Genomic DNA, 69,579 nt, shown 5'->3' with positions numbered 1-69,579 from the left:
TCTTTGCCTTTGCAATACCACAGAAGCAATGCATGGTCAATGTACAGCAATGACACACCTGTGTGAACAGCCAGGAGACCCCCCCCCCCCCCCCCCCCATGTTATGTTACATAGTTACATAGTTAGTACGGTCGAAAAAAGACATATGTCCATCACGTTCAACCAGGGAATTAAGGGGTAGGGGTGTGGCGCGATATTGGGGAAGGGATGAGATTTTATATTTCTTCATAAGCATTAATCTTATTTTGTCAATTAGGAACATTCAGCACCCACCCGCTATCAAGGCAGCTGCCTATCATGTCATGCCCTACCTGCACAGGTGTGCTGGCTACTCAAATGATCCAATTAAGGAGGCCATTTAGTCAGCAGCAGCAGAAGTCCTGTGCCTGGACGCTCCAACAGGGGCCAGACACAAGCAGAAGCAGAAGCAGCAGAAGCAGCAGCAGCACCACCTTTTGTTTTTTGGCTGCAGCAGCAGCAGCAAGGCCCACAGGGCTGGCTAGCTGGCTAGCTAGCCAGCAAGCAGGTAGCAATGAAAGTAGGAATCTTTCTTTTTAACCCTGTAAGGGGGTGGTGCACTGTACCCGAAGATACTGCCATATCGGGTCAATGCATAGGGCGACGGAAGCAAGCTTCGAAATCGGCCCCCGTTCTCAAAAATCCATTTAATATATGGTCCCCAGATAGGGGACGTATCAGATATTAAACTGATAAGAACAGATTTTTTTTTTTTTTTTTATCTAAAGCCGAGGAACGTGCTTCGATTCACCCAAAGTGCAAGAAAAAGTGCAAACGTGTTACACTAAAAAAACGTGCACAAAGGATGCGGTCTATCGCAAGCCCTTCTCCGATAGGAGAGAGGCCCCCCAACAAACCTTACCCTTCGCCTCCGGACCAAAAGGTACCTGCGAGGTTCCAGGTTCGATGTCCCTTTTCGCCGAAGCTACTAGGGGACCACAAATGCTCCCGGCATCCCCCTTGGCGTTAGCCAAGGTATCTGCCCGCAGAGCCGATTACGGTAGGTACCCTGCCAAAGCAGGAGTACCCGGGGTGTTTGCAGGGAGGTGCGGAACCTAATGGCCACACACACCTCCCCTAGACCGCCAGGAGGGACACCCAGAAGGGCTACCGCATCCTGACAAATCCTGTGAACACACAACACGCAAAAAGTGACACAGTGAGACAAAAAATAAATAAATAAGTGAATGTGTGCAGATATACTGCCCGGACATCCGGCCGGATCTATAAAAATTTCTCTGATCCTAGCCAGAAGGCCGGGAATCAAGAGGTGAGTGCCACAAGGTGAAGAGATTATGGTGCCTGTGCTTCAACTCAGTGAGTCTATTCTCCCAGTGAGTTTCGGCACCTCGGGGTCACCACTCCCCGAGGCACAAAAGTACCTCGGCTCTAGACCCTCTCAGCCTCATGGCGAGACCCAGAGGGAACAGGTCACATCGGGGCAGCCGTCGAGCTGATTCCTCAGAACCAGCCCCGGAAAGCCCTGGTACACCTGCATCCTCCATGCAGCACCCATCCCCACCAGCATGAAAACTGATAAGAACAGATACTACACTTGATCTTAGCCAAAAGGCCGAGAAGCGATAACCGTGAAAGGGGCGGGCCCAACAAGGTCCCCTTCATGGGCACTATCACTGCTTGCTGTCAGGGAGGCTGCCAGACAATTTTCCATGCACACTCTGGGCTGGGGGGCAGTCAACCACCAGTACACACAGCAGAACCTAAACCCATACCATTATTGCTAAGCAGCAAGACAGGGGCCCATTGCACTCCCACGGGGCCTTTTTAAATGCAATCCATAACCCGGATTTGCCAGGAACCCTTCTTACTCCTCCTACTTGCATGTGACACTGGGCTTAGGATCTGCATAGGAAACACACACACAAGCACACACCTACCTTTGTTGCCTGCAGATGCCTCCTTGGCTGTCCCCAAACGGTATCAAACCAACACCCACGGGAAGCTGTAAGCATAGAGGACATGCCTGCACCCCATTGGACTTACCTGTGTGGGTTAAATCCGGGTTATTTGACAACCTATGGCGGTGATGGTTCTGCTCAGGCAGAGCAGTGCTGATGCTCCTCATAAAGCTGTCGCTGCTGTGAAGGTTCTAGGGGCAACCACAAATCCCTATGGTTACATACACAACAAAGCTGGGTTGTTGTTGTTTACACTCTGCAAGGCCTGTGGAAGTGAGTGACATCATAGCACTGTAGTTCTGAGGGTTCAAGATGGATGCAACAATCTCCTGTTGCTTCTATGAAGGCCGTAATAGACGACATCACCAAACAGCTCCATAGTCACATACACAGCAAAGGAGAGATGTTGTTTACACCTAGTGATGTCAGTGGTATTGAGTGACATCACAGCACAGTGCTAAGGCTCCTGGGCCTGGACACAGCAGCGGCTGCAATATCTCAACGGAGAATACGTTTATATCTATGTGTGTGTGTGCGCATATATATATATATATATATATATATATATATATATATATATATATATATTTCTCCGCCGAAATCACTTTTAAACCCATTTCCACCTTTTTTTCCCTTCTCTTCCTCTTACTTTTTTTTCACGTTTTTTTACGTTTTTCTCCTTTTCGCCTCTTTTCTGGGCGTTTTATTCTTCTTTTTCTTCTTTTTTTTCGTCTAATGCATACCCCATCAGTGCAGCAATGCTTATTCAATACCGCCAGCAGATGGAGACACTGGGGGATAATTTTCTAAGGATTTATACTGATTTTTCCTGTCTGAATTTGTCGCACAGAAAGTTGCAGGCCAAATATGTGTGACATTTCTGCGACTTTAGCTTCTAGAGCATTTTTACAACATTATACATAGGTGCTGAATACATAAAAAGCGACTGTTCAGCGACAGACAAGTCGCATCGGCTGAAAGTAGGCCAGAATGTCAGTCCATGTTGGAGCAGGTTTAGATACAGTCTAAAGCATAGATCTCAAAGTCTGTGCACAGAATTTAGCAAGGGCCTCGCACCTTCTGATGCATCAGGTAGGTGCACAATAGCATAGCCTAACCCTCTGTACTTTGGTCTATATTGATGCGGGACATAGACAGCCAGCTGATGACCAATCCATTAGTGCAATGGATGGCTGGAAGCATTTGTCTTTGCCTTTGCAATACCACAGAAGCAATGCATGGTCAATGTACAGCAATGACACACCTGTGTGAACAGCCAGGAGACCCCCCCCCCCCCCCATGTTATGTTACATAGTTACATAGTTAGTACGGTCGAAAAAAGACATATGTCCATCACGTTCAACCAGGGAATTAAGGGGTAGGGGTGTGGCGCGATATTGGGGAAGGGATGAGATTTTATATTTCTTCATAAGCATTAATCTTATTTTGTCAATTAGGAACATTCAGCACCCACCCGCTATCAAGGCAGCTGCCTATCATGTCATGCCCTACCTGCACAGGTGTGCTGGCTACTCAAATGATCCAATTAAGGAGGCCATTTAGTCAGCAGCAGCAGAAGTCCTGTGCCTGGACGCTCCAACAGGGGCCAGACACAAGCAGAAGCAGAAGCAGCAGAAGCAGCAGCAGCACCACCTTTTGTTTTTTGGCTGCAGCAGCAGCAAGGCCCACAGGGCTGGCTAGCTGGCTAGCCAGCAAGCAGGTAGCAATGAAAGTAGGAATCTTTCTTTTTAACCCTGTAAGGGGGTGGTGCACTGTACCCGAAGATACTGCCATATCGGGTCAATGCATAGGGCGACGGAAGCAAGCTTCGAAATCGGCCCCCGTTCTCAAAAATCCATTTAATATATGGTCCCCAGATAGGGGACGTATCAGATATTAAACTGATAAGAACAGATACTACACTTGATCTTAGCCAAAAGGCCGAGAAGCGATAACCGTGAAAGGGGCGGGCCCAACAAGGTCCCCTTCATGGGCACTATCACTGCTTGCTGTCAGGGAGGCTGCCAGACAATTTTCCATGCACACTCTGGGCTGGGGGGCAGTCAACCACCAGTACACACAGCAGAACCTAAACCCATACCATTATTGCTAAGCAGCAAGACAGGGGCCCATTGCACTCCCACGGGGCCTTTTTAAATGCAATCCATAACCCGGATTTGCCAGGAACCCTTCTTACTCCTCCTACTTGCATGTGACACTGGGCTTAGGATCTGCATAGGAAACACACACACAAGCACACACCTACCTTTGTTGCCTGCAGATGCCTCCTTGGCTGTCCCCAAACGGTATCAAACCAACACCCACGGGAAGCTGTAAGCATAGAGGACATGCCTGCACCCCATTGGACTTACCTGTGTGGGTTAAATCCGGGTTATTTGACAACCTATGGCGGTGATGGTTCTGCTCAGGCAGAGCAGTGCTGATGCTCCTCATAAAGCTGTCGCTGCTGTGAAGGTTCTAGGTGACATCACAAATCCCTATGGTTACATACACAACAAAGCTGGGTTGTTGTTGTTTACACTCTGCAAGGCCTGTGGAAGTGAGTGACATCATAGCACTGTAGTTCTGAGGGTTCAAGATGGATGCAACAATCTCCTGTTGCTTCTATGAAGGCCGTAATAGACGACATCACCAAACAGCTCCATAGTCACATACACAGCAAAGGAGAGATGTTGTTTACACCTAGTGATGTCAGTGGTATTGAGTGACATCACAGCACAGTGCTAAGGCTCCTGGGCCTGGACACAGCAGCGGCTGCAATATCTCAACGGAGAATACGTTTATATCTATGTGTGTGTGTGCGCATATATATATATATATATATATATATATATATATATATATATATATATATTCTCCGCCGAAATCACTTTTAAACCCATTTCCACCTTTTTTTCCCTTCTCTTCCTCTTACTTTTTTTTCACGTTTTTTTACGTTTTTCTCCTTTTCGCCTCTTTTCTGGGCGTATTATTCTTCTTTTTCTTCTTTTTTTTCGTCTAATGCATACCCCATCAGTGCAGCAATGCTTATTCAATACCGCCAGCAGATGGAGACACTGGGGGATAATTTTCTAAGGATTTATACTGATTTTTCCTGTCTGAATTTGTCGCACAGAAAGTTGCAGGCCAAATATGTGTGACATTTCTGCGACTTTAGCTTCTAGAGCATTTTTACAACATTATACATAGGTGCTGAATACATAAAAAGCGACTGTTCAGCGACAGACAAGTCGCATCGGCTGAAAGTAGGCCAGAATGTCAGTCCATGTTGGAGCAGGTTTAGATACAGTCTAAAGCATAGATCTCAAAGTCTGTGCACAGAATTTAGCAAGGGCCTCGCACCTTCTGATGCATCAGGTAGGTGCACAATAGCATAGCCTAACCCTCTGTACTTTGGTCTATATTGATGCGGGACATAGACAGCCAGCTGATGACCAATCCATTAGTGCAATGGATGGCTGGAAGCATTTGTCTTTGCCTTTGCAATACCACAGAAGCAATGCATGGTCAATGTACAGCAATGACACACCTGTGTGAACAGCCAGGAGACCCCCCCCCCCCCCCCCCATGTTATGTTACATAGTTACATAGTTAGTACGGTCGAAAAAAGACATATGTCCATCACGTTCAACCAGGGAATTAAGGGGTAGGGGTGTGGCGCGATATTGGGGAAGGGATGAGATTTTATATTTCTTCATAAGCATTAATCTTATTTTGTCAATTAGGAACATTCAGCACCCACCCGCTATCAAGGCAGCTGCCTATCATGTCATGCCCTACCTGCACAGGTGTGCTGGCTACTCAAATGATCCAATTAAGGAGGCCATTTAGTCAGCAGCAGCAGAAGTCCTGTGCCTGGACGCTCCAACAGGGGCCAGACACAAGCAGAAGCAGAAGCAGCAGAAGCAGCAGCAGCACCACCTTTTGTTTTTTGGCTGCAGCAGCAGCAAGGCCCACAGGGCTGGCTAGCTGGCTAGCCAGCAAGCAGGTAGCAATGAAAGTAGGAATCTTTCTTTTTAACCCTGTAAGGGGGTGGTGCACTGTACCCGAAGATACTGCCATATCGGGTCAATGCATAGGGCGACGGAAGCAAGCTTCGAAATCGGCCCCCGTTCTCAAAAATCCATTTAATATATGGTCCCCAGATAGGGGACGTATCAGATATTAAACTGATAAGAACAGATACTACACTTGATCTTAGCCAAAAGGCCGAGAAGCGATAACCGTGAAAGGGGCGGGCCCAACAAGGTCCCCTTCATGGGCACTATCACTGCTTGCTGTCAGGGAGGCTGCCAGACAATTTTCCATGCACACTCTGGGCTGGGGGGCAGTCAACCACCAGTACACACAGCAGAACCTAAACCCATACCATTATTGCTAAGCAGCAAGACAGGGGCCCATTGCACTCCCACGGGGCCTTTTTAAATGCAATCCATAACCCGGATTTGCCAGGAACCCTTCTTACTCCTCCTACTTGCATGTGACACTGGGCTTAGGATCTGCATAGGAAACACACACACAAGCACACACCTACCTTTGTTGCCTGCAGATGCCTCCTTGGCTGTCCCCAAACGGTATCAAACCAACACCCACGGGAAGCTGTAAGCATAGAGGACATGCCTGCACCCCATTGGACTTACCTGTGTGGGTTAAATCCGGGTTATTTGACAACCTATGGCGGTGATGGTTCTGCTCAGGCAGAGCAGTGCTGATGCTCCTCATAAAGCTGTCGCTGCTGTGAAGGTTCTAGGTGACATCACAAATCCCTATGGTTACATACACAACAAAGCTGGGTTGTTGTTGTTTACACTCTGCAAGGCCTGTGGAAGTGAGTGACATCATAGCACTGTAGTTCTGAGGGTTCAAGATGGATGCAACAATCTCCTGTTGCTTCTATGAAGGCCGTAATAGACGACATCACCAAACAGCTCCATAGTCACATACACAGCAAAGGAGAGATGTTGTTTACACCTAGTGATGTCAGTGGTATTGAGTGACATCACAGCACAGTGCTAAGGCTCCTGGGCCTGGACACAGCAGCGGCTGCAATATCTCAACGGAGAATACGTTTATATCTATGTGTGTGTGTGCGCATATATATATATATATATATATATATATATATATATATATATATATATTTCTCCGCCGAAATCACTTTTAAACCCATTTCCACCTTTTTTTCCCTTCTCTTCCTCTTACTTTTTTTTCACGTTTTTTTACGTTTTTTCTCCTTTTCGCCTCTTTTCTGGGCGTATTATTCTTCTTTTTCTTCTTTTTTTTCGTCTAATGCATACCCCATCAGTGCAGCAATGCTTATTCAATACCGCCAGCAGATGGAGACACTGGGGGATAATTTTCTAAGGATTTATACTGATTTTTCCTGTCTGAATTTGTCGCACAGAAAGTTGCAGGCCAAATATGTGTGACATTTCTGCGACTTTAGCTTCTAGAGCATTTTTACAACATTATACATAGGTGCTGAATACATAAAAAGCGACTGTTCAGCGACAGACAAGTCGCATCGGCTGAAAGTAGGCCAGAATGTCAGTCCATGTTGGAGCAGGTTTAGATACAGTCTAAAGCATAGATCTCAAAGTCTGTGCACAGAATTTAGCAAGGGCCTCGCACCTTCTGATGCATCAGGTAGGTGCACAATAGCATAGCCTAACCCTCTGTACTTTGGTCTATATTGATGCGGGACATAGACAGCCAGCTGATGACCAATCCATTAGTGCAATGGATGGCTGGAAGCATTTGTCTTTGCCTTTGCAATACCACAGAAGCAATGCATGGTCAATGTACAGCAATGACACACCTGTGTGAACAGCCAGGAGACCCCCCCCCCCCCCCCCCCATGTTATGTTACATAGTTACATAGTTAGTACGGTCGAAAAAAGACATATGTCCATCACGTTCAACCAGGGAATTAAGGGGTAGGGGTGTGGCGCGATATTGGGGAAGGGATGAGATTTTATATTTCTTCATAAGCATTAATCTTATTTTGTCAATTAGGAACATTCAGCACCCACCCGCTATCAAGGCAGCTGCCTATCATGTCATGCCCTACCTGCACAGGTGTGCTGGCTACTCAAATGATCCAATTAAGGAGGCCATTTAGTCAGCAGCAGCAGAAGTCCTGTGCCTGGACGCTCCAACAGGGGCCAGACACAAGCAGAAGCAGAAGCAGCAGAAGCAGCAGCAGCACCACCTTTTGTTTTTTGGCTGCAGCAGCAGCAAGGCCCACAGGGCTGGCTAGCTGGCTAGCCAGCAAGCAGGTAGCAATGAAAGTAGGAATCTTTCTTTTTAACCCTGTAAGGGGGTGGTGCACTGTACCCGAAGATACTGCCATATCGGGTCAATGCATAGGGCGACGGAAGCAAGCTTCGAAATCGGCCCCCGTTCTCAAAAATCCATTTAATATATGGTCCCCAGATAGGGGACGTATCAGATATTAAACTGATAAGAACAGATTTTTTTACTTTTAGATATAATATTCTTAGACTAAAAGACCTTACGCAGTCCAGATTACACTTAGTCTGCTAAAAGCATATTCCACAGATGTAGATTCCAAAGACTTTTAGCCACTTTGTGACCTAATCTTTTTTTATCCAATAAATAGAAAACATACATCTCACTAAGAGCTAGGCGAACACAATCTTTAGAGGTAATAGTGTCTCTTTTAAAAAGAAGAATATTCCTCGTCTTCCATAGTGCAATTTTAATACAATTTATACTAATCCACAAAACCCGAGACTTCTCCACAGATAAAACATTATAAAATCCATATAAAATAACTTCATGATTTAAAAAATTAAGATCAGAAATGAATTTTAGTAAGGGTCCTATCAAATGCCATATCTCTTGGGCGTAAAAACAGTTCCAAAAAAGGTGTAAAACTGTTTCCTCACTAGGACACCCCATTCTCGGGCACTTTGCACTACGACACAATCCTCTTCTGTGTTGGAATTCTCTGGTAGGCAAACATTGATGTGCTATCTGCCAGGCCAGATCTTTTAAGTCATTAGATAAGAATCCCATATTCACCATCCTCCAAACTCTTAGAGATTTCTCAGTGGAATAATTAGATATTAAGCAAATCTGTTCTATCTTCCTGATTTCAGGAACTAATTTTCGTGCATTACTACAAATTTCTTGACTAAAATTAGCAATGCCATAAATACGAATAATCTTTTCTAAAACCACATAGTGCGCTGGGGGAATAAATAAGATTGGGGACGTTAAAGGTAAGGTTATCCACTTTCTTTTTCTAAAAATGTGACCTGCAGCATATTTTAAAAAATAAGACCAATAACAGTTTCTTTGCAAGCCATTAAAACACATAGAAAAAAAGTGAATATATAAAAACCTTTTTAAATCAGGCACATCCTTACCCCCCAATTTCTTTGTCTTCATCATTACATCTCTCCTGAGTTTATCCATTTTAGACCCCCATAAAAAATGAAAGCAAATCTTGTTTAAAAACTTTAAGGTGCGTTCACTCGGTGGGAAAACCAAGCTTAAATATAGCATGATAGGTAGCAACAAAGCTTTCATTATCAGTACTTTTCCTTCTATTGTTAATTTCCTCATTTTCCAAAAACTTATTTTCTTTTGCACTTTCTCTTTGACGATGGACCAGCTTTCCTCTCCATTATTTTCATTGTCAAAGATGACACCCAAGATTTTGATTTTATCATATTGCACATTCACCTCCGTATTGCCCCAATTCCCTATTGCAAAGCAATCACATTTATTTTTATTTAATTTGAAGCCAGAGCCCTCACAAAAAAATTCTGTCTGTCTGATAGCACGTTTCAGGGATGGTTCATCTGAACATAGAATATTAACATCATCCATGTATGCTATCGTCTTTACGCTCTGTCCTCCACTTCCAGGGATTGGCACTCCTCTAATGAGCTTATCTTTTCTCAAAACATTCAACAGAGGTTCTATTGCACATATGAAAAGAATGGGTGATAGGGGGCACCCCTGTTTCACCCCAGACTGTAAACATACTTCTTGGGATAAAAAACCGTTAATTAAAATACGACTAAAACAGTTTTTATATAAAAGTGCAATTTTTCCAACAATAAAATCAGGAAAATTCATTTTCTTTAAAACCAACCATAAAAAATCATGAGAAACACGGTCATAAGCCTTTTGAAAATCCAAGGATAAAATTGCCAATTTCTGATCACATTGTTTCTGATACCATAAAACATCTTTTACAAGGTTTAGATGATCACTTATTTTCCTTCCAGGTACTCCGCATACTTGGTCACTGTGTATAACCTTAGCAATTACCTGCTTGAGCCTATTTGCTAAAATTTTTGCTAAAACCTTATAGTCTGTATTTAGCAGGGTAATAGGCCTCCAATTTTCTAATTTAGAGATGTCTCCTTTTTTAAAAATCAGAGTAACAACACCATCTCTCCAGGACGCAGGTAAAATCTCAGATTTAAAAGCACAGTTAAAAATACCTAAAAGATCATCTTTTAAAATGGACCAAAAACACAGATAAAATTCAACTGGCAACCCATCCGAACCAGGTGTTTTACCATTTAAAAAACTCTTAAAAGTGCTTAAAAGTTCAGGTAAAAAGATTTCATCACAAAGGCTCTCTTGGTCAGTTTTGTCAAGTTTTGAATCTAAGGTATCTAAAACATCATTAGTAAAGGAAATATCAATATCTTTTTTATTAAAAAGCTCCTGATAAAATACTTGTGCTTCTCGCAACATCTCTTCATTAGTTATCTTCCCTTCAATTACAGATATCATTTCTTTCTTTCCCACCACCTTCTTAAAAAAGAATCTCGAACACTTTTCATCATTCTCCAGACATTGCACCTTGCTGTTAAAAATCATTTCTTTTCCTTTTTGACTAATGGCATTTTTTATTTCATTCTTTGTCTGAGCAATAACATCATCCATCTCAAGCCCGGCTTGCTTTAGTTTATAATATGTTTGGATTTTAGTGTTTAACATTTTAAACCATAACTTTTTCTCCTTAGCCTTTTGGATGCCCACACGGATAAAAAACTGTTTAGTCCACTTTTTAACATCCTCCCACCAATCCAAAATATTTTTATATTGGGATTGACGCAATCTCCATTTGTTATAAGCAGCAATAAAATCATTTTTTGTTTTCATGTCCTCTAATAAAGTAGTGTTGAGCTTCCAAACGCCTCTGCCTTTCTCTAGGCCAGGTAAAGTGACATGTGCATATAATAACTTATGATCAGAGAAAATATTCGATAAAAGAGAAACATCAACTAGATTAAAACTTTCCGATAAAAAAATAAAATCAATCCTGGATTTGCAGACATTATTTTCCCATGTGTAACCAGGGTCGTCTGGGTATTTTCTCCTCCAGACATCGGTAAAGTTAAAATCCTCAGTCATACTCTTAATCTGTTTCTCTGTTTTATCCACTCTGACATGCACACTTCCACTCTCACGATGATCACCACTCATACAACAATTAAAATCTCCAGCCATTAAAATAGGTGTTGAACCTGGGATAAAAGCCTGAATATCATTAATCAAGTCGGCTCTCACATTTTTTTCAGGAGAAGCATAGATGTTAAAAAGCTTAATCTCCGAGCCATTGTACTTAATATTAACTAATAGCGCTCTACCAGGTATAATTTCTAAGAAGGACAAAACTTGTACATCTGAACCTCTAAACAAGATCCCAACACCTGAAGATCTGTTCAGATTGTCACCCGACCAGACCGATGGTCCCAAAGTCCAGCCACGACAAAGGTCCTCATAATTTGGACTATGTTCAATTCCACATTCTTGTAAAAAGAACAGAGAACAGTCCAAGGTCTCTAAAAAACTAAACAAAGCAGCCCTTCTCGTAGGGCTCTTTAGACCTCTCACATTAAGAGAGGAGCACTTTAAGGAAGCTATTCGCTACTGGAGTTTGAGTCCGATATGAAACCCACAGGTGACTCCGGGCTTTCGAACTCTTTGATATTTTTTGGATCGGACGCTGATCTTATAGAAGGCCTCCATGCATGTTGACTGTCCTCACATTCTTCTGAGCTTTTTTTGACAGGCCGTTTAATGCCAAGTTGTGGCTCATCTCCGAGTTCCTTCTTCCGCTTGATCTCCTTCACGCCAACCTCCATGGCTTCACTGCTCACTAGTGACCCTCCACCGCCAGAACCCTCCACAGAAGGTCTCCCCTCTGTCTCAGGCACAGCAGAAAGGTCCATAAGCTCCGCCACGACATCAGAAGTTACAGCCGGCTTTTCTGAAGGCGCCTCAGACCGCTGGGGTGCTTTCGCAGGTGGTACTTCAGCTTGCACTACACCCACTCTCCCCGCTACACGGTCAGCCCACGATCTAGCTACACTGGAACGGAGACTGCAATCTTTAAAGGCATGGCCTTCTTCACCACAAATGTTGCAGACAATTTTAGCACAGTCCTTAGAAACATGGCCTTCTTGATTGCACCGACCACAGCGAACTGTAGTGTCCGTGCAAACTTCCATAGTATGTCCGAATTTCTTACATTTCCTACAAAAAGTAGGCATCTCGGGATAAAACAAATAGCCCTTATCCCGACCGATAGAAAAGTTGGAGGGTGGATGACACAACCCTCCAATGCCAGTAGCATCCTCCTTCATTTTCACAAAAAACTTATGTTTCCCCGTCCATAGGTCTTCTGAATTCATCACCTTATGGGAATACTTAACAGAACTGCAGTATTTCCCCAAAAAGAGCTCAATATGGGACACAGTCACAAAGGGATTGTGCATACACACAACTAGAGGAATATCGCCACCAGTATACAACACTGTGACCGTGATCCCATCAAGCTCAGCAAGGTCTTGATTGCTTTTCAGCTTCTCAAAAAGATTCTGGCATGCATAAGCAGAGTCCAGAGTTAGGATGAAGCTGCCCTTCCGAGGATCTCTGAGACAGACGATGTTCTCTTTCTTCACCCCAAGAAGCTTGTAGAGAGTTTCTTTCACAAAATAAGAAAGTTGGACGAGTTCTTGTTTGTCTTCATCAACATCAAAGCGAAAGGAAAAACGAATCCGCGTTTCACCGGATGTAAGGTAACGGATGCGAACACCCATCTTGTCGATCGCCTTTTCGGTTCCTCGTAGCAGCCCCCCTTGGAAAAGGTAGGACAAACTCCCAGGATCCTCCTGACCAGACACTTGATCTAGCCAAAAGGCCGAGAAGCGATAACCGTGAAAGGGGCGGGCCCAACAAGGTCCCCTTCATGGGCACTATCACTGCTTGCTGTCAGGGAGGCTGCCAGACAATTTTCCATGCACACTCTGGGCTGGGGGGCAGTCAACCACCAGTACACACAGCAGAACCTAAACCCATACCATTATTGCTAAGCAGCAAGACAGGGGCCCATTGCACTCCCACGGGGCCTTTTTAAATGCAATCCATAACCCGGATTTGCCAGGAACCCTTCTTACTCCTCCTACTTGCATGTGACACTGGGCTTAGGATCTGCATAGGAAACACACACACAAGCACACACCTACCTTTGTTGCCTGCAGATGCCTCCTTGGCTGTCCCCAAACGGTATCAAACCAACACCCACGGGAAGCTGTAAGCATAGAGGACATGCCTGCACCCCATTGGACTTACCTGTGTGGGTTAAATCCGGGTTATTTGACAACCTATGGCGGTGATGGTTCTGCTCAGGCAGAGCAGTGCTGATGCTCCTCATAAAGCTGTCGCTGCTGTGAAGGTTCTAGGTGACATCACAAATCCCTATGGTTACATACACAACAAAGCTGGGTTGTTGTTGTTTACACTCTGCAAGGCCTGTGGAAGTGAGTGACATCATAGCACTGTAGTTCTGAGGGTTCAAGATGGATGCAACAATCTCCTGTTGCTTCTATGAAGGCCGTAATAGACGACATCACCAAACAGCTCCATAGTCACATACACAGCAAAGGAGAGATGTTGTTTACACCTAGTGATGTCAGTGGTATTGAGTGACATCACAGCACAGTGCTAAGGCTCCTGGGCCTGGACACAGCAGCGGCTGCAATATCTCAACGGAGAATACGTTTATATCTATGTGTGTGTGTGCGCATATATATATATATATATATATATATATATATATATATATATATATATTTCTCCGCCGAAATCACTTTTAAACCCATTTCCACCTTTTTTTCCCTTCTCTTCCTCTTACTTTTTTTTCACGTTTTTTTACGTTTTTCTCCTTTTCGCCTCTTTTCTGGGCGTATTATTCTTCTTTTTCTTCTTTTTTTTCGTCTAATGCATACCCCATCAGTGCAGCAATGCTTATTCAATACCGCCAGCAGATGGAGACACTGGGGGATAATTTTCTAAGGATTTATACTGATTTTTCCTGTCTGAATTTGTCGCACAGAAAGTTGCAGGCCAAATATGTGTGACATTTCTGCGACTTTAGCTTCTAGAGCATTTTTACAACATTATACATAGGTGCTGAATACATAAAAAGCGACTGTTCAGCGACAGACAAGTCGCATCGGCTGAAAGTAGGCCAGAATGTCAGTCCATGTTGGAGCAGGTTTAGATACAGTCTAAAGCATAGATCTCAAAGTCTGTGCACAGAATTTAGCAAGGGCCTCGCACCTTCTGATGCATCAGGTAGGTGCACAATAGCATAGCCTAACCCTCTGTACTTTGGTCTATATTGATGCGGGACATAGACAGCCAGCTGATGACCAATTCATTAGTGCAATGGATGGCTGGAAGCATTTGTCTTTGCCTTTGCAATACCACAGAAGCAATGCATGGTCAATGTACAGCAATGACACACCTGTGTGAACAGCCAGGAGACCCCCCCCCCCCCCCCCCCATGTTATGTTACATAGTTACATAGTTAGTACGGTCGAAAAAAGACATATGTCCATCACGTTCAACCAGGGAATTAAGGGGTAGGGGTGTGGCGCGATATTGGGGAAGGGATGAGATTTTATATTTCTTCATAAGCATTAATCTTATTTTGTCAATTAGGAACATTCAGCACCCACCCGCTATCAAGGCAGCTGCCTATCATGTCATGCCCTACCTGCACAGGTGTGCTGGCTACTCAAATGATCCAATTAAGGAGGCCATTTAGTCAGCAGCAGCAGAAGTCCTGTGCCTGGACGCTCCAACAGGGGCCAGACACAAGCAGAAGCAGAAGCAGCAGAAGCAGCAGCAGCACCACCTTTTGTTTTTTGGCTGCAGCAGCAGCAAGGCCCACAGGGCTGGCTAGCTGGCTAGCCAGCAAGCAGGTAGCAATGAAAGTAGGAATCTTTCTTTTTAACCCTGTAAGGGGGTGGTGCACTGTACCCGAAGATACTGCCATATCGGGTCAATGCATAGGGCGACGGAAGCAAGCTTCGAAATCGGCCCCCGTTCTCAAAAATCCATTTAATATATGGTCCCCAGATAGGGGACGTATCAGATATTAAACTGATAAGAACAGATTTTTTTTTTTTTTATCTAAAGCCGAGGAACGTGCTTTCGATTCACCCAAAGTGCAAGAAAAAGTGCAAACGTGTTACACTAAAAAAACGTGCACAAAGGATGCGGTCTATCGCAAGCCCTTCTCCGATAGGAGAGAGGCCCCCCAACAAACCTTACCCTTCACCTCCGGACCAAAAGGTACCTGCGAGGTTCCAGGTTCGATGTCCCTTTTCGCCGAAGCTACTAGGGGACCACAAATGCTCCCGGCATCCCCCTTGGCGTTGGCCAAGGTATCTGCCCGCAGAGCCGATTACGGTAGGTACCCTGCCAAAGCAGGAGTACCCGGGGTGTTTGCAGGGAGGTGCGGAACCTAATGGCCACACACACCTCCCCTAGACCGCCAGGAGGGACACCCAGAAGGGCTACCGCATCCTGACAAATCCTGTGAACACACAACACGCAAAAAGTGACACAGTGAGACAAAGAAGAAATAAATAAGTGAATGTGTGCAGATATACTGCCCGGACATCCGGCCGGATCTATAAAAATTTCTCTGATCCTAGCCAGAAGGCCGGGAATCAAGAGGTGAGTGCCACAAGGTGAAGAGATTATGGTGCCCGTGCTTCAACTCAGTGAGTCTATTCTCCCAGTGAGTTTCGGCACCTCGGGGTCACCACTCCCCGAGGCACAAAAGTACCTCGGCTCTAGACCCTCTCAGCCTCATGGCGAGACCCGGAGGGAACAGGTCACATCGGGGCAGCCGTCGAGCTGATTCCTCAGAACCAGCCCCGGAAAGCCCTGGTACACCTGCATCCTCCATGCAGCACCCATCCCAACCAGCATGAAAACTGATAAGAACAGATACTACACTTGATCTTAGCCAAAAGGCCGAGAAGCGATAACCGTGAAAGGGGCGGGCCCAACAAGGTCCCCTTCATGGGCACTATCACTGCTTGCTGTCAGGGAGGCTGCCAGACAATTTTCCATGCACACTCTGGGCTGGGGGGCAGTCAACCACCAGTACACACAGCAGAACCTAAACCCATACCATTATTGCTAAGCAGCAAGACAGGGGCCCATTGCACTCCCACGGGGCCTTTTTAAATGCAATCCATAACCCGGATTTGCCAGGAACCCTTCTTACTCCTCCTACTTGCATGTGACACTGGGCTTAGGATCTGCATAGGAAACACACACACAAGCACACACCTACCTTTGTTGCCTGCAGATGCCTCCTTGGCTGTCCCCAAACGGTATCAAACCAACACCCACGGGAAGCTGTAAGCATAGAGGACATGCCTGCACCCCATTGGACTTACCTGTGTGGGTTAAATCCGGGTTATTTGACAACCTATGGCGGTGATGGTTCTGCTCAGGCAGAGCAGTGCTGATGCTCCTCATAAAGCTGCCGCTGCTGTGAAGGTTCTAGGTGACATCACAAATCCCTATGGTTACATACACAACAAAGCTGGGTTGTTGTTGTTTACACTCTGCAAGGCCTGTGGAAGTGAGTGACATCATAGCACTGTAGTTCTGAGGGTTCAAGATGGATGCAACAATCTCCTGTTGCTTCTATGAAGGCCGTAAGAGACGACATCACCAAACAGCTCCATAGTCACATACACAGCAAAGGAGAGATGTTGTTTACACCTAGTGATGTCAGTGGTATTGAGTGACATCACAGCACAGTGCTAAGGCTCCTGGGCCTGGACACAGCAGCGGCTGCAATATCTCAACGGAGAATACGTTTATATCTATGTGTGTGTGTGCGCATATATATATATATATATATATATATATATATATATATATATATATATATTCTCCGCCGAAATCACTTTTAAACCCATTTCCACCTTTTTTTCCCTTCTCTTCCTCTTACTTTTTTTTCACGTTTTTTTACGTTTTTCTCCTTTTCGCCTCTTTTCTGGGCGTATTATTATTCTTTTTCTTCTTTTTTTTCGTCTAATGCATACCCCATCAGTGCAGCAATGCTTATTCAATACCGCCAGCAGATGGAGACACTGGGGGATAATTTTCTAAGGATTTATACTGATTTTTCCTGTCTGAATTTGTCGCACAGAAAGTTGCAGGCCAAATATGTGTGACATTTCTGCGACTTTAGCTTCTAGAGCATTTTTACAACATTATACATAGGTGCTGAATACATAAAAAGCGACTGTTCAGCGACAGACAAGTCGCATCGGCTGAAAGTAGGCCAGAATGTCAGTCCATGTTGGAGCAGGTTTAGATACAGTCTAAAGCATAGATCTCAAAGTCTGTGCACAGAATTTAGCAAGGGCCTCGCACCTTCTGATGCATCAGGTAGGTGCACAATAGCATAGCCTAACCCTCTGTACTTTGGTCTATATTGATGCGGGACATAGACAGCCAGCTGATGACCAATCCATTAGTGCAATGGATGGCTGGAAGCATTTGTCTTTGCCTTTGCAATACCACAGAAGCAATGCATGGTCAATGTACAGCAATGACACACCTGTGTGAACAGCCAGGAGACCCCCCCCCCCCCCCCCCATGTTATGTTACATAGTTACATAGTTAGTACGGTCGAAAAAAGACATATGTCCATCACGTTCAACCAGGGAATTAAGGGGTAGGGGTGTGGCGCGATATTGGGGAAGGGATGAGATTTTATATTTCTTCATAAGCATTAATCTTATTTTGTCAATTAGGAACATTCAGCACCCACCCGCTATCAAGGCAGCTGCCTATCATGTCATGCCCTACCTGCACAGGTGTGCTGGCTACTCAAATGATCCAATTAAGGAGGCCATTTAGTCAGCAGCAGCAGAAGTCCTGTGCCTGGACGCTCCAACAGGGGCCAGACACAAGCAGAAGCAGAAGCAGCAGAAGCAGCAGCAGCACTAGACTTGTGCACTAGAAAAATTTTCGTTTAATTTCGTTTCGTTTTTTCGTTTTGGAAAAATTTTTCGGTTCGGCAATATTTTCGGTTTAGATTTTTCGGATACATTCGGTATTCGGGTATTCGTGTGTTGTTTTTTCGGATACATTCGGTATTCGGGTACATTCGGTAAATCTTTTTAGTCTTTTTTTGGACTTTAGCGATCCTAATAAATAATGGAGATACCTTTTTTATTAAAATTTCGCATGGTATCATAAAAAAATCATAATAAAAAAGATACAGTGGTGATGAAAAAAATTGTATCTAACGAAATGTATCTTTTTTATTATGAAATGTTTATTCATTTTTAAACAGGGATCAATTTATGTGAGCGGGTAAAGCACTAAAAATGTAGCCGACAATAATGAAAATGTAGTGTGTGCGTGTTTTTCACTTTTTTTTAAAACATTTTTTAGGTAGTACTACTACTCCCAGCATGGAACACACTCTTCCATGATGGGAGTAGTAGTTACCTGTACTAATTGACAGATTGCAGGGGTCCCTTGCGATCCTCTTGTATAATGTACAGATGCGGCAGGAGCTCTTCTATGGTCCCCTGCACTCACGTATATGTACACATATTCATATTTCCCGCAGAGCTGTGATTGGCCAGATGGTTCCAGCCAATCACAGCTCTCTGTGAGAAATAGGAATATGTGTATATATACGGCCGTGCAGGGGACCATAGGAGAGCGGCCGCCGCATTCATACATTATACTGGAGGATCGCAGCGGCTGTCAGGAGTGATACCTGCAGTGATCTTTCCTTTACTACAAGTACTAATACTCCCAAAATGGAGTACACTCTGCTCCATGCTGGGAGCTGTAGTACCTGCATTAATAGACAGATCGCAGCGGGTGTCAGAAGTTACACTCGCTGCCATATGTCTATTAATGCAGGTACTACAGCTCCCAGCATGGAGCAGAGTGTGCTCCATGTTGGGAGTATTAGTACCTGCAGTAAGGGACAGATCCCAGGGATGTCACTCCTCCTGACACCCGCTGCGATCCTCCTTATGTGAATGTCGGGATCAGCTGTTCTCAGGGCTACAGAGCCGGGAGAACAGCTGACGCTGAGCCGTAGGTATATATCGTATATCTACTGCCCAGCAAGAACTTACAGTGAGCCTGCAATGTGTATACAGTATACACATTGCTGGCTCACTTAACCCCTTGCTGAGCTGTGCGCTATGCGCAAGCCCAGCAAAGGAAGAGTTAACTTACACTGCTGGACAGTGTAGGTTAACCCTTTGGGCGGTATACACTATATACAGCTATCTATAGATAGCTGTATACAGTGTATACAGAAGACGAAGTCCAGCTTACTTCCCTCGAGTCCCGGGCCGGGTTCGTGTAGCTCCGCCCCCTAGTGATGACGTCATTAGGGGGCGGAGCTACAGAAGGGAACAAGGCTAGTTTATCTGAAGCTCTGTTCACATTGTACGTTTTGTATAATGTGAATAGACCCTTCTGGCAGTGTCTACCCAGACAGGGAGACTCCAGCTGTTGCTAAACTACAACTCCCAGAATGCCCAGACAGCCAAAGGCTGTCTGGGCATGCTGGGAGTTGTAGTTTTGCACCAATTGGTGGCTCCCTGTTTGGGTAGACATTGCATCATGGGTGCTCTCCCCAGCGGACAGCGCCAAAAATGTCATAACCAATTTTTTCTGTTTTTTTTTCTTCTCGTTTCAGATCCGTGTATGCAGAGGATTACTGCGGATTCGATGGATTACGGCGGATTATTATTTTTCCCTTTAATAAAATGGTTAACGAGGGCTGTGGGGGAGTGTTTTTTTAAATAAAATAATTTTTCCAATGTGTTGTGTTTTTTTTTTATTTTTATAAAATTTTCAGGGTTAGTAGCGGAAGCTGTCTTATTGACGGAATCCATTACTAGGCCAGGGCTTAGTGCTAGCCCCAAAAACAGCTAGCGCTAACCCCCAATTATTACCCCGGTACCCACCGCCACAGGGGTGCCGGGAAGAGCCGGTACCAACAGGCCCGGAGCGTCAAAAATGGCGCTCCTGGACCTAGGCGGTAACAGGCTGGCGTTATTTAGGCTGGGGAGGGCCAGTAACAATGGTCCTCACCCACCCTGGTAACGTCAGGCTGTTGCTGTTTGGTTGGTATAGTGCTGAGAATGAAAATACGGGGAACCCTATGCGTTTTTTTTTTAAATTTAAATAAAAAAATTAAAAAAAAAAAACGCATAGGGTTCCCCGTATTTTCATTCTCAGCCAGATACCAACCAAACAGCAACAGCCTGACGTTACCAGGGTGGGCGAGGACCATTGTTTTTGGCCCTCCCCAGCCTAAATAACGCCAGCCTGTTACCGCCTAGGCCCAGGAGCGCCATTTTGACGCTCCGGGCCTGTTGGTACCGGCTCTTCCCGGCACCCCTGTGGCGGTGGGTACCGGGGTAATAATTGGGGGTTAGCGCTAGCTGTTTTTGGGGCTAGCACTAAGCCCTGGCCTAGTAATGGATTCCGTCAATAAGACAGCGTCCACTACCAACCTTGAAAATTCAATAAAAAAAAAAAAAAAAAACACAACACATTGGAAAAATTATTTTATTTAAAAAAACACTCCCCCACAGCCCTCGTTAACCATTTTATTAAAGGAAAAAATAAATAATCCGCCGTAATCCATCGAATCCGCAGTAATCCTCTGCATACACGGATCTGAAACGAGAAGAAAAAAACACAAAAAATTGGTTATGACATTTTTGGCGCTGTCCGCTGGGGAGAGCACCCATGATGCAATGTCTACCCAAACAGGGAGCCACCAATTGGTGCAAAACTATAACTCCCAGCATGCCCAGACAGCCTTTGGCTGTCTGGGCATGCTGGGAGTTGTAGTTTAGCAACAGCTGGAGTCTCCCTGTCTGGGTAGACACTGCCAGAAGGGTCTGTTCACATTATACAAAACGTACAATGTGAACAGAGCTTCAGATTAATTAGCCTTGTTCCCTTCTGTAGCCCCGCCCCTAATTACGTCATCACTAGGGGGCGGAGCTACACGAACCCCGTCCGGGACTCGAGGGAAGTAAGCTGGACTTCGTCTTCTGTATACACTGTATACAGCTATCTATAGATAGCTGTATATAGTGTATACCGCCCAAAGGGTTAACCTACACTGTCCAGCAGTGTAAGTTAACTCTTCCCTTGCTGGGCTTGCGCATAGCGCACAGCTCAGCAAGGGGTTAAGTGAGCCAGCAATGTGTATACTGTCTACACATTGCAGGCTCACTGTAAGTTCTTGCTGGGCAGTAGATATACGATATATACCTACGGCTCAGCATCAGCTGTTCTCCCGGCTCTGTAGCCCTGAGAACAGCTGATCCCGACATTCACATAAGGACGATCGCAGCAGGTGTCAGGAGGAGTGACATCCCTGGGATCTGTCCCTTACTGCAGGTACTAATACTCCCAACATGGAGCACACTCTGCTCCATGCTGGGAGCTGTAGTACCTGCATTAATAGACATATGGCAGCGAGTGTAACTTCTGACACCCGCTGCGATCTGTCTATTAATACAGGTACTACAGTTCCCAGCATGGAGCAGAGTGTACTCCATGTTGGGAGTATTAGTACTTGTAGTAAAGGAAAGATCACTGCGGGTATCACTCCTGACACCCGCTGCGATCCTCCAGTATAATGTATGAATGCAGCGGCCGCTCTCCTATGGTCCCCTGCACGGCCGTATATATACACATATTCCTATTTCTCACAGAGAGCTGTGATTGTCTGGAACCATCTGGCCAATCACAGCTCTGCGGGAAATATGAATATGTGTACATATACGTGAGTGCAGGGGACCATAGAAGAGCGGCCGCCGCATCTATACATTATACAAGAGAATCGCAAGGGACCCCTGCGATCTGTCAATTAGTACAGGTAACTACTACTCCCATCATGGAAGAGTGTGTTCCATGCTGGGAGTAGTAGTACTACCTAAAAAATGTTTTAAAAAAAAGTGAAAAACACGCACACTCTACATTTTCATTATTGTCGGCTACATTTTTAGTGCTTTACCCGCTCACATAAATTGATCCCTGTTTAAAAATGAATAAACATTTCATAATAAAAATGATACATTTCATTAGATACAATTTTTTCCATCACCACTGTATCTTTTTTATTATGATTTTTTTATGATACCCTACGAAATTTTTATAAAAAAGGTATCTCCATAATTTTTTAGGATCGCTAAAGTCCAAAAAAAGAATAAAAATATTTACCGAATGTACCCGAATACCGAATGTATGCGAAAAATCAAACTATATTCGTTCGTTTACGGATAACGAATGCATTATTGTCGGGAAATAACGAATGTATTCGTTACTTTGCTATTCGTATTATCGTGGCTATTCGGGAATGTTCAAAATATGTTTTCGTGCATTCGGATCGGTCCGAATGCACGAAAACGGTAAAATTCGTTAATTTAGACATTCGTGCCGAACCGAATTGCACATGTCTAAGCAGCACCACCTTTTGTTTTTTGGCTGCAGCAGCAGCAAGGCCCACAGGGCTGGCTAGCTGGCTAGCCAGCAAGCAGGTAGCAATGAAAGTAGGAATCTTTCTTTTTAACCCTGTAAGGGGGTGGTGCACTGTACCCGAAGATACTGCCATATCGGGTCAATGCATAGGGCGACGGAAGCAAGCTTCGAAATCGGCCCCCGTTCTCAAAAATCCATTTAATATATGGTCCCCAGATAGGGGACGTATCAGATATTAAACTGATAAGAACAGATACTACACTTGATCTTAGCCAAAAGGCCGAGAAGCGATAACCGTGAAAGGGGCGGGCCCAACAAGGTCCCCTTCATGGGCACTATCACTGCTTGCTGTCAGGGAGGCTGCCAGACAATTTTCCATGCACACTCTGGGCTGGGGGGCAGTCAACCACCAGTACACACAGCAGAACCTAAACCCATACCATTATTGCTAAGCAGCAAGACAGGGGCCCATTGCACTCCCACGGGGCCTTTTTAAATGCAATCCATAACCCGGATTTGCCAGGAACCCTTCTTACTCCTCCTACTTGCATGTGACACTGGGCTTAGGATCTGCATAGGAAACACACACACAAGCACACACCTACCTTTGTTGCCTGCAGATGCCTCCTTGGCTGTCCCCAAACGGTATCAAACCAACACCCACGGGAAGCTGTAAGCATAGAGGACATGCCTGCACCCCATTGGACTTACCTGTGTGGGTTAAATCCGGGTTATTTGACAACCTATGGCGGTGATGGTTCTGCTCAGGCAGAGCAGTGCTGATGCTCCTCATAAAGCTGTCGCTGCTGTGAAGGTTCTAGGTGACATCACAAATCCCTATGGTTACATACACAACAAAGCTGGGTTGTTGTTGTTTACACTCTGCAAGGCCTGTGGAAGTGAGTGACATCATAGCACTGTAGTTCTGAGGGTTCAAGATGGATGCAACAATCTCCTGTTGCTTCTATGAAGGCCGTAATAGACGACATCACCAAACAGCTCCATAGTCACATACACAGCAAAGGAGAGATGTTGTTTACACCTAGTGATGTCAGTGGTATTGAGTGACATCACAGCACAGTGCTAAGGCTCCTGGGCCTGGACACAGCAGCGGCTGCAATATCTCAACGGAGAATACGTTTATATCTATGTGTGTGTGTGCGCATATATATATATATATATATATATATATATATATATTTCTCCGCCGAAATCACTTTTAAACCCATTTCCACCTTTTTTTCCCTTCTCTTCCTCTTACTTTTTTTTCACGTTTTTTTACGTTTTTCTCCTTTTCGCCTCTTTTCTGGGCGTATTATTCTTCTTTTTCTTCTTTTTTTTCGTCTAATGCATACCCCATCAGTGCAGCAATGCTTATTCAATACCGCCAGCAGATGGAGACACTGGGGGATAATTTTCTAAGGATTTATACTGATTTTTCCTGTCTGAATTTGTCGCACAGAAAGTTGCAGGCCAAATATGTGTGACATTTCTGCGACTTTAGCTTCTAGAGCATTTTTACAACATTATACATAGGTGCTGAATACATAAAAAGCGACTGTTCAGCGACAGACAAGTCGCATCGGCTGAAAGTAGGCCAGAATGTCAGTCCATGTTGGAGCAGGTTTAGATACAGTCTAAAGCATAGATCTCAAAGTCTGTGCACAGAATTTAGCAAGGGCCTCGCACCTTCTGATGCATCAGGTAGGTGCACAATAGCATAGCCTAACCCTCTGTACTTTGGTCTATATTGATGCGGGACATAGACAGCCAGCTGATGACCAATCCATTAGTGCAATGGATGGCTGGAAGCATTTGTCTTTGCCTTTGCAATACCACAGAAGCAATGCATGGTCAATGTACAGCAATGACACACCTGTGTGAACAGCCAGGAGACCCCCCCCCCCCCCCCCCATGTTATGTTACATAGTTACATAGTTAGTACGGTCGAAAAAAGACATATGTCCATCACGTTCAACCAGGGAATTAAGGGGTAGGGGTGTGGCGCGATATTGGGGAAGGGATGAGATTTTATATTTCTTCATAAGCATTAATCTTATTTTGTCAATTAGGAACATTCAGCACCCACCCGCTATCAAGGCAGCTGCCTATCATGTCATGCCCTACCTGCACAGGTGTGCTGGCTACTCAAATGATCCAATTAAGGAGGCCATTTAGTCAGCAGCAGCAGAAGTCCTGTGCCTGGACGCTCCAACAGGGGCCAGACACAAGCAGAAGCAGAAGCAGCAGAAGCAGCAGCAGCACCACCTTTTGTTTTTTGGCTGCAGCAGCAGCAAGGCCCACAGGGCTGGCTAGCTGGCTAGCCAGCAAGCAGGTAGCAATGAAAGTAGGAATCTTTCTTTTTAACCCTGTAAGGGGGTGGTGCACTGTACCCGAAGATACTGCCATATCGGGTCAATGCATAGGGCGACGGAAGCAAGCTTCGAAATCGGCCCCCGTTCTCAAAAATCCATTTAATATATGGTCCCCAGATAGGGGACGTATCAGATATTAAACTGATAAGAACAGATACTACACTTGATCTTAGCCAAAAGGCCGAGAAGCGATAACCGTGAAAGGGGCGGGCCCAACAAGGTCCCCTTCATGGGCACTATCACTGCTTGCTGTCAGGGAGGCTGCCAGACAATTTTCCATGCACACTCTGGGCTGGGGGGCAGTCAACCACCAGTACACACAGCAGAACCTAAACCCATACCATTATTGCTAAGCAGCAAGACAGGGGCCCATTGCACTCCCACGGGGCCTTTTTAAATGCAATCCATAACCCGGATTTGCCAGGAACCCTTCTTACTCCTCCTACTTGCATGTGACACTGGGCTTAGGATCTGCATAGGAAACACACACACAAGCACACACCTACCTTTGTTGCCTGCAGATGCCTCCTTGGCTGTCCCCAAACGGTATCAAACCAACACCCACGGGAAGCTGTAAGCATAGAGGACATGCCTGCACCCCATTGGACTTACCTGTGTGGGTTAAATCCGGGTTATTTGACAACCTATGGCGGTGATGGTTCTGCTCAGGCAGAGCAGTGCTGATGCTCCTCATAAAGCTGTCGCTGCTGTGAAGGTTCTAGGTGACATCACAAATCCCTATGGTTACATACACAACAAAGCTGGGTTGTTGTTGTTTACACTCTGCAAGGCCTGTGGAAGTGAGTGACATCATAGCACTGTAGTTCTGAGGGTTCAAGATGGATGCAACAATCTCCTGTTGCTTCTATGAAGGCCGTAATAGACGACATCACCAAACAGCTCCATAGTCACATACACAGCAAAGGAGAGATGTTGTTTACACCTAGTGATGTCAGTGGTATTGAGTGACATCACAGCACAGTGCTAAGGCTCCTGGGCCTGGACACAGCAGCGGCTGCAATATCTCAACGGAGAATACGTTTATATCTATGTGTGTGTGTGCGCATATATATATATATATATATATATATATATATATATATATATATTTCTCCGCCGAAATCACTTTTAAACCCATTTCCACCTTTTTTTCCCTTCTCTTCCTCTTACTTTTTTTTCACGTTTTTTTACGTTTTTCTCCTTTTCGCCTCTTTTCTGGGCGTATTATTCTTCTTTTTCTTCTTTTTTTTCGTCTAATGCATACCCCATCAGTGCAGCAATGCTTATTCAATACCGCCAGCAGATGGAGACACTGGGGGATAATTTTCTAAGGATTTATACTGATTTTTCCTGTCTGAATTTGTCGCACAGAAAGTTGCAGGCCAAATATGTGTGACATTTCTGCGACTTTAGCTTCTAGAGCATTTTTACAACATTATACATAGGTGCTGAATACATAAAAAGCGACTGTTCAGCGACAGACAAGTCGCATCGGCTGAAAGTAGGCCAGAATGTCAGTCCATGTTGGAGCAGGTTTAGATACAGTCTAAAGCATAGATCTCAAAGTCTGTGCACAGAATTTAGCAAGGGCCTCGCACCTTCTGATGCATCAGGTAGGTGCACAATAGCATAGCCTAACCCTCTGTACTTTGGTCTATATTGATGCGGGACATAGACAGCCAGCTGATGACCAATCCATTAGTGCAATGGATGGCTGGAAGCATTTGTCTTTGCCTTTGCAATACCACAGAAGCAATGCATGGTCAATGTACAGCAATGACACACCTGTGTGAACAGCCAGGAGACCCCCCCCCCCCCCCCCCCCATGTTATGTTACATAGTTACATAGTTAGTACGGTCGAAAAAAGACATATGTCCATCACGTTCAACCAGGGAATTAAGGGGTAGGGGTGTGGCGCGATATTGGGGAAGGGATGAGATTTTATATTTCTTCATAAGCATTAATCTTATTTTGTCAATTAGGAACATTCAGCACCCACCCGCTATCAAGGCAGCTGCCTATCATGTCATGCCCTACCTGCACAGGTGTGCTGGCTACTCAAATGATCCAATTAAGGAGGCCATTTAGTCAGCAGCAGCAGAAGTCCTGTGCCTGGACGCTCCAACAGGGGCCAGACACAAGCAGAAGCAGAAGCAGCAGAAGCAGCAGCAGCACCACCTTTTGTTTTTTGGCTGCAGCAGCAGCAAGGCCCACAGGGCTGGCTAGCTGGCTAGCCAGCAAGCAGGTAGCAATGAAAGTAGGAATCTTTCTTTTTAACCCTGTAAGGGGGTGGTGCACTGTACCCGAAGATACTGCCATATCGGGTCAATGCATAGGGCGACGGAAGCAAGCTTCGAAATCGGCCCCCGTTCTCAAAAATCCATTTAATATATGGTCCCCAGATAGGGGACGTATCAGATATTAAACTGATAAGAACAGATACACTACACTTGATCTTAGCCAAAAGGCCGAGAAGCGATAACCGTGAAAGGGGCGGGCCCAACAAGGTCCCCTTCATGGGCACTATCACTGCTTGCTGTCAGGGAGGCTGCCAGACAATTTTCCATGCACACTCTGGGCTGGGGGGCAGTCAACCACCAGTACACACAGCAGAACCTAAACCCATACCATTATTGCTAAGCAGCAAGACAGGGGCCCATTGCACTCCCACGGGGCCTTTTTAAATGCAATCCATAACCCGGATTTGCCAGGAACCCTTCTTACTCCTCCTACTTGCATGTGACACTGGGCTTAGGATCTGCATAGGAAACACACACACAAGCACACACCTACCTTTGTTGCCTGCAGATGCCTCCTTGGCTGTCCCCAAACGGTATCAAACCAACACCCACGGGAAGCTGTAAGCATAGAGGACATGCCTGCACCCCATTGGACTTACCTGTGTGGGTTAAATCCGGGTTATTTGACAACCTATGGCGGTGATGGTTCTGCTCAGGCAGAGCAGTGCTGATGCTCCTCATAAAGCTGTCGCTGCTGTGAAGGTTCTAGGTGACATCACAAATCCCTATGGTTACATACACAACAAAGCTGGGTTGTTGTTGTTTACACTCTGCAAGGCCTGTGGAAGTGAGTGACATCATAGCACTGTAGTTCTGAGGGTTCAAGATGGATGCAACAATCTCCTGTTGCTTCTATGAAGGCCGTAATAGACGACATCACCAAACAGCTCCATAGTCACATACACAGCAAAGGAGAGATGTTGTTTACACCTAGTGATGTCAGTGGTATTGAGTGACATCACAGCACAGTGCTAAGGCTCCTGGGCCTGGACACAGCAGCGGCTGCAATATCTCAACGGAGAATACGTTTATATCTATGTGTGTGTGTGCGCATATATATATATATATATATATATATATATATATATATATATATATATATTTCTCCGCCGAAATCACTTTTAAACCCATTTCCACCTTTTTTTCCCTTCTCTTCCTCTTACTTTTTTTTCACGTTTTTTTACGTTTTTCTCCTTTTCGCCTCTTTTCTGGGCGTATTATTCTTCTTTTTCTTCTTTTTTTTCGTCTAATGCATACCCCATCAGTGCAGCAATGCTTATTCAATACCGCCAGCAGATGGAGACACTGGGGGATAATTTTCTAAGGATTTATACTGATTTTTCCTGTCTGAATTTGTCGCACAGAAAGTTGCAGGCCAAATATGTGTGACATTTCTGCGACTTTAGCTTCTAGAGCATTTTTACAACATTATACATAGGTGCTGAATACATAAAAAGCGACTGTTCAGCGACAGACAAGTCGCATCGGCTGAAAGTAGGCCAGAATGTCAGTCCATGTTGGAGCAGGTTTAGATACAGTCTAAAGCATAGATCTCAAAGTCTGTGCACAGAATTTAGCAAGGGCCTCGCACCTTCTGATGCATCAGGTAGGTGCACAATAGCATAGCCTAACCCTCTGTACTTTGGTCTATATTGATGCGGGACATAGACAGCCAGCTGATGACCAATCCATTAGTGCAATGGATGGCTGGAAGCATTTGTCTTTGCCTTTGCAATACCACAGAAGCAATGCATGGTCAATGTACAGCAATGACACACCTGTGTGAACAGCCAGGAGACCCCCCCCCCCCCCCCCATGTTATGTTACATAGTTACATAGTTAGTACGGTCGAAAAAAGACATATGTCCATCACGTTCAACCAGGGAATTAAGGGGTAGGGGTGTGGCGCGATATTGGGGAAGGGATGAGATTTTATATTTCTTCATAAGCATTAATCTTATTTTGTCAATTAGGAACATTCAGCACCCACCCGCTATCAAGGCAGCTGCCTATCATGTCATGCCCTACCTGCACAGGTGTGCTGGCTACTCAAATGATCCAATTAAGGAGGCCATTTAGTCAGCAGCAGCAGAAGTCCTGTGCCTGGACGCTCCAACAGGGGCCAGACACAAGCAGAAGCAGAAGCAGCAGAAGCAGCAGCAGCACCACCTTTTGTTTTTTGGCTGCAGCAGCAGCAAGGCCCACAGGGCTGGCTAGCTGGCTAGCCAGCAAGCAGGTAGCAATGAAAGTAGGAATCTTTCTTTTTAACCCTGTAAGGGGGTGGTGCACTGTACCCGAAGATACTGCCATATCGGGTCAATGCATAGGGCGACGGAAGCAAGCTTCGAAATCGGCCCCCGTTCTCAAAAATCCATTTAATATATGGTCCCCAGATAGGGGACGTATCAGATATTAAACTGATAAGAACAGATACTACACTTGATCTTAGCCAAAAGGCCGAGAAGCGATAACCGTGAAAGGGGCGGGCCCAACAAGGTCCCCTTCATGGGCACTATCACTGCTTGCTGTCAGGGAGGCTGCCAGACAATTTTCCATGCACACTCTGGGCTGGGGGGCAGTCAACCACCAGTACACACAGCAGAACCTAAACCCATACCATTATTGCTAAGCAGCAAGACAGGGGCCCATTGCACTCCCACGGGGCCTTTTTAAATGCAATCCATAACCCGGATTTGCCAGGAACCCTTCTTACTCCTCCTACTTGCATGTGACACTGGGCTTAGGATCTGCATAGGAAACACACACACAAGCACACACCTACCTTTGTTGCCTGCAGATGCCTCCTTGGCTGTCCCCAAACGGTATCAAACCCACACCCACGGGAAGCTGTAAGCATAGAGGACATGCCTGCACCCCATTGGACTTACCTGTGTGGGTTAAATCCGGGTTATTTGACAACCTATGGCGGTGATGGTTCTGCTCAGGCAGAGCAGTGCTGATGCTCCTCATAAAGCTGTCGCTGCTGTGAAGGTTCTAGGTGACATCACAAATCCCTATGGTTACATACACAACAAAGCTGGGTTGTTGTTGTTTACACTCTGCAAGGCCTGTGGAAGTGAGTGACATCATAGCACTGTAGTTCTGAGGGCAACAATCTCCTGTTGCTTCTATGAAGGCCGTAATAGACGACATCACCAAACAGCTCCATAGTCACATACACAGCAAAGGAGAGATGTTGTTTACACCTAGTGATGTCAGTGGTATTGAGTGACATCACAGCACAGTGCTAAGGCTCCTGGGCCTGGACACAGCAGCGGCTGCAATATCTCAACGGAGAATACGTTTATATCTATGTGTGTGTGTGCGCATATATATATATATATATATATATATATATATATATATATATATATATATATTTCTCCGCCGAAATCACTTTTAAACCCATTTCCACCTTTTTTTCCCTTCTCTTCCTCTTACTTTTTTTTCACGTTTTTTACGTTTTTCTCCTTTTCGCCTCTTTTCTGGGCGTATTATTCTTCTTTTTCTTCTTTTTTTCGTCTAATGCATACCCCATCAGTGCAGCAATGCTTATTCAATACCGCCAGCAGATGGAGACACTGGGGGATAATTTTCTAAGGATTTATACTGATTTTTCCTGTCTGAATTTGTCGCACAGAAAGTTGCAGGCCAAATATGTGTGACATTTCTGCGACTTTAGCTTCTAGAGCATTTTTACAACATTATACATAGGTGCTGAATACATAAAAAGCGACTGTTCAGCGACAGACAAGTCGCATCGGCTGAAAGTAGGCCAGAATGTCAGTCCATGTTGGAGCAGGTTTAGATACAGTCTAAAGCATAGATCTCAAAGTCTGTGCACAGAATTTAGCAAGGGCCTCGCACCTTCTGATGCATCAGGTAGGTGCACAATAGCATAGCCTAACCCTCTGTACTTTGGTCTATATTGATGCGGGACATAGACAGCCAGCTGATGACCAATCCATTAGTGCAATGGATGGCTGGAAGCATTTGTCTTTGCCTTTGCAATACCACAGAAGCAATGCATGGTCAATGTACAGCAATGACACACCTGTGTGAACAGCCAGGAGACCCCCCCCCCCCCATGTTATGTTACATAGTTACATAGTTAGTACGGTCGAAAAAGACATATGTCCATCACGTTCAACCAGGGAATTAAGGGGTAGGGGTGTGGCGCGATATTGGGGAAGGGATGAGATTTTTATATTTCTTCATAAGCATTAATCTTATTTTGTCAATTAGGAACATTCAGCACCCACCCGCTATCAAGGCAGCTGCCTATCATGTCATGCCCTACCTGCACAGGTGTGCTGGCTACTCAAATGATCCAATTAAGGAGGCCATTTAGTCAGCAGCAGCAGAAGTCCTGTGCCTGGACGCTCCAACAGGGGCCAGACACAAGCAGAAGCAGAAGCAGCAGAAGCAGCAGCAGCACCACCTTTTGTTTTTTGGCTGCAGCAGCAGCAAGGCCCACAGGGCTGGCTAGCTGGCTAGCCAGCAAGCAGGTAGCAATGAAAGTAGGAATCTTTCTTTTTAACCCTGTAAGGGGGTGGTGCACTGTACCCGAAGATACTGCCATATCGGGTCAATGCATAGGGCGACGGAAGCAAGCTTCGAAATCGGCCCCCGTTCTCAAAAATCCATTTAATATATGGTCCCCAGATAGGGGACGTATCAGATATTAAACTGATAAGAACAGATACTACACTTGATCTTAGCCAAAAGGCCGAGAAGCGATAACCGTGAAAGGGGCGGGCCCAACAAGGTCCCCTTCATGGGCACTATCACTGCTTGCTGTCAGGGAGGCTGCCAGACAATTTTCCATGCACACTCTGGGCTGGGGGGCAGTCAACCACCAGTACACACAGCAGAACCTAAACCCATACCATTATTGCTAAGCAGCAAGACAGGGGCCCATTGCACTCCCACGGGGCCTTTTTAAATGCAATCCATAACCCGGATTTGCCAGGAACCCTTCTTACTCCTCCTACTTGCATGTGACACTGGGCTTAGGATCTGCATAGGAAACACACACACAAGCACACACCTACCTTTGTTGCCTGCAGATGCCTCCTTGGCTGTCCCCAAACGGTATCAAACCAACACCCACGGGAAGCTGTAAGCATAGAGGACATGCCTGCACCCCATTGGACTTACCTGTGTGGGTTAAATCCGGGTTATTTGACAACCTATGGCGGTGATGGTTCTGCTCAGGCAGAGCAGTGCTGATGCTCCTCATAAAGCTGTCGCTGCTGTGAAGGTTCTAGGTGACATCACAAATCCCTATGGTTACATACACAACAAAGCTGGGTTGTTGTTGTTTACACTCTGCAAGGCCTGTGGAAGTGAGTGACATCATAGCACTGTAGTTCTGAGGGTTCAAGATGGATGCAACAATCTCCTGTTGCTTCTATGAAGGCCGTAATAGACGACATCACCAAACAGCTCCATAGTCACATACACAGCAAAGGAGAGATGTTGTTTACACCTAGTGATGTCAGTGGTATTGAGTGACATCACAGCACAGTGCTAAGGCTCCTGGGCCTGGACACAGCAGCGGCTGCAATATCTCAACGGAGAATACGTTTATATCTATGTGTGTGTGTGCGCATATATATATATATATATATATATATATATATATATATATATATATATTTCTCCGCCGAAATCACTTTTAAACCCATTTCCACCTTTTTTTCCCTTCTCTTCCTCTTACTTTTTTTTCACGTTTTTTTACGTTTTTCTCCTTTTCGCCTCTTTTCTGGGCGTATTATTCTTCTTTTTCTTCTTTTTTTTCGTCTAATGCATACCCCATCAGTGCAGCAATGCTTATTCAATACCGCCAGCAGATGGAGACACTGGGGGATAATTTTCTAAGGATTTATACTGATTTTTCCTGTCTGAATTTGTCGCACAGAAAGTTGCAGGCCAAATATGTGTGACATTTCTGCGACTTTAGCTTCTAGAGCATTTTTACAACATTATACATAGGTGCTGAATACATAAAAAGCGACTGTTCAGCGACAGACAAGTCGCATCGGCTGAAAGTAGGCCAGAATGTCAGTCCATGTTGGAGCAGGTTTAGATACAGTCTAAAGCATAGATCTCAAAGTCTGTGCACAGAATTTAGCAAGGGCCTCGCACCTTCTGATGCATCAGGTAGGTGCACAATAGCATAGCCTAACCCTCTGTACTTTGGTCTATATTGATGCGGGACATAGACAGCCAGCTGATGACCAATCCATTAGTGCAATGGATGGCTGGAAGCATTTGTCTTTGCCTTTGCAATACCACAGAAGCAATGCATGGTCAATGTACAGCAATGACACACCTGTGTGAACAGCCAGGAGACCCCCCCCCCCCCCCCCCCCATGTTATGTTACATAGTTACATAGTTAGTACGGTCGAAAAAAGACATATGTCCATCACGTTCAACCAGGGAATTAAGGGGTAGGGGTGTGGCGCGATATTGGGGAAGGGATGAGATTTTATATTTCTTCATAAGCATTAATCTTATTTTGTCAATTAGGAACATTCAGCACCCACCCGCTATCAAGGCAGCTGCCTATCATGTCATGCCCTACCTGCACAGGTGTGCTGGCTACTCAAATGATCCAATTAAGGAGGCCATTTAGTCAGCAGCAGCAGAAGTCCTGTGCCTGGACGCTCCAACAGGGGCCAGACACAAGCAGAAGCAGAAGCAGCAGAAGCAGCAGCAGCACCACCTTTTGTTTTTTGGCTGCAGCAGCAGCAAGGCCCACAGGGCTGGCTAGCTGGCTAGCCAGCAAGCAGGTAGCAATGAAAGTAGGAATCTTTCTTTTTAACCCTGTAAGGGGGTGGTGCACTGTACCCGAAGATACTGCCATATCGGGTCAATGCATAGGGCGACGGAAGCAAGCTTCGAAATCGGCCCCCGTTCTCAAAAATCCATTTAATATATGGTCCCCAGATAGGGGACGTATCAGATATTAAACTGATAAGAACAGATACTACACTTGATCTTAGCCAAAAGGCCGAGAAGCGATAACCGTGAAAGGGGCGGGCCCAACAAGGTCCCCTTCATGGGCACTATCACTGCTTGCTGTCAGGGAGGCTGCCAGACAATTTTCCATGCACACTCTGGGCTGGGGGGCAGTCAACCACCAGTACACACAGCAGAACCTAAACCCATACCATTATTGCTAAGCAGCAAGACAGGGGCCCATTGCACTCCCACGGGGCCTTTTTAAATGCAATCCATAACCCGGATTTGCCAGGAACCCTTCTTACTCCTCCTACTTGCATGTGACACTGGGCTTAGGATCTGCATAGGAAACACACACACAAGCACACACCTACCTTTGTTGCCTGCAGATGCCTCCTTGGCTGTCCCCAAACGGTATCAAACCAACACCCACGGGAAGCTGTAAGCATAGAGGACATGCCTGCACCCCATTGGACTTACCTGTGTGGGTTAAATCCGGGTTATTTGACAACCTATGGCGGTGATGGTTCTGCTCAGGCAGAGCAGTGCTGATGCTCCTCATAAAGCTGTCGCTGCTGTGAAGGTTCTAGGTGACATCACAAATCCCTATGGTTACATACACAACAAAGCTGGGTTGTTGTTGTTTACACTCTGCAAGGCCTGTGGAAGTGAGTGACATCATAGCACTGTAGTTCTGAGGGTTCAAGATGGATGCAACAATCTCCTGTTGCTTCTATGAAGGCCGTAATAGACGACATCACCAAACAGCTCCATAGTCACATACACAGCAAAGGAGAGATGTTGTTTACACCTAGTGATGTCAGTGGTATTGAGTGACATCACAGCACAGTGCTAAGGCTCCTGGGCCTGGACACAGCAGCGGCTGCAATATCTCAACGGAGAATACGTTTATATCTATGTGTGTGTGTGCGCATATATATATATATATATATATATATATATATATATATATATATATATATATTCTCCGCCGAAATCACTTTTAAACCCATTTCCACCTTTTTTTCCCTTCTCTTCCTCTTACTTTTTTTTCACGTTTTTTTACGTTTTTCTCCTTTTCGCCTCTTTTCTGGGCGTATTATTCTTCTTTTTCTTCTTTTTTTTCGTCTAATGCATACCCCATCAGTGCAGCAATGCTTATTCAATACCGCCAGCAGATGGAGACACTGGGGGATAATTTTCTAAGGATTTATACTGATTTTTCCTGTCTGAATTTGTCGCACAGAAAGTTGCAGGCCAAATATGTGTGACATTTCTGCGACTTTAGCTTCTAGAGCATTTTTACAACATTATACATAGGTGCTGAATACATAAAAAGCGACTGTTCAGCGACAGACAAGTCGCATCGGCTGAAAGTAGGCCAGAATGTCAGTCCATGTTGGAGCAGGTTTAGATACAGTCTAAAGCATAGATCTCAAAGTCTGTGCACAGAATTTAGCAAGGGCCTCGCACCTTCTGATGCATCAGGTAGGTGCACAATAGCATAGCCTAACCCTCTGTACTTTGGTCTATATTGATGCGGGACATAGACAGCCAGCTGATGACCAATCCATTAGTGCAATGGATGGCTGGAAGCATTTGTCTTTGCCTTTGCAATACCACAGAAGCAATGCATGGTCAATGTACAGCAATGACACACCTGTGTGAACAGCCAGGAGACCCCCCCCCCCCCCCCCCCCCATGTTATGTTACATAGTTACATAGTTAGTACGGTCGAAAAAAGACATATGTCCATCACGTTCAACCAGGGAATTAAGGGGTAGGGGTGTGGCGCGATATTGGGGAAGGGATGAGATTTTATATTTCTTCATAAGCATTAATCTTATTTTGTCAATTAGGAACATTCAGCACCCACCCGCTATCAAGGCAGCTGCCTATCATGTCATGCCCTACCTGCACAGGTGTGCTGGCTACTCAAATGATCCAATTAAGGAGGCCATTTAGTCAGCAGCAGCAGAAGTCCTGTGCCTGGACGCTCCAACAGGGGCCAGACACAAGCAGAAGCAGAAGCAGCAGAAGCAGCAGCAGCACCACCTTTTGTTTTTTGGCTGCAGCAGCAGCAAGGCCCACAGGGCTGGCTAGCTGGCTAGCCAGCAAGCAGGTAGCAATGAAAGTAGGAATCTTTCTTTTTAACCCTGTAAGGGGGTGGTGCACTGTACCCGAAGATACTGCCATATCGGGTCAATGCATAGGGCGACGGAAGCAAGCTTCGAAATCGGCCCCCGTTCTCAAAAATCCATTTAATATATGGTCCCCAGATAGGGGACGTATCAGATATTAAACTGATAAGAACAGATACTACACTTGATCTTAGCCAAAAGGCCGAGAAGCGATAACCGTGAAAGGGGCGGGCCCAACAAGGTCCCCTTCATGGGCACTATCACTGCTTGCTGTCAGGGAGGCTGCCAGACAATTTTCCATGCACACTCTGGGCTGGGGGGCAGTCAACCACCAGTACACACAGCAGAACCTAAACCCATACCATTATTGCTAAGCAGCAAGACAGGGGCCCATTGCACTCCCACGGGGCCTTTTTAAATGCAATCCATAACCCGGATTTGCCAGGAACCCTTCTTACTCCTCCTACTTGCATGTGACACTGGGCTTAGGATCTGCATAGGAAACACACACACAAGCACACACCTACCTTTGTTGCCTGCAGATGCCTCCTTGGCTGTCCCCAAACGGTATCAAACCAACACCCACGGGAAGCTGTAAGCATAGAGGACATGCCTGCACCCCATTGGACTTACCTGTGTGGGTTAAATCCGGGTTATTTGACAACCTATGGCGGTGATGGTTCTGCTCAGGCAGAGCAGTGCTGATGCTCCTCATAAAGCTGTCGCTGCTGTGAAGGTTCTAGGTGACATCACAAATCCCTATGGTTACATACACAACAAAGCTGGGTTGTTGTTGTTTACACTCTGCAAGGCCTGTGGAAGTGAGTGACATCATAGCACTGTAGTTCTGAGGGTTCAAGATGGATGCAACAATCTCCTGTTGCTTCTATGAAGGCCGTAATAGACGACATCACCAAACAGCTCCATAGTCACATACACAGCAAAGGAGAGATGTTGTTTACACCTAGTGATGTCAGTGGTATTGAGTGACATCACAGCACAGTGCTAAGGCTCCTGGGCCTGGACACAGCAGCGGCTGCAATATCTCAACGGAGAATACGTTTATATCTATGTGTGTGTGTGCGCATATATATATATATATATATATATATATATATATATATATATATATATTTCTCCGCCGAAATCACTTTTAAACCCATTTCCACCTTTTTTTCCCTTCTCTTCCTCTTACTTTTTTTTCACGTTTTTTTACGTTTTTCTCCTTTTCGCCTCTTTTCTGGGCGTATTATTCTTCTTTTTCTTCTTTTTTTTCGTCTAATGCATACCCCATCAGTGCAGCAATGCTTATTCAATACCGCCAGCAGATGGAGACACTGGGGGATAATTTTCTAAGGATTTATACTGATTTTTCCTGTCTGAATTTGTCGCACAGAAAGTTGCAGGCCAAATATGTGTGACATTTCTGCGACTTTAGCTTCTAGAGCATTTTTACAACATTATACATAGGTGCTGAATACATAAAAAGCGACTGTTCAGCGACAGACAAGTCGCATCGGCTGAAAGTAGGCCAGAATGTCAGTCCATGTTGGAGCAGGTTTAGATACAGTCTAAAGCATAGATCTCAAAGTCTGTGCACAGAATTTAGCAAGGGCCTCGCACCTTCTGATGCATCAGGTAGGTGCACAATAGCATAGCCTAACCCTCTGTACTTTGGTCTATATTGATGCGGGACATAGACAGCCAGCTGATGACCAATCCATTAGTGCAATGGATGGCTGGAAGCATTTGTCTTTGCCTTTGCAATACCACAGAAGCAATGCATGGTCAATGTACAGCAATGACACACCTGTGTGAACAGCCAGGAGACCCCCCCCCCCATGTTATGTTACATAGTTACATAGTTAGTACGGTCGAAAAAAGACATATGTCCATCACGTTCAACCAGGGAATTAAGGGGTAGGGGTGTGGCGCGATATTGGGGAAGGGATGAGATTTTATATTTCTTCATAAGCATTAATCTTATTTTGTCAATTAGGAACATTCAGCACCCACCCGCTATCAAGGCAGCTGCCTATCATGTCATGCCCTACCTGCACAGGTGTGCTGGCTACTCAAATGATCCAATTAAGGAGGCCATTTAGTCAGCAGCAGCAGAAGTCCTGTGCCTGGACGCTCCAACAGGGGCCAGACACAAGCAGAAGCAGAAGCAGCAGAAGCAGCAGCAGCACCACCTTTTGTTTTTTGGCTGCAGCAGCAGCAAGGCCCACAGGGCTGGCTAGCTGGCTAGCCAGCAAGCAGGTAGCAATGAAAGTAGGAATCTTTCTTTTTAACCCTGTAAGGGGGTGGTGCACTGTACCCGAAGATACTGCCATATCGGGTCAATGCATAGGGCGACGGAAGCAAGCTTCGAAATCGGCCCCCGTTCTCAAAAATCCATTTAATATATGGTCCCCAGATAGGGGACGTATCAGATATTAAACTGATAAGAACAGATACTACACTTGATCTTAGCCAAAAGGCCGAGAAGCGATAACCGTGAAAGGGGCGGGCCCAACAAGGTCCCCTTCATGGGCACTATCACTGCTTGCTGTCAGGGAGGCTGCCAGACAATTTTCCATGCACACTCTGGGCTGGGGGGCAGTCAACCACCAGTACACACAGCAGAACCTAAACCCATACCATTATTGCTAAGCAGCAAGACAGGGGCCCATTGCACTCCCACGGGGCCTTTTTAAATGCAATCCATAACCCGGATTTGCCAGGAACCCTTCTTACTCCTCCTACTTGCATGTGACACTGGGCTTAGGATCTGCATAGGAAACACACACACAAGCACACACCTACCTTTGTTGCCTGCAGATGCCTCCTTGGCTGTCCCCAAACGGTATCAAACCAACACCCACGGGAAGCTGTAAGCATAGAGGACATGCCTGCACCCCATTGGACTTACCTGTGTGGGTTAAATCCGGGTTATTTGACAACCTATGGCGGTGATGGTTCTGCTCAGGCAGAGCAGTGCTGATGCTCCTCATAAAGCTGTCGCTGCTGTGAAGGTTCTAGGTGACATCACAAATCCCTATGGTTACATACACAACAAAGCTGGGTTGTTGTTGTTTACACTCTGCAAGGCCTGTGGAAGTGAGTGACATCATAGCACTGTAGTTCTGAGGGTTCAAGATGGATGCAACAATCTCCTGTTGCTTCTATGAAGGCCGTAATAGACGACATCACCAAACAGCTCCATAGTCACATACACAGCAAAGGAGAGATGTTGTTTACACCTAGTGATGTCAGTGGTATTGAGTGACATCACAGCACAGTGCTAAGGCTCCTGGGCCTGGACACAGCAGCGGCTGCAATATCTCAACGGAGAATACGTTTATATCTATGTGTGTGTGTGCGCATATATATATATATATATATATATATATATATATATATATATATATATATTTCTCCGCCGAAATCACTTTTAAACCCATTTCCACCTTTTTTTCCCTTCTCTTCCTCTTACTTTTTTTTCACGTTTTTTTACGTTTTTCTCCTTTTCGCCTCTTTTCTGGGCGTATTATTCTTCTTTTTCTTCTTTTTTTTCGTCTAATGCATACCCCATCAGTGCAGCAATGCTTATTCAATACCGCCAGCAGATGGAGACACTGGGGGATAATTTTCTAAGGATTTATACTGATTTTTCCTGTCTGAATTTGTCGCACAGAAAGTTGCAGGCCAAATATGTGTGACATTTCTGCGACTTTAGCTTCTAGAGCATTTTTACAACATTATACATAGGTGCTGAATACATAAAAAGCGACTGTTCAGCGACAGACAAGTCGCATCGGCTGAAAGTAGGCCAGAATGTCAGTCCATGTTGGAGCAGGTTTAGATACAGTCTAAAGCATAGATCTCAAAGTCTGTGCACAGAATTTAGCAAGGGCCTCGCACCTTCTGATGCATCAGGTAGGTGCACAATAGCATAGCCTAACCCTCTGTACTTTGGTCTATATTGATGCGGGACATAGACAGCCAGCTGATGACCAATCCATTAGTGCAATGGATGGCTGGAAGCATTTGTCTTTGCCTTTGCAATACCACAGAAGCAATGCATGGTCAATGTACAGCAATGACACACCTGTGTGAACAGCCAGGAGACCCCCCCCCCCCCCCCCATGTTATGTTACATAGTTACATAGTTAGTACGGTCGAAAAAAGACATATGTCCATCACGTTCAACCAGGGAATTAAGGGGTAGGGGTGTGGCGCGATATTGGGGAAGGGATGAGATTTTATATTTCTTCATAAGCATTAATCTTATTTTGTCAATTAGGAACATTCAGCACCCACCCGCTATCAAGGCAGCTGCCTATCATGTCATGCCCTACCTGCACAGGTGTGCTGGCTACTCAAATGATCCAATTAAGGAGGCCATTTAGTCAGCAGCAGCAGAAGTCCTGTGCCTGGACGCTCCAACAGGGGCCAGACACAAGCAGAAGCAGAAGCAGCAGAAGCAGCAGCAGCACCACCTTTTGTTTTTTGGCTGCAGCAGCAGCAAGGCCCACAGGGCTGGCTAGCTGGCTAGCCAGCAAGCAGGTAGCAATGAAAGTAGGAATCTTTCTTTTTAACCCTGTAAGGGGGTGGTGCACTGTACCCGAAGATACTGCCATATCGGGTCAATGCATAGGGCGACGGAAGCAAGCTTCGAAATCGGCCCCCGTTCTCAAAAATCCATTTAATATATGGTCCCCAGATAGGGGACGTATCAGATATTAAACTGATAAGAACAGATACTACACTTGATCTTAGCCAAAAGGCCGAGAAGCGATAACCGTGAAAGGGGCGGGCCCAACAAGGTCCCCTTCATGGGCACTATCACTGCTTGCTGTCAGGGAGGCTGCCAGACAATTTTCCATGCACACTCTGGGCTGGGGGGCAGTCAACCACCAGTACACACAGCAGAACCTAAACCCATACCATTATTGCTAAGCAGCAAGACAGGGGCCCATTGCACTCCCACGGGGCCTTTTTAAATGCAATCCATAACCCGGATTTGCCAGGAACCCTTCTTACTCCTCCTACTTGCATGTGACACTGGGCTTAGGATCTGCATAGGAAACACACACACAAGCACACACCTACCTTTGTTGCCTGCAGATGCCTCCTTGGCTGTCCCCAAACGGTATCAAACCAACACCCACGGGAAGCTGTAAGCATAGAGGACATGCCTGCACCCCATTGGACTTACCTGTGTGGGTTAAATCCGGGTTATTTGACAACCTATGGCGGTGATGGTTCTGCTCAGGCAGAGCAGTGCTGATGCTCCTCATAAAGCTGTCGCTGCTGTGAAGGTTCTAGGTGACATCACAAATCCCTATGGTTACATACACAACAAAGCTGGGTTGTTGTTGTTTACACTCTGCAAGGCCTGTGGAAGTGAGTGACATCATAGCACTGTAGTTCTGAGGGTTCAAGATGGATGCAACAATCTCCTGTTGCTTCTATGAAGGCCGTAATAGACGACATCACCAAACAGCTCCATAGTCACATACACAGCAAAGGAGAGATGTTGTTTACACCTAGTGATGTCAGTGGTATTGAGTGACATCACAGCACAGTGCTAAGGCTCCTGGGCCTGGACACAGCAGCGGCTGCAATATCTCAACGGAGAATACGTTTATATCTATGTGTGTGTGTGCGCATATATATATATATATATATATATATATATATATATATATATATATATATTCTCCGCCGAAATCACTTTTAAACCCATTTCCACCTTTTTTTCCCTTCTCTTCCTCTTACTTTTTTTTCACGTTTTTTTACGTTTTTCTCCTTTTCGCCTCTTTTCTGGGCGTATTATTCTTCTTTTTCTTCTTTTTTTTCGTCTAATGCATACCCCATCAGTGCAGCAATGCTTATTCAATACCGCCAGCAGATGGAGACACTGGGGGATAATTTTCTAAGGATTTATACTGATTTTTCCTGTCTGAATTTGTCGCACAGAAAGTTGCAGGCCAAATATGTGTGACATTTCTGCGACTTTAGCTTCTAGAGCATTTTTACAACATTATACATAGGTGCTGAATACATAAAAAGCGACTGTTCAGCGACAGACAAGTCGCATCGGCTGAAAGTAGGCCAGAATGTCAGTCCATGTTGGAGCAGGTTTAGATACAGTCTAAAGCATAGATCTCAAAGTCTGTGCACAGAATTTAGCAAGGGCCTCGCACCTTCTGATGCATCAGGTAGGTGCACAATAGCATAGCCTAACCCTCTGTACTTTGGTCTATATTGATGCGGGACATAGACAGCCAGCTGATGACCAATCCATTAGTGCAATGGATGGTTGGAAGCATTTGTCTTTGCCTTTGCAATACCACAGAAGCAATGCATGGTCAATGTACAGCAATGACACACCTGTGTGAACAGCCAGGAGACCCCCCCCCCCCCCCCCCCATGTTATGTTACATAGTTACATAGTTAGTACGGTCGAAAAAAGACATATGTCCATCACGTTCAACCAGGGAATTAAGGGGTAGGGGTGTGGCGCGATATTGGGGAAGGGATGAGATTTTATATTTCTTCATAAGCATTAATCTTATTTTGTCAATTAGGAACATTCAGCACCCACCCGCTATCAAGGCAGCTGCCTATCATGTCATGCCCTACCTGCACAGGTGTGCTGGCTACTCAAATGATCCAATTAAGGAGGCCATTTAGTCAGCAGCAGCAGAAGTCCTGTGCCTGGACGCTCCAACAGGGGCCAGACACAAGCAGAAGCAGAAGCAGCAGAAGCAGCAGCAGCACCACCTTTTGTTTTTTGGCTGCAGCAGCAGCAAGGCCCACAGGGCTGGCTAGCTGGCTAGCCAGCAAGCAGGTAGCAATGAAAGTAGGAATCTTTCTTTTTAACCCTGTAAGGGGGTGGTGCACTGTACCCGAAGATACTGCCATATCGGGTCAATGCATAGGGCGACGGAAGCAAGCTTCGAAATCGGCCCCCGTTCTCAAAAATCCATTTAATATATGGTCCCCAGATAGGGGACGTATCAGATATTAAACTGATAAGAACAGATACTACACTTGATCTTAGCCAAAAGGCCGAGAAGCGATAACCGTGAAAGGGGCGGGCCCAACAAGGTCCCCTTCATGGGCACTATCACTGCTTGCTGTCAGGGAGGCTGCCAGACAATTTTCCATGCACACTCTGGGCTGGGGGGCAGTCAACCACCAGTACACACAGCAGAACCTAAACCCATACCATTATTGCTAAGCAGCAAGACAGGGGCCCATTGCACTCCCACGGGGCCTTTTTAAATGCAATCCATAACCCGGATTTGCCAGGAACCCTTCTTACTCCTCCTACTTGCATGTGACACTGGGCTTAGGATCTGCATAGGAAACACACACACAAGCACACACCTACCTTTGTTGCCTGCAGATGCCTCCTTGGCTGTCCCCAAACGGTATCAAACCAACACCCACGGGAAGCTGTAAGCATAGAGGACATGCCTGCACCCCATTGGACTTACCTGTGTGGGTTAAATCCGGGTTATTTGACAACCTATGGCGGTGATGGTTCTGCTCAGGCAGAGCAGTGCTGATGCTCCTCATAAAGCTGTCGCTGCTGTGAAGGTTCTAGGTGACATCACAAATCCCTATGGTTACATACACAACAAAGCTGGGTTGTTGTTGTTTACACTCTGCAAGGCCTGTGGTAGTGAGTGACATCATAGCACTGTAGTTCTGAGGGTTCAAGATGGATGCAACAATCTCCTGTTGCTTCTATGAAGGCCGTAATAGACGACATCACCAAACAGCTCCATAGTCACATACACAGCAAAGGAGAGATGTTGTTTACACCTAGTGATGTCAGTGGTATTGAGTGACATCACAGCACAGTGCTAAGGCTCCTGGGCCTGGACACAGCAGCGGCTGCAATATCTCAACGGAGAATACGTTTATATCTATGTGTGTGTGTGCGCATATATATATATATATATATATATATATATATATATATATATATATTTCTCCGCCGAAATCACTTTTAAACCCATTTCCACCTTTTTTTCCCTTCTCTTCCTCTTACTTTTTTTTCACGTTTTTTTACGTTTTTCTCCTTTTCGCCTCTTTTCTGGGCGTATTATTCTTCTTTTTCTTCTTTTTTTTCGTCTAATGCATACCCCATCAGTGCAGCAATGCTTATTCAATACCGCCAGCAGATGGAGACACTGGGGGATAATTTTCTAAGGATTTATACTGATTTTTCCTGTCTGAATTTGTCGCACAGAAAGTTGCAGGCCAAATATGTGTGACATTTCTGCGACTTTAGCTTCTAGAGCATTTTTACAACATTATACATAGGTGCTGAATACATAAAAAGCGACTGTTCAGCGACAGACAAGTCGCATCGGCTGAAAGTAGGCCAGAATGTCAGTCCATGTTGGAGCAGGTTTAGATACAGTCTAAAGCATAGATCTCAAAGTCTGTGCACAGAATTTAGCAAGGGCCTCGCACCTTCTGATGCATCAGGTAGGTGCACAATAGCATAGCCTAACCCTCTGTACTTTGGTCTATATTGATGCGGGACATAGACAGCCAGCTGATGACCAATCCATTAGTGCAATGGATGGCTGGAAGCATTTGTCTTTGCCTTTGCAATACCACAGAAGCAATGCATGGTCAATGTACAGCAATGACACACCTGTGTGAACAGCCAGGAGACCCCCCCCCCCCCCATGTTATGTTACATAGTTACATAGTTAGTACGGTCGAAAAAAGACATATGTCCATCACGTTCAACCAGGGAATTAAGGGGTAGGGGTGTGGCGCGATATTGGGGAAGGGATGAGATTTTATATTTCTTCATAAGCATTAATCTTATTTTGTCAATTAGGAACATTCAGCACCCACCCGCTATCAAGGCAGCTGCCTATCATGTCATGCCCTACCTGCACAGGTGTGCTGGCTACTCAAATGATCCAATTAAGGAGGCCATTTAGTCAGCAGCAGCAGAAGTCCTGTGCCTGGACGCTCCAACAGGGGCCAGACACAAGCAGAAGCAGAAGCAGCAGAAGCAGCAGCAGCACCACCTTTTGTTTTTTGGCTGCAGCAGCAGCAAGGCCCACAGGGCTGGCTAGCTGGCTAGCCAGCAAGCAGGTAGCAATGAAAGTAGGAATCTTTCTTTTTAACCCTGTAAGGGGGTGGTGCACTGTACCCGAAGATACTGCCATATCGGGTCAATGCATAGGGCGACGGAAGCAAGCTTCGAAATCGGCCCCCGTTCTCAAAAATCCATTTAATATATGGTCCCCAGATAGGGGACGTATCAGATATTAAACTGATAAGAACAGATTTTTGATTGAAAGAGCTTTATTTTCCGTTCAGTCATTACAAGTCGTACAATAAATTACAGTCACACAAAGCATGATAGTACAATACACAGCAAAGGTTCCCTAAGCTATACATCGCACACCATGCTACTCTAACATTCAGCTCAATCCTGCAATATAAAGGCACAAGAGATCAAACAAAAACCAAATAATACAATCTGTGATCGGGGTAGGGGTGTGGGCGACTATGTGGGGGTAGGGAGGGGGCGGATCACAGGGCCAAACTGTTGGGCTGTATCTTCAGGGAGACATGGGAGAAGGAGAGGGGTCTTCACTCCTCTTCTTCCTCATCAACGGCCGAGCTGTCCAAGATGGAATAGTCTCTAAGCAGGTTCTTGATGAACCTGCGGCAGTCCCGGACGGACATGTTTTCCCTGTTGATCACGAGGCGGTTCCTGGCAAGCCACACTGCGTCCTTAAAACAGTTCATAAGGCGCCAGGCCTCCTGGATGGCCTCCACGTCGTGGGTCCCAGGGAACAGGCCGTAAAGCACCGAATGGTACGATAGGCAGCTCCTGGGCACTGAGTCTCTGAGTTCCTGTTCTAGGGCGTCCAACAGACCCTGTGCAAAGGGGCACTGCCAAAACACGTGGAAAGATGTTTCCTCCACGTAGGGGCAACGGGGGCAGTACCGGGTCTTGCACAGGTTGCGGGCATGCATGAATGACCTGAGAGAGAGACCTCCCATGACGGCCATCCACGACAAGTCCTTGTGTCCATTGGTAAGCCGCTTTGAGGCCACATTGTTCCAAACTGTCTCTGCAGTGGCTGCGGGGAGTCCCGGAACCAGCTCGGTCGAGTCCTTAGCTCGGATGAGCTTGTGGATTGTCTTCGGCTTCCATAGGTCTGGTTTCAGTCCTTCCAGCTGGTGCTCCCTCACAAACCGGACAACATCCCCATAGAACCAGGGAGTGTTCCAGTTGTAAGGGATGGAGCTGTCCCACTTGTCCCAGCCCAGCTGTCTCCAGAAGGGCATGAGAAGCAAGCGAGACATGGACCTGCCCGCTGAGCCAGTCTTTTCTACAAGAGTCCGCTGCACCGTGACACATGCAAAGGAGGCCCTCAGCAGAGCGGGGATGTCGGGTATTCCCTTCCCACCCTTGCGGGGTTCCTTGTACATCACGGTCCTCTTGACTCTGTCCATTTTGCCCCAGACGAAGCCAAACACTGTCCGGGTGATGGCCTTGCAAACGGTGGTATGGGGAGGCCAGGCCTGTGCGGTATATTGGAGCACAGGCAAAACTTCACTCCGCAGGACAAGTGCCTTGCCTTCCATCGTGAGCTTTCTGGAGCTCCACAGTCCGATCTTTGAGTTTATCCTTCCTAGTCGGTCTTGCCAAGACTTAAGGGCCGCTCCTTCCTTCCCGAACCAGACTCCAAGAATTTGAATGAAGTCCGGCTTAACGGCAAAGGGGAAGGGGGCGGAAGAAGCCAGGTGCCATTCCCCGAAGAGCATGGCCTCCGACTTCCCGCAGTTGACTTTTGCCCCCGAAGCTCTGCCGAAGTCCTCACAGGTCTGGACGAGTGCAGTCACCGAACGCTGGTCAGCGCAGAAGACGGTCACGTCGTCCATGTAGAGCGAGCACTTGACCTCGTGGCGATCTGGTCCTGGTGCGGTGATCCCTCTGATCTCTCCATTCTGCCGGATAGTCTCAGCGAAGAGCTCTATAACACAAACAAAAAGGAGAGGTGAAAGAGGGCAGCCTTGTCTAACCCCTGAAAGAATAGGAAAGGGGTCAGTCTTCCAGCCGTTCACCAACACCGTGCTGTAAATGTCAAAATACATAACGTTAACAAAAGAGCAAAACATCTTCCCCAGACCCAGCCTGCGCAAAACCCTGTCCATGAATGCGTGGGAGACACGGTCGAACGCCTTCTCCTGATCTAAGCTGACCAGGGCGGCGCGGCCCCCGCGGTCCTGGATGTAATGGACCGTGTCTCTCACAAGGGCAAGGCTGTCGGCAATCCTGCGGCCAGGAATGCTGCAGGTCTGGTCCGGATGGACGATCTGCCCCATGACAGGTTTCAGCCTGTTGGCCAGCACCTTGGCGAGGATCTTGTAGTCCACGTTCAGGAGAGAGATGGGACGCCAGTTTTTCAGGTCACATCTCTCCCCCTTCCGCTTATACAAGATCGTGATCATCCCTTCCCTCAACGACGGAGGCATTCTGCCCCCCACCACCATCTCCTCGTACACCTCCAACAGGTCCGGACAGATCAGGTCACCCAGCGCTACGTAGAGCTCGGCCGGGAGACCGTCACTGCCCGGGGTCCTGCCGGGCTTAAAGGATTTAGCGGCAGAGAGCAGCTCCCCCACCGTCAAGGGATCGTCCATAGCCGCCGCACCTGCGGGATCAACAACGTTAGTGACACCTGACAGGAACCTCTCGGCGGCTTCGGGGTCGGATGACTTGGGGGCGTAGAGGTTGCTGTAGAAGTCGTGGACGACCCCCATCACTTCCTCCTTGCCGCTCCTCATGTGTCCGGTCTCATCTCGTAGCTCAGTCAGGGGCGTGTGGCCGGCATGGAGCTTCCTGAAAAAGAAAGAGTTACATTTCTCACCCTTCTCCAGGTTCTCCACCTTGGAACGAAAGACGATTCGCTTGGATTCCTCCTCAAAGTGCCTTTTCAAGCTCTTTTTGGTCTCCTCCAGCTCCTCCCTGACGTCCCAGCCACACTGGAGCAGGTCCTGCAGGGACCGCAGCTCGCGCTGCAGTTTCCTCAAGTCCCACTTCTTCGCACACGCCTGTTGTCTGCCTTTTGCCTGAAAGAAACAACGGAATTCGACTTTAACATATTCCCACCAATCGCTGATGCACTTGAACAGACATTTGTCATTTCGCCATACAAGGTAAGCATCCCTAAGTTCCTCCATGACCTCCCTCTGCTCCAACAGGGCACAATTCAACTTCCAGGAGCCCGGGCCAGGTGGGAATCCATGGCCCAGAGTCCCCCGGAATCGAATGGCCCTGTGGTCAGAGAAGAAGCAGGGGACCATAGAGTACGACACCTTTCTGACTGCTCTCGAAGTGAAGATGAAGTCTATCCGAGAACGGAGCGAGCCATCGGGGCGGCTCCACGTATAGTTTACGGAGCCGTTCCCGATGGACCCGACAACGTCCTGCAAGGATGCCTCCGTCACCATCTCAATCAGCAGTTTAGACGTCACGTCCAGGTTGGCGGATGTGCCAGAACTGCGCCCGTCCACCTCAATGGGGCAGTTGAAGTCACCACCCAACACTACTGCTCTAGTGGTGGCGAGTTCAGCCCGCAGGGCCTGGAGAACCTCCAGTCGGACATCCCTCTCAGGGGAGGCATACACGTTGATGAGCCGCACGGGCTCACCCGCCCAGGAACCGTCTGCGACAAGAAGTCTGCCACAGACGAGCTCCCGGACGGAATCAAGTGCAAAGTTACCTCCCCTGATCAGGATGGCCACCCCCGCAGACCTATTGTCGCCCCCTCCAGACCAGTAGGAAGGGCCGTGAGGCCACTGCCTGGCCAGATGGTTGTAAGACCTAGAAGCAGACAAAGCACATTCCTGCAACATGTAAACATCACACCTCTGGGAATCTAAGAACGTAAGAACAGTCTGAAATCTAAACCAAGCTCTAATACTCCTCACATTAATGCAGAAGATGTTGAGATCAGCCATGGGAATAAAAAAGAGAGGTTAGTTCTGATACTAGTTACCAGTCTGGTTGGACGGGTCCTCTTCTCTGGCGCCTGTCGGCTCCTGTGGCTTCTCGTAGCGCCCTTCCAAGAACTCGTCGTAGACCGTGTTGGACGGAGTGTCCAGGATTTTCTTAACCTCTGGGTCCTGCAGCAGCTCCTCCATAGATTGAGCTTGGACTGGCTCTGCTTGGACCTGCTCCACTTGGGCCTGCTCCATCACCTCCTCTCCTTCTGAAGCCTCAAGGCTCTCGCAGACCTGCTCCATCTCCTCATCTGAAGCTTGAGGGGTTTCGCAGGTCTCGATTATCTTTCTTTTGTGGGACTCTTCTGATACGTTGTCCCTTCCTTTCCTCTTCCTCTGTATGGTACCTGGGGGAGGAAGCACAGGAAAGTCCTCCGAAGGGCGGGCACCAGCAGCTGGAGGGGGGTTAGGTGCTGCTGGGCCAGGAGAGAAAGGAGGCTGGGTGGGGCGGGGGGCAGGAGAGAGTGCCCGGGCAGGGGAGGACGGGGCAGGGGTGGGCCGGGCAGGGGAGGACGGGGCAGGGGTGGGCCGGGCAGGGGAGGACGGGGCAGGGGTGGGCCGGGGTGGGGTACGGGGGGCAGGGGTGGGCCGGGGTGGGGTACGGGGGGCAGGGGTGGGGCGGGATGGGGCAGGAGGGGCGGGGGTGGGACGGGATGGGGCAGGAGGGGCAGGGGTGGGACGGGATGGGGCAGGAGGGGCAGGGGTGGGACGGGATGGGGCAGGGGTGGGACGGGATGGGGCAGGAGATGGGGCGGGAGGGGCAGGGGATGGGGCGGGAGGGGCAGGGGAGGGGCGGGACGGGGCAGGGGTGGTGGCTTTCGCCTTCTTACCCTCCTTGGTCGGCTTGGCCATCCGTGGTGTTGGCTCCGGAGCTGGGGCTGGCTTCGGTGCTCTCGCTGCCACAGATGCCCATGTTCTCTCCCTCTGGGGGCAGTCCTTGTAGCTGTGGGCTGCCAGTCCGCAGAGGTTGCAGGTCTTGCTCTTGGGGCAGTCCTTGGTCGTGTGACCTGTCACACGGCAATACCTGCAGGCATCCTCCGTACAGTCCTTGCCCTCGTGGCCCATCTTGCCACATCTCCTGCAGGTCTGCGGCATGTCCGGGTAGAAGATAAGTCCTGTGGAGTTGCCCAAGGAAAATGTCGTTGGCAGGTGCTGTAGTCCGTCTGGAGAAGCAGGGTTCTTGTTGAGTCTGACGACCACAGACCACTTGCAGGTCCAGTATCCGAGTGAGTTCAGGATGCGGGTGGGCTCCCTCACCACGGTGCAGAAGCGCTTCAGGAAGGTCGAGATGTCCGTGCCTGGGGTGTGTGGGTTCCGCATTGAGACCGTCACCCGCCTCTCCTCTCTTTGAATAAGGCAGTTGCCCACAAAGCGAGAGAAAGGGGATTCGGGACTCGCCGCTTTCACCACCTCCCAGTATCTTCTACAGGTCCCAATGGTGGCAAAGGTGATGTAGAAGATTCCCGAAAAGAAGGTTGCTATTCCCAGGGTGTCAGCCGTGGGGAAGCCTTGATCCGCCAGCATCTTCTTGCAGAACACGTCGTGGGACATGTCCGGCACCCTTCCGTCCACGGGCTTGAGCTTCAAGGCAACAGTCTGCCTCATCCAGGGCTCCAGGGTTGGAGCTTCCAGGTTAGGAATTCTGCCGCCCTTCTGCCTTGCCGTGGTGGAGGTTGAAGCTTGCTGTGGTTGGGGCTGGACCTCCAGGCCTTGCCCTGCAGCCTCCTGGGTGGACTTGCTGGTTGAGGCCATGGCTTCTTCCAGCAGGCTCTTTTCCGCTTCCTTGCTTGCTTGTGGAGAGAGGCTTCGCAAAGTCTTCTTTCCCGGGTGGGAGGAGCTATGCAGATCCGGTCCCGGTGGGAGGAGCTATGCAAATCCTTCTCCAGAGGCAGCGAGTTTCTTCGAAAAGATTCTGCGCCGCCTTCCTCTTCGCCGCTGTTCCGGAATTCACCGCCGATTCCCTTCTTCCAGGTTCTTCGTCGGCTTCTTCCGGAGCTGCAGTCTTCAAGATCTTCTCCTTCTTCAGATGTTCCGAGGCAGGCAGGAGACGATCTTCAGGTGGTATGCTCTAGAGAAATGCGGTTCTAATAAGAACGAAAAGTACTGCAATCGTACTACGCAAAAATCTCTACCACAATGCTTGGAGTTCTTCAGACCGTAGCGATCATGGTATCTCCCCTGCCAGGTAAGTATACTGATAAGAACAGATACTACACTTGATCTTAGCCAAAAGGCCGAGAAGCGATAACCGTGAAAGGGGCGGGCCCAACAAGGTCCCCTTCATGGGCACTATCACTGCTTGCTGTCAGGGAGGCTGCCAGACAATTTTCCATGCACACTCTGGGCTGGGGGGCAGTCAACCACCAGTACACACAGCAGAACCTAAACCCATACCATTATTGCTAAGCAGCAAGACAGGGGCCCATTGCACTCCCACGGGGCCTTTTTAAATGCAATCCATAACCCGGATTTGCCAGGAACCCTTCTTACTCCTCCTACTTGCATGTGACACTGGGCTTAGGATCTGCATAGGAAACACACACACAAGCACACACCTACCTTTGTTGCCTGCAGATGCCTCCTTGGCTGTCCCCAAACGGTATCAAACCAACACCCACGGGAAGCTGTAAGCATAGAGGACATGCCTGCACCCCATTGGACTTACCTGTGTGGGTTAAATCCGGGTTATTTGACAACCTATGGCGGTGATGGTTCTGCTCAGGCAGAGCAGTGCTGATGCTCCTCATAAAGCTGTCGCTGCTGTGAAGGTTCTAGGTGACATCACAAATCCCTATGGTTACATACACAACAAAGCTGGGTTGTTGTTGTTTACACTCTGCAAGGCCTGTGGAAGTGAGTGACATCATAGCACTGTAGTTCTGAGGGTTCAAGATGGATGCAACAATCTCCTGTTGCTTCTATGAAGGCCGTAATAGACGACATCACCAAACAGCTCCATAGTCACATACACAGCAAAGGAGAGATGTTGTTTACACCTAGTGATGTCAGTGGTATTGAGTGACATCACAGCACAGTGCTAAGGCTCCTGGGCCTGGACACAGCAGCGGCTGCAATATCTCAACGGAGAATACGTTTATATCTATGTGTGTGTGTGCGCATATATATATATATATATATATATATATATATATATATATATTTCTCCGCCGAAATCACTTTTAAACCCATTTCCACCTTTTTTTCCCTTCTCTTCCTCTTACTTTTTTTTCACGTTTTTTTACGTTTTTCTCCTTTTCGCCTCTTTTCTGGGCGTATTATTCTTCTTTTTCTTCTTTTTTTTCGTCTAATGCATACCCCATCAGTGCAGCAATGCTTATTCAATACCGCCAGCAGATGGAGACACTGGGGGATAATTTTCTAAGGATTTATACTGATTTTTCCTGTCTGAATTTGTCGCACAGAAAGTTGCAGGCCAAATATGTGTGACATTTCTGCGACTTTAGCTTCTAGAGCATTTTTACAACATTATACATAGGTGCTGAATACATAAAAAGCGACTGTTCAGCGACAGACAAGTCGCATCGGCTGAAAGTAGGCCAGAATGTCAGTCCATGTTGGAGCAGGTTTAGATACAGTCTAAAGCATAGATCTCAAAGTCTGTGCACAGAATTTAGCAAGGGCCTCGCACCTTCTGATGCATCAGGTAGGTGCACAATAGCATAGCCTAACCCTCTGTACTTTGGTCTATATTGATGCGGGACATAGACAGCCAGCTGATGACCAATCCATTAGTGCAATGGATGGCTGGAAGCATTTGTCTTTGCCTTTGCAATACCACAGAAGCAATGCATGGTCAATGTACAGCAATGACACACCTGTGTGAACAGCCAGGAGACCCCCCCCCCCCCCCATGTTATGTTACATAGTTACATAGTTAGTACGGTCGAAAAAAGACATATGTCCATCACGTTCAACCAGGGAATTAAGGGGTAGGGGTGTGGCGCGATATTGGGGAAGGGATGAGATTTTATATTTCTTCATAAGCATTAATCTTATTTTGTCAATTAGGAACATTCAGCACCCACCCGCTATCAAGGCAGCTGCCTATCATGTCATGCCCTACCTGCACAGGTGTGCTGGCTACTCAAATGATCCAATTAAGGAGGCCATTTAGTCAGCAGCAGCAGAAGTCCTGTGCCTGGACGCTCCAACAGGGGCCAGACACAAGCAGAAGCAGAAGCAGCAGAAGCAGCAGCAGCACCACCTTTTGTTTTTTGGCTGCAGCAGCAGCAAGGCCCACAGGGCTGGCTAGCTGGCTAGCCAGCAAGCAGGTAGCAATGAAAGTAGGAATCTTTCTTTTTAACCCTGTAAGGGGGTGGTGCACTGTACCCGAAGATACTGCCATATCGGGTCAATGCATAGGGCGACGGAAGCAAGCTTCGAAATCGGCCCCCGTTCTCAAAAATCCATTTAATATATGGTCCCCAGATAGGGGACGTATCAGATATTAAACTGATAAGAACAGATTTTTGATTGAAAGAGCTTTATTTTCCGTTCAGTCATTACAAGTCGTACAATAAATTACAGTCACACAAAGCATGATAGTACAATACACAGCAAAGGTTCCCTAAGCTATACATCGCACACCATGCTACTCTAACATTCAGCTCAATCCTGCAATATAAAGGCACAAGAGATCAAACAAAAACCAAATAATACAATCTGTGATCGGGGTAGGGGTGTGGGCGACTATGTGGGGGTAGGGAGGGGGCGGATCACAGGGCCAAACTGTTGGGCTGTATCTTCAGGGAGACATGGGAGAAGGAGAGGGGTCTTCACTCCTCTTCTTCCTCATCAACGGCCGAGCTGTCCAAGATGGAATAGTCTCTAAGCAGGTTCTTGATGAACCTGCGGCAGTCCCGGACGGACATGTTTTCCCTGTTGATCACGAGGCGGTTCCTGGCAAGCCACACTGCGTCCTTAAAACAGTTCATAAGGCGCCAGGCCTCCTGGATGGCCTCCACGTCGTGGGTCCCAGGGAACAGGCCGTAAAGCACCGAATGGTACGATAGGCAGCTCCTGGGCACTGAGTCTCTGAGTTCCTGTTCTAGGGCGTCCAACAGACCCTGTGCAAAGGGGCACTGCCAAAACACGTGGAAAGATGTTTCCTCCACGTAGGGGCAACGGGGGCAGTACCGGGTCTTGCACAGGTTGCGGGCATGCATGAATGACCTGAGAGAGAGACCTCCCATGACGGCCATCCACGACAAGTCCTTGTGTCCATTGGTAAGCCGCTTTGAGGCCACATTGTTCCAAACTGTCTCTGCAGTGGCTGCGGGGAGTCCCGGAACCAGCTCGGTCGAGTCCTTAGCTCGGATGAGCTTGTGGATTGTCTTCGGCTTCCATAGGTCTGGTTTCAGTCCTTCCAGCTGGTGCTCCCTCACAAACCGGACAACATCCCCATAGAACCAGGGAGTGTTCCAGTTGTAAGGGATGGAGCTGTCCCACTTGTCCCAGCCCAGCTGTCTCCAGAAGGGCATGAGAAGCAAGCGAGACATGGACCTGCCCGCTGAGCCAGTCTTTTCTACAAGAGTCCGCTGCACCGTGACACATGCAAAGGAGGCCCTCAGCAGAGCGGGGATGTCGGGTATTCCCTTCCCACCCTTGCGGGGTTCCTTGTACATCACGGTCCTCTTGACTCTGTCCATTTTGCCCCAGACGAAGCCAAACACGGTCCGGGTGATGGCCTTGCAAACGGTGGTATGGGGAGGCCAGGCCTGTGCGGTATATTGGAGCACAGGCAAAACTTCACTCCGCAGGACAAGTGCCTTGCCTTCCATCGTGAGCTTTCTGGAGCTCCACAGTCCGATCTTTGAGTTTATCCTTCCTAGTCGGTCTTGCCAAGACTTAAGGGCCGCTCCTTCCTTCCCGAACCAGACTCCAAGAATTTGAATGAAGTCCGGCTTAACGGCAAAGGGGAAGGGGGCGGAAGAAGCCAGGTGCCATTCCCCGAAGAGCATGGCCTCCGACTTCCCGCAGTTGACTTTTGCCCCCGAAGCTCTGCCGAAGTCCTCACAGGTCTGGACGAGTGCAGTCACCGAACGCTGGTCAGCGCAGAAGACGGTCACGTCGTCCATGTAGAGCGAGCACTTGACCTCGTGGCGATCTGGTCCTGGTGCGGTGATCCCTCTGATCTCTCCATTCTGCCGGATAGTCTCAGCGAAGAGCTCTATAACACAAACAAAAAGGAGAGGTGAAAGAGGGCAGCCTTGTCTAACCCCTGAAAGAATAGGAAAGGGGTCAGTCTTCCAGCCGTTCACCAACACCGTGCTGTAAATGTCAAAATACATAACGTTAACAAAAGAGCAAAACATCTTCCCCAGACCCAGCCTGCGCAAAACCCTGTCCATGAATGCGTGGGAGACACGGTCGAACGCCTTCTCCTGATCTAAGCTGACCAGGGCGGCGCGGCCCCCGCGGTCCTGGATGTAATGGACCGTGTCTCTCACAAGGGCAAGGCTGTCGGCAATCCTGCGGCCAGGAATGCTGCAGGTCTGGTCCGGATGGACGATCTGCCCCATGACAGGTTTCAGCCTGTTGGCCAGCACCTTGGCGAGGATCTTGTAGTCCACGTTCAGGAGAGAGATGGGACGCCAGTTTTTCAGGTCACATCTCTCCCCCTTCCGCTTATACAAGATCGTGATCATCCCTTCCCTCAACGACGGAGGCATTCTGCCCCCCACCACCATCTCCTCGTACACCTCCAACAGGTCCGGACAGATCAGGTCACCCAGCGCTACGTAGAGCTCGGCCGGGAGACCGTCACTGCCCGGGGTCCTGCCGGGCTTAAAGGATTTAGCGGCAGAGAGCAGCTCCCCCACCGTCAAGGGATCGTCCATAGCCGCCGCACCTGCGGGATCAACAACGTTAGTGACACCTGACAGGAACCTCTCGGCGGCTTCGGGGTCGGATGACTTGGGGGCGTAGAGGTTGCTGTAGAAGTCGTGGACGACCCCCATCACTTCCTCCTTGCCGCTCCTCATGTGTCCGGTCTCATCTCGTAGCTCAGTCAGGGGCGTGTGGCCGGCATGGAGCTTCCTGAAAAAGAAAGAGTTACATTTCTCACCCTTCTCCAGGTTCTCCACCTTGGAACGAAAGACGATTCGCTTGGATTCCTCCTCAAAGTGCCTTTTCAAGCTCTTTTTGGTCTCCTCCAGCTCCTCCCTGACGTCCCAGCCACACTGGAGCAGGTCCTGCAGGGACCGCAGCTCGCGCTGCAGTTTCCTCAAGTCCCACTTCTTCGCACACGCCTGTTGTCTGCCTTTTGCCTGAAAGAAACAACGGAATTCGACTTTAACATATTCCCACCAATCGCTGATGCACTTGAACAGACATTTGTCATTTCGCCATACAAGGTAAGCATCCCTAAGTTCCTCCATGACCTCCCTCTGCTCCAACAGGGCACAATTCAACTTCCAGGAGCCCGGGCCAGGTGGGAATCCATGGCCCAGAGTCCCCCGGAATCGAATGGCCCTGTGGTCAGAGAAGAAGCAGGGGACCATAGAGTACGACACCTTTCTGACTGCTCTCGAAGTGAAGATGAAGTCTATCCGAGAACGGAGCGAGCCATCGGGGCGGCTCCACGTATAGTTTACGGAGCCGTTCCCGATGGACCCGACAACGTCCTGCAAGGATGCCTCCGTCACCATCTCAATCAGCAGTTTAGACGTCACGTCCAGGTTGGCGGATGTGCCAGAACTGCGCCCGTCCACCTCAATGGGGCAGTTGAAGTCACCACCCAACACTACTGCTCTAGTGGTGGCGAGTTCAGCCCGCAGGGCCTGGAGAACCTCCAGTCGGACATCCCTCTCAGGGGAGGCATACACGTTGATGAGCCGCACGGGCTCACCCGCCCAGGAACCGTCTGCGACAAGAAGTCTGCCACAGACGAGCTCCCGGACGGAATCAAGTGCAAAGTTACCTCCCCTGATCAGGATGGCCACCCCCGCAGACCTATTGTCGCCCCCTCCAGACCAGTAGGAAGGGCCGTGAGGCCACTGCCTGGCCAGATGGTTGTAAGACCTAGAAGCAGACAAAGCACATTCCTGCAACATGTAAACATCACACCTCTGGGAATCTAAGAACGTAAGAACAGTCTGAAATCTAAACCAAGCTCTAATACTCCTCACATTAATGCAGAAGATGTTGAGATCAGCCATGGGAATAAAAAAGAGAGGTTAGTTCTGATACTAGTTACCAGTCTGGTTGGACGGGTCCTCTTCTCTGGCGCCTGTCGGCTCCTGTGGCTTCTCGTAGCGCCCTTCCAAGAACTCGTCGTAGACCGTGTTGGACGGAGTGTCCAGGATTTTCTTAACCTCTGGGTCCTGCAGCAGCTCCTCCATAGATTGAGCTTGGACTGGCTCTGCTTGGACCTGCTCCACTTGGGCCTGCTCCATCACCTCCTCTCCTTCTGAAGCCTCAAGGCTCTCGCAGACCTGCTCCATCTCCTCATCTGAAGCTTGAGGGGTTTCGCAGGTCTCGATTATCTTTCTTTTGTGGGACTCTTCTGATACGTTGTCCCTTCCTTTCCTCTTCCTCTGTATGGTACCTGGGGGAGGAAGCACAGGAAAGTCCTCCGAAGGGCGGGCACCAGCAGCTGGAGGGGGGTTAGGTGCTGCTGGGCCAGGAGAGAAAGGAGGCTGGGTGGGGCGGGGGGCAGGAGAGAGTGCCCGGGCAGGGGAGGACGGGGCAGGGGTGGGCCGGGCAGGGGAGGACGGGGCAGGGGTGGGCCGGGCAGGGGAGGACGGGGCAGGGGTGGGCCGGGGTGGGGTACGGGGGGCAGGGGTGGGCCGGGGTGGGGTACGGGGGGCAGGGGTGGGGCGGGATGGGGCAGGAGGGGCGGGGGTGGGACGGGATGGGGCAGGAGGGGCAGGGGTGGGACGGGATGGGGCAGGAGGGGCAGGGGTGGGACGGGATGGGGCAGGGGTGGGACGGGATGGGGCAGGAGATGGGGCGGGAGGGGCAGGGGATGGGGCGGGAGGGGCAGGGGAGGGGCGGGACGGGGCAGGGGTGGTGGCTTTCGCCTTCTTACCCTCCTTGGTCGGCTTGGCCATCCGTGGTGTTGGCTCCGGAGCTGGGGCTGGCTTCGGTGCTCTCGCTGCCACAGATGCCCATGTTCTCTCCCTCTGGGGGCAGTCCTTGTAGCTGTGGGCTGCCAGTCCGCAGAGGTTGCAGGTCTTGCTCTTGGGGCAGTCCTTGGTCGTGTGACCTGTCACACGGCAATACCTGCAGGCATCCTCCGTACAGTCCTTGCCCTCGTGGCCCATCTTGCCACATCTCCTGCAGGTCTGCGGCATGTCCGGGTAGAAGATAAGTCCTGTGGAGTTGCCCAAGGAAAATGTCGTTGGCAGGTGCTGTAGTCCGTCTGGAGAAGCAGGGTTCTTGTTGAGTCTGACGACCACAGACCACTTGCAGGTCCAGTATCCGAGTGAGTTCAGGATGCGGGTGGGCTCCCTCACCACGGTGCAGAAGCGCTTCAGGAAGGTCGAGATGTCCGTGCCTGGGGTGTGTGGGTTCCGCATTGAGACCGTCACCCGCCTCTCCTCTCTTTGAATAAGGCAGTTGCCCACAAAGCGAGAGAAAGGGGATTCGGGACTCGCCGCTTTCACCACCTCCCAGTATCTTCTACAGGTCCCAATGGTGGCAAAGGTGATGTAGAAGATTCCCGAAAAGAAGGTTGCTATTCCCAGGGTGTCAGCCGTGGGGAAGCCTTGATCCGCCAGCATCTTCTTGCAGAACACGTCGTGGGACATGTCCGGCACCCTTCCGTCCACGGGCTTGAGCTTCAAGGCAACAGTCTGCCTCATCCAGGGCTCCAGGGTTGGAGCTTCCAGGTTAGGAATTCTGCCGCCCTTCTGCCTTGCCGTGGTGGAGGTTGAAGCTTGCTGTGGTTGGGGCTGGACCTCCAGGCCTTGCCCTGCAGCCTCCTGGGTGGACTTGCTGGTTGAGGCCATGGCTTCTTCCAGCAGGCTCTTTTCCGCTTCCTTGCTTGCTTGTGGAGAGAGGCTTCGCAAAGTCTTCTTTCCCGGGTGGGAGGAGCTATGCAGATCCGGTCCCGGTGGGAGGAGCTATGCAAATCCTTCTCCAGAGGCAGCGAGTTTCTTCGAAAAGATTCTGCGCCGCCTTCCTCTTCGCCGCTGTTCCGGAATTCACCGCCGATTCCCTTCTTCCAGGTTCTTCGTCGGCTTCTTCCGGAGCTGCAGTCTTCAAGATCTTCTCCTTCTTCAGATGTTCCGAGGCAGGCAGGAGACGATCTTCAGGTGGTATGCTCTAGAGAAATGCGGTTCTAATAAGAACGAAAAGTACTGCAATCGTACTACGCAAAAATCTCTACCACAATGCTTGGAGTTCTTCAGACCGTAGCGATCATGGTATCTCCCCTGCCAGGTAAGTATACTGATAAGAACAGATTTTTTTTTTTTTATCTAAAGCCGAGGAACGTGCTTTCGATTCACCCAAAGTGCAAGAAAAAGTGCAAACGTGTTACACTAAAAAAACGTGCACAAAGGATGCGGTCTATCGCAAGCCCTTCTCCGATAGGAGAGAGGCCCCCCAACAAACCTTACCCTTCGCCTCCGGACCAAAAGGTACCTGCGAGGTTCCAGGTTCGATGTCCCTTTTCGCCGAAGCTACTAGGAGACCACAAATGCTCCCGGCATCCCCCTTGGCGTTAGCCAAGGTATCTGCCCGCAGAGCCGATTACGGTAGGTACCCTGCGAAGCAGGAGTACCCGGGGTGTTTGCAGGGAGGTGCGGAACCTAATGGCCACACACACCTCCCCTAGACCGCCAGGAGGGACACCCAGAAGGGCTACCGCATCCTGACAAATCCTGTGAACACACAACACGCAAAAAGTGACACAGTGAGACAAAAAATAAATAAATAAGTGAATGTGTGCAGATATACTGCCCGGACATCCGGCCGGATCTATAAAAATTTCTCTGATCCTAGCCAGAAGGCCGGGAATCAAGAGGTGAGTGCCACAAGGTGAAGAGATTATGGTGCCCGTGCTTCAACTCAGTGAGCCTATTCTCCCAGTGAGTTTCGGCACCTCGGGGTCACCACTCCCCGAGGCACAAAAGTACCTCGGCTCTAGACCCTCTCAGCCTCATGGCGAGACCCGGAGGGAACAGGTCACATCGGGGCAGCCGTCGAGCTGATTCCTCAGAACCAGCCCCGGAAAGCCCTGGTACACCTGCATCCTCCATGCAGCACCCATCCCCACCAGCATGAAAACTGATAAGAACAGATACTACACTTGATCTTAGCCAAAAGGCCGAGAAGCGATAACCGTGAAAGGGGCGGGCCCAACAAGGTCCCCTTCATGGGCACTATCACTGCTTGCTGTCAGGGAGGCTGCCAGACAATTTTCCATGCACACTCTGGGCTGGGGGGCAGTCAACCACCAGTACACACAGCAGAACCTAAACCCATACCATTATTGCTAAGCAGCAAGACAGGGGCCCATTGCACTCCCACGGGGCCTTTTTAAATGCAATCCATAACCCGGATTTGCCAGGAACCCTTCTTACTCCTCCTACTTGCATGTGACACTGGGCTTAGGATCTGCATAGGAAACACACACACAAGCACACACCTACCTTTGTTGCCTGCAGATGCCTCCTTGGCTGTCCCCAAACAGTATCAAACCAACACCCACGGGAAGCTGTAAGCATAGAGGACATGCCTGCACCCCATTGGACTTACCTGTGTGGGTTAAATCCGGGTTATTTGACAACCTATGGCGGTGATGGTTCTGCTCAGGCAGAGCAGTGCTGATGCTCCTCATAAAGCTGTCGCTGCTGTGAAGGTTCTAGGTGACATCACAAATCCCTATGGTTACATACACAACAAAGCTGGGTTGTTGTTGTTTACACTCTGCAAGGCCTGTGGAAGTGAGTGACATCATAGCACTGTAGTTCTGAGGGTTCAAGATGGATGCAACAATCTCCTGTTGCTTCTATGAAGGCCGTAATAGACGACATCACCAAACAGCTCCATAGTCACATACACAGCAAAGGAGAGATGTTGTTTACACCTAGTGATGTCAGTGGTATTGAGTGACATCACAGCACAGTGCTAAGGCTCCTGGGCCTGGACACAGCAGCGGCTGCAATATCTCAACGGAGAATACGTTTATATCTATGTGTGTGTGTGCGCATATATATATATATATATATATATATATATATATATATATATATATATATTTCTCCGCCGAAATCACTTTTAAACCCATTTCCACCTTTTTTTCCCTTCTCTTCCTCTTACTTTTTTTTCACGTTTTTTTACGTTTTTCTCCTTTTCGCCTCTTTTCTGGGCGTATTATTCTTCTTTTTCTTCTTTTTTTTCGTCTAATGCATACCCCATCAGTGCAGCAATGCTTATTCAATACCGCCAGCAGATGGAGACACTGGGGGATAATTTTCTAAGGATTTATACTGATTTTTCCTGTCTGAATTTGTCGCACAGAAAGTTGCAGGCCAAATATGTGTGACATTTCTGCGACTTTAGCTTCTAGAGCATTTTTACAACATTATACATAGGTGCTGAATACATAAAAAGCGACTGTTCAGCGACAGACAAGTCGCATCGGCTGAAAGTAGGCCAGAATGTCAGTCCATGTTGGAGCAGGTTTAGATACAGTCTAAAGCATAGATCTCAAAGTCTGTGCACAGAATTTAGCAAGGGCCTCGCACCTTCTGATGCATCAGGTAGGTGCACAATAGCATAGCCTAACCCTCTGTACTTTGGTCTATATTGATGCGGGACATAGACAGCCAGCTGATGACCAATCCATTAGTGCAATGGATGGCTGGAAGCATTTGTCTTTGCCTTTGCAATACCACAGAAGCAATGCATGGTCAATGTACAGCAATGACACACCTGTGTGAACAGCCAGGAGACCCCCCCCCCCCCCCATGTTATGTTACATAGTTACATAGTTAGTACGGTCGAAAAAAGACATATGTCCATCACGTTCAACCAGGGAATTAAGGGGTAGGGGTGTGGCGCGATATTGGGGAAGGGATGAGATTTTATATTTCTTCATAAGCATTAATCTTATTTTGTCAATTAGGAACATTCAGCACCCACCCGCTATCAAGGCAGCTGCCTATCATGTCATGCCCTACCTGCACAGGTGTGCTGGCTACTCAAATGATCCAATTAAGGAGGCCATTTAGTCAGCAGCAGCAGAAGTCCTGTGCCTGGACGCTCCAACAGGGGCCAGACACAAGCAGAAGCAGAAGCAGCAGAAGCAGCAGCAGCACCACCTTTTGTTTTTTGGCTGCAGCAGCAGCAGCAAGGCCCACAGGGCTGGCTAGCTGGCTAGCCAGCAAGCAGGTAGCAATGAAAGTAGGAATCTTTCTTTTTAACCCTGTAAGGGGGTGGTGCACTGTACCCGAAGATACTGCCATATCGGGTCAATGCATAGGGCGACGGAAGCAAGCTTCGAAATCGGCCCCCGTTCTCAAAAATCCATTTAATATATGGTCCCCAGATAGGGGACGTATCAGATATTAAACTGATAAGAACAGATTTTTTTTTTTTTTTACATTTTTATTGAAAAAACTCAAAAACTTAAATACATCACAAAAAATGTTTACAATACATCAAATACTGTTTTCCATAAATGTAAATTCCACATAGCTAATGCTTTTTTCTGCCCATATCTCTTTTTATCAATTAAATAGTACAAGTAAACTTCACTGTATATCATCTTCAAACATTCTTTTTCACAAATAAAATCTCTTTTGAAGACAAGGATATTACGAACTTTCCATAATACATTTTTTGTACAGTTGATAAAAATCCACAAAATTCTCTCTTTTTCTTTCGTAACTCCATCACTTTTGCCATATAAAACAACTTCATGATTTAAAACTTTTAGACCTGTTAGGAATTTCAATAAAGAACCAATTAGTCTAAAAACCTTTTGTGCAAAATAACAATTCCAGAAAAGGTGCAAAACAGTTTCATCTATATTGCAATTTTCCCGGGGACAGACACATACAGCATTTAGACCTCTTCTATATTGGAAAAATCTTACCGGAAGACACTCATGGATAATCATCCATGCTAAATCCTTGTGCTCATTAAAAAGATATGGCTCGTTTACCTTTTTCCATATTTGTACACACCTATTATAAGAAAAATTAGAGACCATACATATTTCTTCTTGCAAATTTAACTGTACTTCTATCTTGCGAGCATCCCTCAAGGTTAACAAGTCAAAGTCTTTAAGGTTATACATACGTATAATTTTTTCTAAGATGGCATAATGTTTAGGCGGAGTTAAAAGTACAGGAGAAGATAATGATAAAAACACCCATTCTCTTTTTCTAAAAATATGTCCCGCAGAGTACTTTAAAAAACAGGACCATACACTTTTCATAAAAAGTCCCCTAAAACACCAACTAAAAAACCTTAAGTATAAAAATTTTCTAATACAGGGAACCTGTTTTCCTCCATTTTTTTGTGACTTATACATAGTATCTCTTTTTAATTTTTCTGCTTTAGAACTCCATAGAAACTCAAAGAGAATCCTCTGAAGTTGCCTAGACATAAGTTCATTAGGAGGATAAATCATATTTAAATAGAGCATAATGGGTATTAGCATAGCCTTAATCACCAAAATTTTACCTTCTAAGGATAATTTCCTAAGGGACCAAAAGTCTACCTTTTTCTTTACCTTTTCTTTTACCATTAGCCAACTTTCCTCACCATTGTTATTTTTATCAAAGATGACTCCAAGGATTTTTATTTTTTCTGACTGTAATTTTAGGTTTGGTATTTGCACGTTTTCCCATTTACCTATATAAAAACAGTCACATTTAGATAAATTAAGTTTAAAAGCAGAAGCTTTACAAAAGAAATCAGTAACATCAACAACTCTTTGTAAAGAGAAGGCACTTTCACAAAAAACATTAATATCATCCATATAGCCACACACTTTAAGGGTGGCATTATTACCTCCAGGAACTGGCACTCCTTTTATTATTTTATCATTCCTTATTAAGTTTAACAGAGGTTCTATTGCACATATAAACAGTATAGGAGACAGAGGGCAGCCTTGCTTTACCCCTGATGATAAATTAATAAAATCTGTAAGGAAACCATTTATTAAAATCCTGCTAAAAGAACCTTTATATAAGAGAGCAATTTGCTTAATAAATATGTTAGGAAAACCCATGCGTTGTAAAACCATCCATAAAAAACAATGTGATACTCTATCGAACGCTTTATGAAAATCTAGAGATAGAATGGCTAGATTTTGATTCCGCTCTTGCTGATACCATATGACGTCCCTAATAGCATTTAAAGGTTCAGCTACACTCCTTCCTGGGACACCACATACCTGATCCACATGGATGACCTTGTACAAAAACGGCTTCATTCTGTTAACAAAAATTTTTGACATAATCTTATAATCAACATTAAGAAGCGTAATTGGTCTCCAATTTTCTAAGCTGTTCCTATCCCCCTTTTTGGGGATCAGAGACACTATACCACTCCTCCAAGATAAAGGTAGAACATCAGAATTAAAAGCCTCCTTAAAAATATTAAGCAAATCATCTTTAAAAATGTCCCAAAAGGTTTTATAAAACTCTACAGGAAGTCCATCAGAACCTGGTGTTTTACCTGTGGATAAACTTTTAGCAGCAATTTCTAATTCTTGGCATCTTACTTCTGTGCAAAGTGCATCTTGGTCCTCCTTACTTAAACCACAATCTAAAGTGCTTAGGAGAAAATTAGCAGCAGATATATCAATGGGTTTCTCATTAAACAGATCTTGATAAAAGGATTTAGCTTTGGATAACATTCCTACATTAGTAGTTTCATCCTCAATGTTAATCATTAACTTTTTTGTTTCCATTACCTTTTTAAAAAAGAATCTTGTACACTTTTCATCCTTCTCTTTACATTCAACTTTGGAGTTAAAAATTATTTCTTTCCCTTTGTTAGTTATAGCCTTCTGAATATCACTTTTAACACTTAAAATCAGATCGTCTACATATACACCCAGCTCTTTGAGTTGATAATAGGTTTGTAGTTTTGTGTTAAGATCTCTATACCATTTCAATTTCTCTTTTGTTTTTTTAACACCCATCTTAATAAAATACTCTTTAAATTTTACCTTGCAGAATTCCCACCATGCTAAAAGAGAATTAAAATTAGTCCTTGAGTTCTGCAATTTTTTAAAAAGATAGATAAAATTACATTTAATTTCTTCATCTTCAAGCAAAGAGATATTCAGACGCCAGACTCCTTTGGCTCTGCAAACCCCATCAAACTTACATGTAGCAGATAAAATCTTATGATCTGAAAAAAAGGTAGAAGTCAATTGCATATTCCCATAAAATGCAAATCCAGAAGCAAAAATATAATCAATCCTTGACATATAAAGGCTATTCCCCCAGGTATACCCAGGGTCATTAGGGAAAGAGGTTCTCCACAAATCTTTTAAATTAAAATCAACTATAAAATCCTTTAGTTGTTTTTCAGTCTTATCTTTCCTTTGTTCAGATCCTCCAGCCCGCTCCTCTCCTGCCATTATACAATTAAAATCACCAGCGATGATAAGCGGGGATGAACCCGGTAAATAAAACTGAATTTTCTCTAATAAATCAGATCTTTCATCCTTATCTGGAGAGGCATATACATTTAAAAGTCTCATATTCATGTCATTATAAATAATATGAACGAGCAGGGCTCTACCGGGTACAATGTCTGTGAAGGAGGTAACTTTATACTCACTGCTCTTGAACAGTATGCAAACACCAGTCACTTTCCTCTCATTATCCCCTGACCACACAGACGGGCCAAGAGTCCATTCAGATCTCAAAGATGAATAATTGATATCATAATCAATGGCACATTCCTGTAAAAATAAAATGTCTGTAGGCAAAGAAGACAAGAAAGAAAATAAAGCAGCCCTCCTCTCTGGGCTCTTCAAACTCCTCACATTGAAGGAGGAGATATTAACACTTGGTAGCTCCTGGGTCATTCATTATCCTCAGACAAAGAACCCCAATCTGTAGGTGGTGACACAAATTCCTCAATATTAACAGGGTCGGATGCTGTTATAACCTTTTGGCAGACAATCTCCACGTTCCCCTCGTCCGCACTAACTCGACCACTCCTTTTGATGTTAAGGCCCTTTTCCTCTTTCCGGTCTCTGCTTTTCCTCTTTCGCCGTTCTTCTACATCCATCTCCTCTGTATCCCTTCTGGGCGGTCCAGGACCCTCAACTTCCATGAGAGGAGAACCCCTCACTTCTGTCTCAGGTCCCACGACCTTCCCCGGGGACACAATGCTTTTGGAGACATGAGCCACAGCAGGTATCACAGGAATTCCGGTAGCAGAAGACTCAGGCATCACTTTCAGGGTGTGGGTCTTAGGCACAGGCACAGCATCCATGGAGCTCTTCCTCATCGAGGGACCAGCCGACGTAGCCACAATATTGGCCCAGGAGCGTTGAGGACAATCCTTAAAAGCGTGTCCTTTCTGCTTACACACATTACACAGAATCTCATTTTGACAGTCCAAAGTGGTGTGGCCTTTTTGGCCACATCTTTTGCAAATAACCACTTCCTCTTTGCAAGATTCTTGTGTATGACCATATTCATGGCATTTCCTGCAATAATACGGCATCCCAGGGTAGAATAAATAGCCACGTTTACGCCCAATTAAAAAATTTGCAGGTGGGCGACACAGACCTCCAATTCCTCTCACATCTTCTCTGAACTTAACAGCAAACTTATGCTTTCCAGTCCAAAAGTCCATTGCATTCATTATTTTATGAGAGTATTTGACTTCCGCACAATATTGGTTTAAAAATAAGACAATGTCTCTTATATCCACGTATGGATCGTGCATAGTAACCACCAGTGGAACATCGCCATTAGAATATAGAGCAATGAAAACAAGTCCTTTCATATCCTCCTCATTGGCAAGCTCCCGAACTTTCTCAAACATATGGTCACATGCAGATGCGGAAGTCAAGGTAAGAATGAAAAGTCCTTTACCTGGGTCTTTTAGGCAAAACACATCTTCTCTCTGAATGTGCAATAAATCCAGCATAATTCTCTTGACAAAAAATTCCAAAGTCATCTTCTCCTTTTTCTCCTCATCCACTTCAATACGGAAGGTGTTCTTAATCCGAGTTTCAGTATGCGCAGCAAACCTAAGGGTCGCCATGGGGGATCGCCTTCCCGTTCTTTGTAAGTCCTCCTCCTATAGCAGCATGAGGCTTAAGACGGCTAAAAAACCGCCGATGCCTCAAGGCCGAAGGTTCGACGAACTCAGAGCCCCTTGACAAGATACAAGATCTTAGCCAAAAGGCCGAGAAGCGATAACCGTGAAAGGGGCGGGCCCAACAAGGTCCCCTTCATGGGCACTATCACTGCTTGCTGTCAGGGAGGCTGCCAGACAATTTTCCATGCACACTCTGGGCTGGGGGGCAGTCAACCACCAGTACACACAGCAGAACCTAAACCCATACCATTATTGCTAAGCAGCAAGACAGGGGCCCATTGCACTCCCACGGGGCCTTTTTAAATGCAATCCATAACCCGGATTTGCCAGGAACCCTTCTTACTCCTCCTACTTGCATGTGACACTGGGCTTAGGATCTGCATAGGAAACACACACACAAGCACACACCTACCTTTGTTGCCTGCAGATGCCTCCTTGGCTGTCCCCAAACGGTATCAAACCAACACCCACGGGAAGCTGTAAGCATAGAGGACATGCCTGCACCCCATTGGACTTACCTGTGTGGGTTAAATCCGGGTTATTTGACAACCTATGGCGGTGATGGTTCTGCTCAGGCAGAGCAGTGCTGATGCTCCTCATAAAGCTGTCGCTGCTGTGAAGGTTCTAGGTGACATCACAAATCCCTATGGTTACATACACAACAAAGCTGGGTTGTTGTTGTTTACACTCTGCAAGGCCTGTGGAAGTGAGTGACATCATAGCACTGTAGTTCTGAGGGTTCAAGATGGATGCAACAATCTCCTGTTGCTTCTATGAAGGCCGTAATAGACGACATCACCAAACAGCTCCATAGTCACATACACAGCAAAGGAGAGATGTTGTTTACACCTAGTGATGTCAGTGGTATTGAGTGACATCACAGCACAGTGCTAAGGCTCCTGGGCCTGGACACAGCAGCGGCTGCAATATCTCAACGGAGAATACGTTTATATCTATGTGTGTGTGTGCGCATATATATATATATATATATATATATATATATATATATATATATATATATATATTTCTCCGCCGAAATCACTTTTAAACCCATTTCCACCTTTTTTTCCCTTCTCTTCCTCTTACTTTTTTTTCACGTTTTTTTACGTTTTTCTCCTTTTCGCCTCTTTTCTGGGCGTATTATTCTTCTTTTTCTTCTTTTTTTTCGTCTAATGCATACCCCATCAGTGCAGCAATGCTTATTCAATACCGCCAGCAGATGGAGACACTGGGGGATAATTTTCTAAGGATTTATACTGATTTTTCCTGTCTGAATTTGTCGCACAGAAAGTTGCAGGCCAAATATGTGTGACATTTCTGCGACTTTAGCTTCTAGAGCATTTTTACAACATTATACATAGGTGCTGAATACATAAAAAGCGACTGTTCAGCGACAGACAAGTCGCATCGGCTGAAAGTAGGCCAGAATGTCAGTCCATGTTGGAGCAGGTTTAGATACAGTCTAAAGCATAGATCTCAAAGTCTGTGCACAGAATTTAGCAAGGGCCTCGCACCTTCTGATGCATCAGGTAGGTGCACAATAGCATAGCCTAACCCTCTGTACTTTGGTCTATATTGATGCGGGACATAGACAGCCAGCTGATGACCAATCCATTAGTGCAATGGATGGCTGGAAGCAT

General features: G+C 47.0%; 15 non-coding genes and 7 pseudogenes across 15 annotated transcripts; all 22 read right to left on the bottom strand.

Moving 5' to 3' along the window:
• Nucleotides 1–568: 568 nt before the first annotated feature.
• On the bottom strand, nucleotides 569–751 carry LOC130350345 (U2 spliceosomal RNA). The gene has a single exon (XR_008887481.1). It is a non-coding gene; the product is annotated as a U2 spliceosomal RNA (small nuclear RNA).
• A 692-nt stretch (nucleotides 752–1,443) lies between these two features.
• LOC130350351 (U2 spliceosomal RNA) lies at nucleotides 1,444–1,603 on the bottom strand (annotated as a pseudogene).
• A 2,096-nt stretch (nucleotides 1,604–3,699) lies between these two features.
• LOC130350331 (U2 spliceosomal RNA) lies at nucleotides 3,700–3,890 on the bottom strand. The gene has a single exon (XR_008887473.1). It is a non-coding gene; the product is annotated as a U2 spliceosomal RNA (small nuclear RNA).
• Nucleotides 3,891–5,988: 2,098 nt separating this feature from the next.
• LOC130350330 (U2 spliceosomal RNA) lies at nucleotides 5,989–6,179 on the bottom strand. The gene has a single exon (XR_008887472.1). It is a non-coding gene; the product is annotated as a U2 spliceosomal RNA (small nuclear RNA).
• A 2,099-nt stretch (nucleotides 6,180–8,278) lies between these two features.
• Nucleotides 8,279–8,455, bottom strand: LOC130350343 (U2 spliceosomal RNA; annotated as a pseudogene).
• A 6,810-nt stretch (nucleotides 8,456–15,265) lies between these two features.
• LOC130350344 (U2 spliceosomal RNA) lies at nucleotides 15,266–15,445 on the bottom strand (annotated as a pseudogene).
• Nucleotides 15,446–16,138: 693 nt separating this feature from the next.
• LOC130350354 (U2 spliceosomal RNA) lies at nucleotides 16,139–16,298 on the bottom strand (annotated as a pseudogene).
• A 6,623-nt stretch (nucleotides 16,299–22,921) lies between these two features.
• LOC130350329 (U2 spliceosomal RNA) lies at nucleotides 22,922–23,112 on the bottom strand. Its single transcript, XR_008887471.1, has one exon. It is a non-coding gene; the product is annotated as a U2 spliceosomal RNA (small nuclear RNA).
• A 2,085-nt stretch (nucleotides 23,113–25,197) lies between these two features.
• Nucleotides 25,198–25,388, bottom strand: LOC130350328 (U2 spliceosomal RNA). The gene has a single exon (XR_008887470.1). It is a non-coding gene; the product is annotated as a U2 spliceosomal RNA (small nuclear RNA).
• A 2,095-nt stretch (nucleotides 25,389–27,483) lies between these two features.
• On the bottom strand, nucleotides 27,484–27,676 carry LOC130350334 (U2 spliceosomal RNA). The gene has a single exon (XR_008887476.1). It is a non-coding gene; the product is annotated as a U2 spliceosomal RNA (small nuclear RNA).
• Nucleotides 27,677–29,774: 2,098 nt separating this feature from the next.
• On the bottom strand, nucleotides 29,775–29,965 carry LOC130350326 (U2 spliceosomal RNA). The gene has a single exon (XR_008887469.1). It is a non-coding gene; the product is annotated as a U2 spliceosomal RNA (small nuclear RNA).
• Nucleotides 29,966–32,046: 2,081 nt separating this feature from the next.
• On the bottom strand, nucleotides 32,047–32,237 carry LOC130350325 (U2 spliceosomal RNA). The gene has a single exon (XR_008887468.1). It is a non-coding gene; the product is annotated as a U2 spliceosomal RNA (small nuclear RNA).
• A 2,099-nt stretch (nucleotides 32,238–34,336) lies between these two features.
• LOC130350324 (U2 spliceosomal RNA) lies at nucleotides 34,337–34,527 on the bottom strand. Its single transcript, XR_008887467.1, has one exon. It is a non-coding gene; the product is annotated as a U2 spliceosomal RNA (small nuclear RNA).
• A 2,103-nt stretch (nucleotides 34,528–36,630) lies between these two features.
• Nucleotides 36,631–36,821, bottom strand: LOC130350322 (U2 spliceosomal RNA). The gene has a single exon (XR_008887465.1). It is a non-coding gene; the product is annotated as a U2 spliceosomal RNA (small nuclear RNA).
• Nucleotides 36,822–38,911: 2,090 nt separating this feature from the next.
• Nucleotides 38,912–39,102, bottom strand: LOC130350321 (U2 spliceosomal RNA). The gene has a single exon (XR_008887464.1). It is a non-coding gene; the product is annotated as a U2 spliceosomal RNA (small nuclear RNA).
• Nucleotides 39,103–41,200: 2,098 nt separating this feature from the next.
• On the bottom strand, nucleotides 41,201–41,391 carry LOC130350320 (U2 spliceosomal RNA). The gene has a single exon (XR_008887463.1). It is a non-coding gene; the product is annotated as a U2 spliceosomal RNA (small nuclear RNA).
• Nucleotides 41,392–43,490: 2,099 nt separating this feature from the next.
• LOC130350319 (U2 spliceosomal RNA) lies at nucleotides 43,491–43,681 on the bottom strand. Its single transcript, XR_008887462.1, has one exon. It is a non-coding gene; the product is annotated as a U2 spliceosomal RNA (small nuclear RNA).
• Nucleotides 43,682–45,772: 2,091 nt separating this feature from the next.
• LOC130350337 (U2 spliceosomal RNA) lies at nucleotides 45,773–45,945 on the bottom strand (annotated as a pseudogene).
• A 5,771-nt stretch (nucleotides 45,946–51,716) lies between these two features.
• On the bottom strand, nucleotides 51,717–51,906 carry LOC130350350 (U2 spliceosomal RNA). Its single transcript, XR_008887485.1, has one exon. It is a non-coding gene; the product is annotated as a U2 spliceosomal RNA (small nuclear RNA).
• A 2,088-nt stretch (nucleotides 51,907–53,994) lies between these two features.
• LOC130350336 (U2 spliceosomal RNA) lies at nucleotides 53,995–54,167 on the bottom strand (annotated as a pseudogene).
• Nucleotides 54,168–60,808: 6,641 nt separating this feature from the next.
• LOC130350353 (U2 spliceosomal RNA) lies at nucleotides 60,809–60,968 on the bottom strand (annotated as a pseudogene).
• Nucleotides 60,969–63,067: 2,099 nt separating this feature from the next.
• LOC130350342 (U2 spliceosomal RNA) lies at nucleotides 63,068–63,257 on the bottom strand. Its single transcript, XR_008887480.1, has one exon. It is a non-coding gene; the product is annotated as a U2 spliceosomal RNA (small nuclear RNA).
• Nucleotides 63,258–69,579: the final 6,322 nt, after the last annotated feature.

This window comes from Hyla sarda, unplaced genomic scaffold (assembly GCF_029499605.1).
Source record: "Hyla sarda isolate aHylSar1 unplaced genomic scaffold, aHylSar1.hap1 scaffold_942, whole genome shotgun sequence".
NCBI classification, from domain to species: Eukaryota; Metazoa; Chordata; class Amphibia; order Anura; family Hylidae; genus Hyla; species Hyla sarda.
The sequence above is the reverse complement of the archived record's forward strand: the minus strand, read 5'-3'. Positions and strand labels throughout refer to the sequence as shown.